The 72,089-nt window shown below is 40.8% G+C and overlaps 1 protein-coding gene across 1 annotated transcript; it reads right to left on the reverse strand.

The window, feature by feature from the left end:
- Positions 1–20,375: 20,375 nt before the first annotated feature.
- On the reverse strand, positions 20,376–52,914 carry LOC126942238 (zinc finger protein 257-like). Its single transcript, XM_050769599.1, is given in 5 exon segments — positions 20,376–20,573; positions 20,575–22,030; positions 32,746–32,841; positions 33,378–33,504; positions 52,782–52,914. Coding segments are annotated over 5 exon segments (1,797 nt in total). The 5' UTR covers positions 52,785–52,914; the 3' UTR covers positions 20,376–20,458.
- Positions 52,915–72,089: the final 19,175 nt, after the last annotated feature.

Genomic DNA, 72,089 nt, shown 5'->3' on the forward strand with positions numbered 1-72,089 from the left:
GGGAGGCTGAGGCAGGAGAATCACTTGAACCTGGGAGGCAGAGGTTGCAGTGAGCTGACATCACACCACTGCACTCCAGCCTGGCGACAGAGCAAGACTCCGTCTCAAAAAAAAAAAAATGAAAAAAAGGAACTTTCATATGTGTATACATTTATCTGCCCTTTAAACAATATCTAGAGTATTACACAAATAAAGATATGCTCCAACATCCTGCCGCATTTAACATATATTGTTAAAGAAGCATTTTTTCTTGTTTCTTACTTCTGGGAGATAAAAATGCACTAAGGTGATGGAAGTCATTCATTGCCATGTCAATGTTGACCCTTCTCTTTCTGTTGCACATGGGGCCAAAGTTGAACCAGCCTCAGTCCAAAGTTTCTCACTAAAATTTGAGAGCGTTTATTCTTTCTCATTAAGACGTTCATCAAGACAGGGACTCTTGTTTATTTCCATGAGCGTGCGATGTGAAAACACACTCTTTTCTTTTTGTCTTTGTGGCTAAAATAGGGTCTCTAGGTTCTTATTTAGAAGATAGACTGTCATACTGAAAGCAAATATAATGGTACCTGTTACCTGGCTGCATTTCAAATAGGTGATAGTGACACTGCACTGAACCACTAAAGGTGGTTCTTTTTGGCCAGGCCAAAGCTCCTTGTGAAAAAGGTTAGGCTCACTGGTATCAGGCCTGTCTGAATGTTTCTAGCTGGATGGACACAATCCCATGGGCTAGTTTGATGAGACTGAGTTGAAAACACCTTGGTGCTGTGTAATGAGGACATTTTTACATTAAAAAAGCAAGATTTGAGGCTGGGTGTGGTGGCGCATGCCTATAATCCCAGAACTTTGGGAGGCCGAGGTGGGCAAACCACGAGGTCAGGAGTTCGAGACCAGCCTGGCCAACATGGTGAAACCCCGTCTCTACTAAAAATATAAAAATTAGCTGGGTGTGATGGTGGGTGCCTGTAATCCCAACTACTCTGGGGGCTGAGGCAGGAGAATCGTTCGAACTTGGGACACAGAGGTTGCAGTAAGCCAAGATTGTGCCATTGCACTCCAACCTGGGTGACAGGGTAAGACTCCGTCTCAAAAAGCATGATTTGGTGTATTGTTTGAATTTGATAAATTTTCACTAAGCTATTGGTTGATTGAATTTACCTGGACTAAACGGGAAAAAAATAAATATCACCTCTGACCTACTCTTGTTGGCTGTCTTTTCTGTACCTATAGATATAAAATAGGTGGCTAGATAAACATATACACAGAGAATGGGTAACATCAGTATGTCAACGTAATGACCTTTATTGCATATGTCCTGTAAGGAAGCCTCAGAATAAAAGTAGATCAGAGGTCATTTTTCTTTCCAGCTTCTGCAGCCCAGGTGAGTTTAATGAGCCACTTAGATGAGCTCAGATTGATACAAGTCAATTAGCTAAATTAGGAAGGTGCAGGCATGCAGGCAGACCCCAAATGGCAAATGTGAATCACATAGGCTTACAGTAAGAAAGGAAGCAGGGCCCTGAAATGCTAAACTGGAGCTAGAGTCTAACATGGCTTTGCTGAAAACTTACTTCCCAGACAATGCACTTAAATGTGAAGCTTTGTTGATGTTTAAACATAACATTGTATGGCTGTGTTCCAGTCTGAGATGGCGTGGATCCATATGGGTTAGAGTAGGTTTACATCTGCATCTTCAGTGTAGGCTAGGGAATTTAAAATGTCTTTTGATTAATATCTTTAGTATACATAAATAGTTACATAGGCACGCTCATATAATTATATATGCATATTTATCTACCCATGTATATCTATATACGGATCTATCATTTTTTCCATTTGCATACAGAATAAAGATATAGGATATAGGAGGTCAAAGGATAAATAAGTATTTGCATTTATAGCAATGTAAAGAAAAACTTCCATAAATCCAAAATCTTACTTGCCCTTTAAATTTTATCCACAATAGTACACCAGTGGAGGTATGCTCTGATGTACATCTTGTTGCATTTAATGTTTACAAAAAAAGATTTGGCCTTTGTTGCTCACATCTGTTAGCAGAAAATCCACTAAGGTCATGAGAGTTATATACTGCCAAGTCAAAAATGACCCTTTTTATTCTGGTGAACACGAAAACATGGATAAACTAGTTTCAGCCTAACGGCCTTAACCCAAATTTGCAAATGAAAAATAATTCTTTAAAAAGCTTCCCTCAATTTTAGGGCTCTTATTTTTGAATACTTGACACAGAAATAGAATCTTATCTTACTGTTTTGTTGGCTCAAGAAATGACATTTTGGGTAAGAAAATAAAACACGAATGCCGGGCGCGGTGGCTCAAGCCTGTAATCCCAGCACTTTGGGAGGCCGAGACGGGCGGATCACGAGGTCAGGAGATCGAGACCATCCTGCCTAACACGGTGAAACCCCGTCTCTACTAAAAAATACAAAAAAACTAGCCGGGCGAGGTGGCGGGCGCCTGTAGTCCCAGCTACTCGGCAGGCTGAGGCAGGAGAATGGCGTGAACCCGGGAGGCGGAGCTTGCAGTGAGCTGAGATCCGGCCACTGCACTCCAGCCCGGGCGACAGAGCAAGACTCCTTCTCAAAAAAAAAAAAAAAGAAAAAGAAAGAAAGAAAAGAAAACACGAAAACACGAGGTCTGGGACTTGACTATAGACTGCTATACTGAAAGCGAACTTCAGGGTTTTTTTGGACACTTTTTTCTGTACATTTAAATACAGATATATGTAGATAAACATATACATCCAGGTTCACTGGCTCACGTCTGTAATTCCAGCACATTCGGAGACCAAGGTGAGTTGATCAGTTGGAGCCCAGAGTTCAAGACCGTGGCCTGGCCACGTGGCAAAACCCCATCTCTACTAAAAATACAAAACTTAGCTAGGCATGGTGGTGCACACCTGTAATCCCAGCTGCTCATAAGGCACGAGAATCACTTGAACCTGGGAGGAAAAAGTTGCAGTGAGTCGTGATCACGCCACTGCATTCCACCATGGGCGACAAAGCAAGACAGTCTCAAAAATAAAAACATAAACATACACAGAGACACAGGGTCATATAAATATGTGTATGTAATGTCCATTTGTGGCTATGCTTTGTAAGAAACTCACAAATGAAAAGTAAGTCAGAGGTTATGTCCCTACTCATGCCCCTCAAGATAGATGAATACAATCAGCCAATTTTGTCAACCCAGGCAAATACAATCAGTTGATGAGCTCAACCCAAGTGTTTCCAATTAGCCAATTAGCTGAGCCCAGGTCATTCCCATTAGCCAATTAGCTCAGCCCAATTGATTCTATTTAGCCAATCAGCTCAGCCCAGGCAATTCCAATCAGTAAGTAGCTCAGCCCTGGTGATTCCAATTAGTTCAACCCTGGCAATTTCAATCAGCCCATGAGATCAGCCCAGGTGAATCTAACGGGCCGATTTGCTTAGCCTAAGTTATTCTAACCTGAAAGTTAGCTCATGTGATTTTAACAAGGGAATTAGCTACGTTCTAGTAAATCCAATCAGACAATTAGCTGAAACCTCGTGATTTCAATCAGCCATTAGCTCAGTTCAGAAATATCCAATTAGCCAATTAGCTTAGCTTAGTTTATTCCAATAAGTCAATTAGTTTTGCACAGGAAGATCCAATCAAGAAATTATTCAAATAACAACCGCAGCTTCATCAAGCAGCATGTATAACATGGCTTTGCTGTCAGTTTATTTGCTACTGAAGGTGAAGGTATTTTTATGTTTATATAAACAATATTGAATGGTTATGTTCCATTCTGAAATTCTGTCAAGCAAAGGAGCTTGGAAGTAATTGTATACTTGCATCATTGGTATATGTTAAGAGATTGAAAATGATCTTTTGGGGAACATTTCTTTTATACATAAATATTTACGAAGACATACTCATAATCCTGTAAGTTTTTAAAATCTATTTACTTATGTATATCTATATCCTGATGTACCAATCTTTGTATTCACATTTGTAAAGAATAGAGATACACAATGTGGAAGTATTGGTAAATATTGGTACTAATTGTAATATAGAAAGAAACTTTAGTCTGTGTGCGGTGGGTCATACCTGTAGCCCCAGCACTTTAGGAGGCCGAGACGAGTGGATCACCTGAGGCCAGGAGTTTGAGGCCAGCCTGGCCAACATGGTGAAACCCAGTCTCTACTAAAAGTACAAAAAATTAACCAGGCATGGTGGTGGGCGCCTGTAGTCCCAGCTACTACAGAGACTAAGGTAGGAGAATCGCTTGAACCCGGGAGATGGATGTTGTAGTAAGCCGAGATTGTGCCACTGCACTCCAGCATAGGTGACAGAGCAAGACTGTCTCAAAAAGAAAAAAAAAAAGAGAAACTTTAATAGATATATAAACTTATTTGCTCTATAAACTGTATCTAGAATAATGCACAAATAGAGGTATGCTGTGACATACCTTTTGCTGCATTTAACATGAAAGAAAAAAGCATTTGTCCTTTTTCACTTCTGTGAAATGGCCATGTACTAAGGCCATGGAAGTCATTGATTGTCATTGATTGTCATGTCAAAGTTGACCCTTTATGTTGTAAAGAAAGATAAACCAACTCAAGGCCAGTGGCCACCCACATGTGAGAATGCTTATTCTTTCTCATTAGGACTTCCATCAAGACAGGGTTTTGTTTTGTTTTGTTTTTTATGGCTGGGCACGGTGGCTCATGCCTGTAATCCCAGCACTTTGGGAGGCCGAGGCAGGTGGATCACCTGATGTCAGGAGTTCTAGACCAGCCTGGCCAACATGGCGAAACCCCGTCTCGACTAAAAAAAAAAAAAAAAAATTAGCTGGGCGTGGTGGCAGGTGCCTGTAATCCCAGCTACTTGGGAGGCTGAGGCAGGAAGGAGAATCTCTTGAACCCAGGAGGCAGAGGTTGCAGTGAGCTGAGATCGCGCCATTGCACTCCAGCCTGGGGGACTTCATCTCAAAAAAAAAAAAAGGTTTTTTCTTTATTCCATGAGTGTGTGATGTAAAAGTGCAATCTTATCTTTTTGTCATTGGGGCTGAAGTAGGGTCTTTATGGTAACAGAAAGAAAGTCTAGGTCTCCTTTTAAAAGAAGACCGTGATACTGAAAGCAAATATAACAGTACACAGTGTCTGGCCAAATTTCTGTTAAGCAAGAGCGAACATGCAGTGAGGTGCCAAATGTGACTCTTGTTGACTAGGCCAAAGTTTTTTTGTGTGTAAGGAAGGCTAGGCTCACTGGTGTCAGGTATTTTTAAATTTCCTAGCTGGATGGACAGAATCCCAATGGGCTGGTTTGGTGAGAGACAGAATTAAAAGAACCCAGGTTCCAGGTAAGTAGGACATCTTCACACTTATCAAAAAAATGTGATGTGGTGTGTAGCTTGAATCAAACAAAAGTTATTGAACAAATTGGCTGATTAGATTTATCTGGCCTGGAGGAAAAGAAAATGCAAATGACCTCTAACATAGTTTATGTTAGGGGTTTTTTTTGCACATGTACACATAGATATAAGATAGATTGACAAACATATAAACACAGAGTAGATTACATGGGTCCATCTACAAAATGTCCATTTATGCATCTGTCCTGTAAAAAACCCTTCAGAGGCCGGGCGCGGTGGCTCACGCCTGTAATCCCAGCACTTTGGGAGGCTGAGACGGGCGGATCACGAGGTCAGGAGATCGAGACCATCCTGGCTAACACGGTGAAACCCCGTCTCTACTAAAAAATACAAAAATTAGCCGGGCGCGGTGGCGGGCACCTGTAGTCCCAGCCACACGGGAGGCTGAGGCAGGAGAATGGCGTGAACCCGGGAGGCAGAGCTTGCAGTGAGTGGAGATTGCGCCACCGCAATCCAGCCTGGGCGACAGAGGGAGACTCCGTCTCAAAAAAAAAAAAAAAAAAAAAACAAAAAAAAAAAACCCTTCAGAATAAAAGTAGGTCAGAGGTGGTCTTACTTTTCTATCCCTGCAGCCCAGAATTCAATAAGACAATTTGCTCAGCCCACGTGATTGCAATAAGCCAATTAGCTCAGCTCAGGTGAACATAATCAGCCAATTAGCCAAATTGGAACAGTAAAGGCATCTAGGTAGGCCAAGATGATGACTGTGAATAACACAGGCATACCGTGAGAAAAAAGCAGGGTCTTGAAATGCTAACGTGAGCTCAAAAGCTTACAAGGCAGTTCTGAAAGCTTACTCTCCAGGGCATGCCCATAAATGTGAAGTTTTGTTGCTCTTATCCTTATTGTTCTTATCTGTGAGAAGAATATTTATTAAAGCCCAAAGAGGTTTTTATTGTTAAGTTAAAAATGTTCCTATTGGGTGGCTGAGGCAGGAGAGTAGCTTGAACCCGGGCAGCAGAGGTTGCAGTGAGCAATGGCGCCACTGCACTCTAGCCTGACAGTGTGAGACTCTGTCTCAAAAAAAAAAAAAAAAAAAAAAAAAAGTTTCTATTGATTCTGGCGAACATGGAACCAGAGATAAACTAGCCTCAGCTTAAAGGCCCTCACCCACTTTTAAATATGCACTTAAGCCACGGGAGTCACTCATTGCCATGTCAATGTTGATCCTTCATTTTATGTTGTATATAGGACCAGAGATAAACCAATCCCAGGATAAAGACCCTCACCTCAATTTCAGAATGCTCATTCTTTCTCACTGGGGCTTCCATCAAGAAGAATTCTTGTTTTCTTCACGAATGTGTAATGTAAATGTGCACTATTGTCAACTACTGTTTGTTGCTGATGTAGGGTGTCTATGGTAATGGAAAAAAGTCTAGGTCTCTTTTTAGAAGATAGACTTTGATATTGAAAGTAATTATAACAGTACATGGTACCTGGCCACATTTCAACCAGGTGATAGTGAATGTTCACTGAAGTGCCAAAAATGGCTATCATTGCCCAGGTCAAATTTGCTTTGTGATGAAGACTAGGCACACTGGTGTCAGGCATACCTGGCTGTTTCTAGCTGAATGGACAGAACCCCGCTGAAGTGGTTTAATGGAATACACAATTACTGCAGGGTTTCAGGTAACAAAAGCAGTTTCACATTTATGAAAAAAAGTGATGTGTACAGCTCAGACTGAATACAACTTAACTGAACTAATTTGCTAATCATATTTGAATGGCCTGGAGGAAAAGAAAATGGAAATGAACTCTGACCTAGTTAACTTTGGAAGCTTTATTCTGTACATACCTATATAGATATATAAAGTAGCTGCATAAACATATATGCACAGAATAAGTTCCATGGGTATGTCTATGTAATGGTCATTTGTCCATGTGTCCTGTAAAAAAAAAAAGCATCAGAAGAAAAGTAGACTAGAGGTCATCTCCTTTATTACACTTGCAGTGCAGGTGAATTCAGTAAGCCAATTAGCTCAGCACAGGTGATAGCAGTAAACCAATAAACTCAGCTCGGGTTAATATAAGCACCCAATTATCTAAACTGGGAAGTGGAGGCATCAAGGCAGGCTCAAACTAGCAGATGTGAATGACACAGGCATACAGATAGAAGAAAAGCAGGGCCCTAAAGTGGTAAGCTACACATAAAGACTTATAAGGCAGTACTAAAACTTTATTTCCCAGGTGGTGACCATAAACATTAAGTTTTGTTGATGTTTATAAATAACATTGTGTGACTGTGTTTCACTCTATAATTGTATATAACCATCTAGGTGAAAAGTATGTCTTCATCTTTGTTTCCAGGATAGGCTGAGGAATTGAAAATGTCACTTGAATATTTTTTGTATACATAAACATTTACATAGACAAACTAATATAATGCTGCATGTATGTGTTAAAATATTTCTCTACCTATGTGTATCTATAATCATCTATCTAGCATTCTGTCCATATTCATGCAAAATAAAAAATATAGAAGGTCAAGGTATTGATAGCTACTTGTACTGAGGGTAGTATTAAAAAAAACCTTTCGGCCAGGCATGGTGGCTCACGTCTGTAATCCCAGCACTCTGGGAGGCCAAAGCGGGCAAATCATGAAGTCAGGAGTTTGAGACCAGCCTGACCAACATGGAGAAACCCCATCTCTACTAAAAATACAAAAAGCTGGGTGTGGTGGTGGGCACCTGTAATCCCAGCTACTCAGGAGGCTGAGGCAGGAGAAACGTTTAAACCTGGGAGGCAGAAGTTGCAGTGAGCCGAGATTGCACCATTGCACTCCCACCTGGGTGACAGGATGAGCCTCCATCTCAACAAAAAAAGGAAAAAAAAACCTTTCATATATGTAAAATCTTATTTGCAAATTAAACTGTATCCACAAGAATATACAAGTGGAGGTATACTCTGAAATATATCTTTATTTATTTAATATATACAAAGAAAGGATTGTTCCTTGTTGCTCTTATTTGTGAGCAGAAAGTTCTCTAAAGTCATAAAATTATTCATTGTTAAGAATATTTTTCATTCTGATGAACAAAAGACCAGAGATAAAGTAGCCTCAGCTTAAAAAATGGAAATGATGTCAGACCTAATTTTCATTTAGGAGCTATTTTTTGTACATATAAAAGAGGTGAGGCCGGGCGCGGTGGCTCAAGCCTGTAATCCCAGCACTTTGGGAGGCCGAGATGGGCGGATCACGAGGTCAGGAGATCGAGACCATGCTGGCTAACATGGTGAAACCCCATCTCTACTAAAAAATACAAAAAATTAGCCGGGCGAGGTGGCGGGCACCTGTAGTCCCAGCTACTTGGGAGGCTGAGGCAGGAGAATGGCGTGAACCCAGGAGGCGGAGCTTGCAGTGAGCTGAGATCCAGCCACTGCACTCCAGCCTGGGCGACAGAGCGAAACTCCGTCTCAAAAAAATAAATAAATAAATAAAATAAAAAAAAAATAAAAGAGGTGAATAAACATATACACAAAATGATTCACCTGGGTATGTCCACATAATGTTCATTTATGCATCTGTCTTGTAAAAAACCTCAGGAAAAAAAAGAACATCAGACTGGGCACAGTGGTTCACGCCTGTGATCCCAGCTCTTTGGGAGGCTGAGGCAGGTAGATCATCTGAGGTCAACAGTTCGAGGCCACCCTGGCCAACATGTTGAAACCCAGTCTTTACAAAAGTACAAAAATTAGCCAAGTGTGGTGGCATGTGCCTGTAATGCCAGCTACTGGGGAGGGTGAGGCAGGAGAATCACTTGAACCTGGAAGGCAGAGGTTGCAGTGAGCCAAGATCCCAACACTGCACTCCAGCCTGGGCAACAGATAAGACGCCATAAAAAAAAAAAAAAAAAAAAAAAAAAAAAGCCGGGCGCGGTGGCTCACGCCTGTAATCCTAGCACTTTGGGAGGCCAAGGCGGGCGGATCACAAGGTCAGGAGATCGAGACCACGGTGAAACCCCGTCTCTACTAAAAAAATACAAAAAAATTAGCTGGGCGTGGTAGTGGGCGCCTGTAGTCCCAGCTACTCAGGAGGCTGAGGCAGGAGAATGGCGTGAACCCGGGAGGCGGAGCTTGCAGTGAGCCGAGATCGCGCCACTGTACTCCAGCCCGGGGGACACAGCGAGACTCCGTCTCAAAAAAAAAAAAAAAAAAAAAAAAGTAGGTCAGCGGTCATCATTTTTTCCCCTGATGCCCAAGTGAATTCAATAAGCCAATTAGCACAACCCAGATGATAACAATAAGCCAATTAGCTTAGCTTGGGAGGATATAATGAGCCAATTAGCCAAATTGGAAAATAGAGAAATCAAGGCAGGCCCAAAATTGTGGATGTGAAAAACACATGCATACCAGGAGAAGAAATGCAGGGTTCTGAAATTCTAAGCTGGACACAAAGACTTAAATGGTAGTACTAAAAACGTATTTCCCAGGCCATGCCTATAAATGTGAAGGTTTGTTGATGTCTACACATAACATTGTTTGGGTGTGTTCAAGCCTTTGATGAAACGGAGACATATAGATGAGAAGTTTTCATCTTTGTCCTCAAAATTGGCTGATGTATTGAAAATGTCTTTTGATTAACATCTTTTGTATACATAAATATTTACATAAAAAACATAATTCTCTTCATATTTGTTTATCAGTCTACCTATGTATTACTATATCTAGATGTCAAGAATGTTGTTTTTTATGCTGGTGAGGACAGGACCAGAGATAAACTAGCCTCAGCTTAAAGACCCTCACCCAATGTTAAAAATGCTGAATAAGGCCAGGCGCAGTGGCTCACGTCTGGAATCCCAGCACTGTGGGAGGCCAAGGTGGGCAGATCACCTGAGTTCAGGAGTTCAAGATGAGCCCAGCCAACTTTGCTGGAAACAGTAAAACTTTATCAGCCCTTAGTACATAACTAAAATAAGTTACCAGGTTTTAAAGTTTAAAATTGCTAAGTTACCATTATAACATGTAATCGAAACCACTAAAAATGAATTTACATGCCAGTTGTGTAAGAACAAGTAAAATATGTTTCAGTAAAAGATTATAAAAGGGGCCGGGCACGGTGGCTCAAGCCTGTAATCCCAGCACTTTGGGAGGCCGAGACGGGCGGATCGCAAGGTCAGGAGATCGAGACCATCCTGGCTAACATGGTGAAACCCCGTCTCTACTAAAAAATACAAAAAAATAGCCGGGCGAGGTGGCGGGCGCCTGTAGTCCCAGCTACTCGGGAGGCTGAGGCAGGAGAATGGCGTAAACCCGGGAGGCGGAGCTTGCAGTGAGCTGAGATCCGGCCACTGCACTCCAGCCTGGGCGACAGAGCGAGACTCCGTCTCAAAAAAAAAAAAAAAAAAAAAAAAAAAAAAAAAAAAAAAAAAGATTATAAAAGGGGTGAAAGTTTACATTTTTGCCTAGGCTTAAAGGATTATTTTGAATTAGATAAGATAAAGCTGACGGATGGCCAGGCATGGTGATTCATGCCTGTAATCACAGCACTTTGGGAGGCCGAGGCGGGTGGATCACCTGAGGTCAGGAGTTCAAGACCATCTTGACCAACATGGAGAAACCCTGTCTCTACTAAAAATACAAAATTAGCCGGGCGTGGTGGGGCATGCCTGTAATCCCAGCTACTTAGGAGGCTGAGGCAGGAGACTTGCTTGAAACTGGGAGGTGGAGTTTTGGTGAGTCAAGATCACGCCATTGCACTCCAGCCTGGGCAACAAGAGCAAAACTCTGTCTCAAAAAAACAAACAAACTGATGGTTTAAACAAATTGTGGATGAACTGTAAACATTAACATTGCAAAAGAAATTCTGTGCATGAACATACTGACTAAATTCAAAAGGGTATTATATACTTGTTATTCCATAAATTCTGCATTGAACTAAAAGAAAAACGTTTCCGTAAGGCACTAGTCTGTGCTTTAGCAAATTTATAAAGGATTACAAAACGTTCATAAGAATCTTACCTTATGGTCAAACTAATATTGAATACAATTGTCTATATAGTTTCATTAGAAAATTAGATTTGATATTAATAGTAGACTAATGCAAGAGTAAAACGTGGCTTTCTCTTCCTTGTACAAGATTTTCATGTAATAGTAAAAGATAATGGCTGGGCACAGTGGCTTGTGCCTGTAATCCCAGCACATTGGGAGGCGGAGGAGGGTGGATCACCTGAGGTCAGGAGTTCTGGAACAGGAATTAAAAGAAATTAAAGAATGTATAAACAGCAACTCAGTTATATGTAAGAAAATCCAATTCCCCCTCAGAAAGAGAAAGGCTGGAGTCCTTTAAAATTAACTGCCTGTTTTTCTGTGGCTAGCGAGCCTTATCTCTCCCTTTCCCAGGCATTGTGAAGACCCTGTTTCTCTAGCTGTGCAGCTGCAAGGTCACTAGACAGATAAACTCAAGTCATAAAACATGTTTTTCCTTAAGAAATAAGAAATGATGTAATGCATGTCTCAATTAATTGAATAACTGTCTTTGTTTCTCACTTCTGTAAATGTTTCCCCCTGCACAGATCTCCCCCACCCCATGAAATGCTTAAAAGGTAACTTAGTTCTTTGTTCAGGGCTCAGTTCTTTGGATGTTAATCCAACTGGGCCGGTGCACCTAAATAATAAATATCCTCCTCAACCCCTCGGTCTCTCTGATTCCATAAAATATCCTGCCACAGTTCAAGACCAGACTGACCAACATAGTTAAATCTAGTCTCTACTTAAAATACAAAAATTAGCTGGGCATGGTTGTGTGCGCCTGTGGACCCAGCTACTCAAGAGGCTGAGGTGAGAGGATTGCTTGTACCTGGGAGGTGGAGGTTGCAGTGAGCTGAAATTGTACCACTGCACTCCAGCCTGGGTGACAGATTAAAACTGTCTGGAAAAAAAAAAAAGAAAAATTAATGAAACATTTCTGTTTGCCTTACAGGTAGACTGCCAAAGAAAAGACAAAAGACAAATTATTTAGAAAGCTAAGTCTTCCCTCTTAATGAGTAAAGGCTTTTGCCTTGTTTTAAAATTTTCAAGTTATCATTTTGGCAAAATAAATAACTTATGGTAACTTGAAATTGTATTTCATAATATCAAGTATTTAAAACCTCTAATATTTGACAGGCTTCCCAAAATCAAATTTCAGCTTCAAGGTTGTCTTTCCTGATCCCTAGTTTTTGGATGCTTCAGTGATACAGAGAACCCCTGGAGCATCCAGAAGAGAAAAAATCAGAATTATTTGACATGTTTAGGTACATGGAATTGCCAAAATAATGTTTAATCTTCTTCACATAATTTAGTGAATGATATTAATGTGTTTCAAAATTGTATGGGATTTCTAGAATTCTAATGTCTAAATATATGCTATCAATCACAATTAAGGTTGTTATGTTGTAAAACAGATAACAAAATTTATTTGTCAATTGTGTTTTTTGTTTGTTTGTTTTTTGAGATGGAGTCTCACTCTGTTACCCAGGCTGGAGTGCAGTGGCACAATTTCAGCTCACTTCAATATGTATCACCTGGGTTCAAGCCATTCTTTTGCCTGAGGCTCTCAAGTAGCTGGGATTACAGGTGCCCACAGCCATACCTGGCTAATTTTTAGTGGAAACAGAGTTTCACCATGTAGGCCAGGCTGATCTCAAACTCTTGACCTCAGATGATCTGCCTGCCTCAGCCTCCCAAAGTGCTGGGATATAGGTATGAACCACCATGCCTGGCCTCAATTGTGTTTTGGACTATACCCTGGACACGTTGTCATTCACAGACAATTGTTTTCTTGTGTTCATCTTTTTCAAAAGATGGCTTATAATCAGCTATAGGACTTTAACAGGTGCTCTCAAATACAGGTTCCTGATAACTTTAGAGACTGTGATATTGAAATAAAGAAAAAACATACAGAACTCATGAAGAGCTAAAGTGTTCATGAATATCAAGCAGAACAAAAGTTAGCTCAATGGACTAAACTAATAGGAAATTGAAGTAATTTTTTTTTCAGCTTTTTGCTTCAAACATTGCTACTTTTAATTTTGTTTTCCAAAGTCAAGGAAACTTACCTTGAGCTATTTACAGCCTTTAATAATTGAGTAAAGTATACTCCTGTGAACAAAATTTGGAGCATATTTGTTTTTCTCTGGCTAGTTTCTACAGAATTTGGAAACTTATCTGTGAGTGTTCTTAACTTATGATAATATGGTTGTTTGCATCAGTGCAATAAGAATCCATTTTCTTTTGCAACAGGGTGCAAATGGAGAAACTGGTTGTTTTACCAAGGCTGGAAAAATTATGCTTCCCTTTAAGGAATAAGGCTCAACTTGCAGAGCCAATAAAAGCTCTTTGAGCAAACTGGTCTCACACCTGTCTACACAGTACCTGTACAGGGTTCCTAACATGTGGTGAGTAAAAAATGTCACTTTGTAACAGGCCCAGGAACCCCATATACTTGGGACCTCAAGAAGAAAGGAATTCACCCAATTCATCGGTATTTGAGAGTACAAACCCAGGAGGAGGCTTGGCTTTAAAAAGTTCTATCATAGATTCCTTGTAGAGCAGAGTTCCATCAAAGTGAATTTTAACAGCCTATTTAAAAATAATTATTCTTCCTGCACTTTATACAAACAATCAGGCCAAGTATAAGACTAAATTTTATTTTGCAAATAAGTCAGTCCTATCATGACGGACTCATTTTGTTTTTAACAAAAATGAGAACTGGAGAGAAAAATTGTTTCCAAACTTATACACTTGTCATTAAATTATAGTCTCATTAGTTTTTAAGTTTTTCCTTGCAATTTAGACTAACCTGTTTATTCCTGTGAATCAAACAGTGATCTCCAGCTACAGTGCAGAAGAAACAGAACGGAATGGTTAATGTAACAATCTGCATCCACATTTCAGTTCTGGGCAATTATCCTGCAAATCCTGTCAGGTGATAGGAGTAACTAGGGTGCCCATAATCTGGAGGTTTCTATGTCTGAGAAAATTAGAGCAATGGAGCTAACCAAATCCAAGCCCCATGTGCCCAAATCTTAGCAGGCATAACTATAGCCACCTCTTATCTGGGTGTGTCAGCAGCCTTAGGATTTTTGTGCTGTCATTACCCTCTTGTTTCATTTTAATACATGTCCTCCAATAACCCAGCTTGTCTTTTCTTGCATTCAGGCCATTAAACTCCAGTCATGCAACTGGAGCCTCAGATGATGGCCACCTTTTTCTGGAGACCCTTACGTAGGCCTCTGAGGGAGATCTGACTGCCGACTTGCCAAAACAGTGCCCCCTGTCGCAGAGAGCAGTTAAGATTAGTCATCATTCTTATCACTATCTTTATTCTAATGGCAGTTAGATGTACTTCTTTAGCTTAACAGTAGCATAATATAGGAACAAAATCTTTAAAAATTTAAGCAAATGAAAACCTACACCACCAAAAAAAAAAAAAAAAAAAAAACCCTAACATCCACAAATGCATACATATTGATCTTTGTGTTGGCAGAGTCTGAAGCAGAACATTGGGTGAAGTTGATGCAGTTATTTTGACCACATTGGCATATTGATAAAATTATTTATATTTGAGTAAAATATGTCTACATCCTATAAATACTGCTTTGTACTGTAAATAATAAATGTAAAATCTCTATCCTTAAGAGGATTCTAATTCTCAACTCACTATATATAGAAACCCAATCCTCTGGTTCCTCCAAACTGAAGCCTCATAAAGGCTCAAATATAGAGTGAGAGGGATTCAACAACAGAGCATGTGAAACAAAAAGGATGAGGTAGGATGGTCGGCACTAAGGCCCAGATTGCCTTGGGGACCCCAATATAATAATATCAACTATTAAGCTCACTAGCTAAAAATAAACATAAAAAGCTGAAAACGCCATGGCTTAAATTTGATGGGACTGAGTCTCTAGAATTGTAGACAGTTATACTAAAAGAATTGAGCCAGAATGACATGTCTCTAAGGATTATTAAAGAGAATGTTTAAAAGCACGTTAAGTATTTATTCCAAATCTCATTACAGTAGCAATATTCTTTTCTGTAATGTCAGCTTCCCCAAGCTAGGGATGCCATAGACTAAGACAAGTGCCTAATATGTTGCAGGCAATTATTTTCTACATTTAATGAACTTGCAATAAATTTGTAAAAGTTATTGGCCTGTTTCACATATAAATCTCACTGAAAGCACTATCCAGTAGCTATTTTTCTGAGTCATTTTTGGGATTTTCTGTTGCTTGATTCCCAACTAACCTTATTTGAATCTTAGTGATTTCTTTTTTTTTTTTTTTTTTTTTGAGATGGATTTTGGCTCTTGTTGCCCAGGCTGGAGTGCAGTGGTGCGATCTTGGCCCACCGCAACCTCCGCCTCCCGGGTTCAAGTGATGCTCCTGCCTCAGCCTCCCGAATAGCTGGGACTATAGGCATGTGATACCACGCCTGGCTAACTGTGTATTTTTAGTAGAGTCGGGGTTTCTCCATGTTGGTCAGGCTGGTCTCAAACTCCCGAACTCAGGTGATCTGCCTGCCTCGGCCTCCCAAAGTGCTAGGATTACAGATGTGAGCCACCATGCCTGGCTGAATCTTAGTGATTTCTAAAGCCCCAGATATAATAACAGAAAGAGAGCAAAAATGAAGCCAAGTTACCCCAACAGTTCATGTCTAATATATTTTGTTTTCCAAATGAACCAAAAACCACACAAGCTAAACGAAAGTGGGTTTAATATTCAACCTAAGTTCAATGGTAGCAGTCAAAATCATATGCAAAACTTAGCAAAGTCACAATATAGAAACTCTTAGTCTGGTATTCAAAAAAAATTCTTATTTTGGCATTTTAAAAACAGGATAAATACATTAAATATGACAAAATATACTCACTCAATTATAATAAAATATTTGAAAAATGAATAATTTTATTCTTAGTATTTACTATAATATATTTAGACAAAAGTTTCAGTAAAAAATGCTTATAGCTACCATGTATAAATTAAAACAGCCCTGGGGGAAATAGTAATTTTTATTAATAGTGAATCCTGAAGTTCCAAGAATGTAAAATAATTTCTCCTGGGCACCCACAGCTGATGACCCAGATAAAGTTCACATATGTTTAATTTTAAAATTTTTATTTTCCCAGCCAGGTCCAGTGGCTCACGCCTATAATCCCAGCTCTTTGGGAGGCCCAGGAGAGCAGATCACCTGAGGTCAGGAGTTCGAGACCCGCCTCAACATGGAGAAACCCCGTCTCTACTGAAAATACAAAATTAGCCGGGCATGGTGATGCATGCATGTAATCCCAGGTACTCAGGAGGCTGAGGCAGGAGAACCGCTTGCACGTGGGAGGTGGAGGTGGCAGTGAGCTGATATCGCGCCAGTGCACTCGAGCCTGGGTAACAGAACGAGACTCCATCTCAAAAAAAAAAAGTGGAATTTCTCCAAATTGTTTTATCAAGATGTAATATAAATATTATTCCAAATTTCAAATCCACAGATCATTGTGTTGTTTTGCCACATTCAACATTCACACTTAAAAATAGAAGATTCTGCCAGGCGCAGTGGCTCATGCCTGTAATCCCAACACTGTGGGATGCCGAGGCGGGTGGATCAACTGCGGTCAGGAGTTTGAGACTAACCTGGCCAACAGGGTGAAACCCCAAAACTACTAAAAATACAAAAATTAGCTGGGCGTGGTGTAATCCCAGCTACTCAGGAGGCTGAGGTGGGACAGTAGCTGGAATCTGCGGGGTGGAGGTCACAGTGAGTTGAGATTGGGCCACTTCACTCCAGCCTGGGAGAGAGAGCGAAACTCCATCTCAAAAACAGAAGAAAAAAAAAAAAGATTCTACATAGAAACATAAGTTGTGCTATAAATATGACAGGAAATTAAATTTAAAATTGTTCATTTACCATTAACTCTATTTAGAATCTAATTTCTGAAATACTATTTTTTTTTTACAAATTTTATATTTGCCATGTTTTTTGTAAGAATAAAACATTTTTTTTTTTTTTGAGACGGAGTCTGGCTCTGTCGCCCGGGCTGGAGTGCAGTGGCCGGATCTCAGCTCACTGCAAGCTCCGCCTCGCGGATTTACGCCATTCTCCTGCCTCAGCCTCCCGAGTAGCTGGGACTACAGGCGCCCGCCACCTCGCCCGGCTAAGTTTTTGTATTTTTTAGTAGAGACGGGGTTTCACCGGGTTAGCCAGGATGGCCTCGATCTCCTGACCTCGTGATCCGCCCGTCTCGGCCTCCCAAAGTGCTGGGATTACAGGCTTGAGCCACCACGCTGGGCCACAAATTCTTTATATATTTATTCAGGACTTAGAAATGTATCAATTTTATTTATACTTCTATATAAATTTTATTATGACCATGAAAATGACCCTGTAGTCAAGAACAACTGTAAATTTTAAAATAAAGTACTTTTAATATTTTAAAATAACTAATAGTATTTTTGTTATTTTACTAATCAAACCATTTGTAATAAAAAGGATAAATGCTAGAGGTGATGGATGCCTCATTTATCCTGATGTAATTATTATATATTATGTACCTGTACCAAAATATGCCATATATGGCATAAATATATACACATACTGTGTAACCACAAAATTAAAAAGAATAAATTTAAGAAAAAAAGGATAAAAATGTAACCTATGGGAAAAATATTTTTTAACTTATTTGCAATTTGAAGCCATTGGCAGAAGAGATTACTAGGTGTTATTCCACTATGTTGCCAAATAGTATATTGTTACCATATTTTACCTACACCCTTGAGTAAGGTGGGTATGTTAAAGTTAGTGGAGTAATAATGCTCCACTGAATGCACAAGTCTTCTTTTTTTTTTTTTTTTTTTTGAGACAGGGTCTTGTTCTTGTTGCCCAGGCTGGAGTGCAATGGCATGATCTTGGCTCTCTGCAATCTCTGCCTCCCGGGTTCAAGTGATTCTCTTGCTTCAATCTCCCAAATAGCTGGGATTACAAGCACCCACCACCATGCCTGGCTAAATTTTTGTATTTTTAGTAGAGACAGGGTTTCACCATGTTGGCCAGGCTGGTCTCGAACTCCTGGCCTCAAGTGATCCGCCTGCCTCAGCCTCCCAAAGTGTTGGGATTACAGGCATGAGCTACTGTGCCCGACCAGAATGTACAATAGTCTTAATGTGGTAAAAGAAAATATTTAATTATAAATTAAGTCCACACATAATCTAAAAATTTTTTAATGTACTGCATTTTATTACATAAAAGCACAATCAGTAACATTATATGGTACTATTTTAGTTAATTTTAACTTACATTTAACTAAAATTAAAAATGTTTTTCTCTCATAACTTGAAAGAATATTACTCTGAACAACTACCTCATACATCACTAAGTTAACCACAAAGAGCCTCTTCACTTAGATTCCTATGCATCTTACATTTCAGTGTCCTTATTCTTTTATAGAAGAGGTCATGTGTAATTCCCACCTAATAAAGTATCTCTCGTATCTCTGATGCAGCAATAGTTAATCACATGCTTTCACAGGTGAATACAACAGAAATGAAGAAATAGCATGAAGTAATTTGAGAGTTGACTTACATCATTATTTACTTTTTAAAAGTTTTATGATTTTATCAAAAAAGTATACTTGAGTGTAATTATGACTTTTCAAAGAAATGTCTACTCATTTTAAAGTTATATAAAATTAATTTACTTACCAACAGTAGTTTTGGATTTTCTATACACAGCAGTCTGATTTAGTGCAATGTCTGAAGTGTCAGTGTCTTAGCTATTTCTACTGTTCTCTGATAATTATATAAACTCAATTTGAATATTTTTTTTTTTTTTTTGAGACGGAGTCTCGCTCTGTAGCCCAGGCTGGAGTGCAGTGGCCGGATCTCAGCTCACTGCAAGCTCCGCCTCCCGGGTTCACGCCATTCTCCTGCCTCAGCCTCCCGAGTAGCTGGGACTACAGGCGCTGCCACCTCGCCCGGCTATTTTTTGTATTTCTTAGTAGAGACGGGGTTTCACCGTGTTAGCCAGGATGGTCTCGATCTCCTGACCTCGTGATCCGCCCATCTCGGCCTCCCAAAGTGCTGGGATTACAGGCTTGAGCCACCGCGCCCGGCCTTAAATATTTCTTTGTATTTATTGCATCTGCAAAAGTATATTTTAGTATGAGCTCTGGCATTTTCTAAGCTATAGTTATGGAAAAATGTTTTTCCAAATTCATTACATTTGTTGAATTCTTCTCCAATATAAATTTTCTAATGCTGAACAAAATTTTAGCAACTGCTTCAGGGTTGTCTAGTACAAAATGTGTACAATAAAATGATACAAGTAAAAGCACTACAACCCCCTTTATATTTGTAATGTTTGTCTCAGAATAAACTCTTCTTCACTTTAAAGGCTTACATTTCTGACAGATCATTTGAAAGTAATTGTATTTATAATACTTTTATTAAGTATGAACTCTCTGATGTGTAATATGTGAGCAGATATTAATGACTTTTCCACATTCTTTATATTTGTACACCATTTCTCAACTATAAATGCTTTCCTGTACAATAAGCTGTGAACACTGGTTAAAAATTATATTCTTCACACTTGGAGTTTTCTCCAGTATAAATTATTTTACCTGCAATCAAGCGTGAAAACCATTTAAAAGTTTTTTCACAATCTTTATATTTCTAGAGTTTTGCACTAGTATAATTTTTTTTTCTTTTTACGTTTAGATAAGTTTGAGGTGTTGTGAAAAGCACTGTGACATCATTCAAGATTGTAGTTTCACTCCAGCATGAAACATCTTATATGTTAAGAATTGAGGACTTGTTAAGGGCTTTGTGACATTCTTCACATTTTAGGATTTCTGTCCAGTATAAATTATGTGTAATAAGAGTTGAGAACTTTTAAACGCTTTGTCACATTCTTCACATTCGTAGGTTTTATCTTCCACATGAGTTCTCATGTTTAGTAAGAGTTGAGAACTGGGTAGAGGCTATGCCACATTCATCACATTTCAAGGGTTTCTCTCCAGCATGAATTATTTTGTGCTTAGTGAATGTTGAAGATTTGTTAGAAGCCAGGCCATGTTCTTCACATTTGTAGGGCTTCTCTTTTATGAATTCCCTTATGTTTAGTTAGGATTGATGAACAGTTAAAAGCCTTGACACATTCTTCACATTTGTAGGGTTTTTCTCCATTATGAATTATGTTTCGTAAGGTTTGAGGAATGGTTACAAGCTTTGCCACATTCTTCACATTTGTTGGGGTTCTCTCCAGCATGAATTCTCTTATGTATGGTAAGGTATGAGAAACGATTAAAAGGTTTGCCACATTTTTCACATTTGTAGGGTTTCTCTCCAGTATGAATTATCTTATGTTGAGTAAGGTGTGAAGACCGGTTAAAGGCTTTGCCACATTCCTGACATTTGTAGGGCTTCTCCCCAGTATGAATTAACTTATGTTGAGTAAGGTGTGAAGATTGGTTAAAGGCTTTACCACACTCTTCACATTTGTAGGGTTTCTCTCCAGTATGTATTATCTTATGTCGAATAAGGTATGAAGACCGGTTAAAGGCTTTGCCACACTCTTCACACTTGTAGGGTTTCTCTCCAGTATGAATTATCTTATGTTGAATAAGGGTAGTAAGAGCTGAGGACCAGTTAAAGGCTTTGCAATATTCATCACATTTGTAGGCCTTCTGTCTAGTATGAATTCTCTTATGTTTAGTAAGGTGTGAAGACCGGTTAAAGGCTTTTCCACACTCTTCACATTTGTAGGGTTTCTCTCTAGTATGAATTACCTTATGTTGAGTAAGGTGTGAAGACCGGTTAAAAGCTTTGCCACACTCTTCACATTTGTAGGGTTTCTCTCCAGTATGAATCATCTTATGTCGAGTAAGGGCTGAGGACTGTTTAAAGGCTTTTCCACACTCTTCACATTTGTAGGGTTTCTCTCCAGTATGAATTCTCTTATGTTGAGTAAAAGTAGTGAGAGCTGAGGACCAGTCAAAGGCTTTGCAACATTCATCACATTTGTAGGGCTTCTCTCTACTATGAATTATCTTATGTTGAGTAAGGTGTGAAGACCGGTTAAAGGCTTTGCCACACTCTTCACATTTGTAGGATTTCTCTCTAGTATGAATTATCTTATGTTGAGTAAGGTGTGAAGACCGGTTAAAAGCTTTTCCACACTCTTCACATTTGTAGGGTTTCTCTCCAGTATGAGTCATCTTATGTCGAGTAAGGGCTGAGGACTTGTTAAAGGCTTTGCCACATTCTTCACATTTGTGGGAATTCTCTTTAATATGAATTCTCTTATGTTGAGTTAGTTGTGAAAGCATGCAAAATGATTTGCCACATTCTTTACATTTGCAAGTTTTCTTTTCAGTATGTCTTATCTGATGTCTATCTGAATTTGAAAATTTATAGAACACTTTCACGTATTTATCACATTGATATATTTTCCTCTGGGTAGTTATCAGACATTGGTTAAGTCCATTATAACTTCCTTTGCACACCTTACACTCATCCACACTTTTACAGCCCTTTCTTAATTGTAAATTCTCATGTTCACATTTATCATGTCTCCTCAGTATGACTTTTTGGGAAAAATCTTTTATGTCTTGCTCCGGCCAAAGGTCTTCAGCAATATGAGAACACATAACTAAAAGAAATTAAAACAACAAATTACTCCACTTACTAGACTCAGGTAAATATTTTTTACAAATCTAACCTATAAAACTGTATACACTACATAAGCAAGATGGCATAGCAAAATACCACAGGCTCTAATTTATTCAAAAACATATAAAATGTAACAAAAACATACTGACCAAAACACATTTTTGGAAAATTTATAAATGAGTTAAGTGTGCGAAGTGCCCCAAGTGAACACAATGTAAAAAGCAACATAGAAGAAAAAGAAAAATCTGTTGTATTAACCCAACACAGCACTTCCTTCTCCCCAGTATAACATAGTGCCCTTAGAAGTATACATTGCCAACTCCTTGTTTCTATTTAAAAGAAAAATATTGGCACATACATTTTTATGTCTGGATTTTAGGGGTCTTTCAAGACACTGGTTTCATTCTCCCATTAAATAAAATGCTGAAAAAAAAAATAGTATACTTTGGAATAACAATTTGAGAATGCTGAGACCAAAGGTAAATGTTACAGCAGCAGACAGACTGCAGTACCACAGACAGGGAACAAGGGTAGCAAGTGATTGATAACTAGGAAGAAGTCACGCAAATAAACTTTTTAAACTAGAAAATAAAACATTTCAGATAAGACACATTCTAAGAACATGTTTAAAAGGCTCTCAGAATGTCTAACCATGACAACTGGTTTCAGACTATGCCAGGATAAAGCTACATTGTAAAGACTGACAGGAACCTTTTTTTTTTTTAATGTCCAAGTCTCAATCAAAGATTACAATGTATACAAAATAATAGGGCAACATGGTCCCATCAAAAAAATTACAAAATTTTCAGAAAGCAATCATTATAAAATAAAAATGTATACATTTTAGAAATTTCTAATAAGTTGAATAACACTCAATGAGTAAAAGGAGCACAGACAACTACTGAAAATCAGAAAAAAGAAAAAAACAGTAATTGTAGAGGTAAAATACAAAGAGATAATAACTAACCAATTCTAAAAGAAAAAAAGATATAAAAATAAAGAAGTTCAACAAACTAAAATACACATACAAGATATTTATTTAAAAAACACATATATAAGAGCAATTTAAAATGTCACAGAGAGAATCTCAAGAACTGCAAGATGGGCCGGGCGCGGTGGCTCAAGCCTGTAATCCCAGCACTTTGGGAGGCCGAGACGGGCGGATCACAAGGTCAGGAGATCGAGACCAGCCTGGCTAATACGGTGAAACCCCGTCTCTACTAAAAAAATACAAAAAACTAGCCGGGTGAGGTGGCGGGCGCCTGTAGTCCCAGCTACTCGGGAGGCTGAGGCAGGAGAATGGCGTAGACCCGGGAGGCGGAGCTTGCAGTGAGCTGAGATGCGGCCACTGCACTCCAGCCTGGGCGACAGAGCGAGACTCCGTCTCAAAAAAAAAAAAAAAAAAAAAAGAACTGCAAGATGAAAGTGATGTGTCATTTATAAGCATAGAGTTATAAACTAGTTTATAAACAGTTTAAAACAGTTATAAACTGTTTAAAACTAAACAGTGAGGTTTTCAAAAGAAAATTTTGCAGGCCAGAAGAAAACTGTGTGATATTGCCAAAGTCCTGAAGAAAAAATGCTGCCAGGTGAAAAGAATAATCATCAGCAAAAATGTCCTACCAAATAAATTAAAAAAAAGACCTTCTAAAATAACCAAATCCTGAGACAGTATATTGGCAATGCATATGACCTATATATATCAAAGATGCTGAAAAAAGTTTCTTCCACTGAAAATAACACGATGCTAGAAAACAACACATAATCATATAAAAATACATAAGTTCCTGGGAAACATACATACACAAAAATAGAATTCCTTAGCATTCTCATAATGGGATAGAAAACATTTATAATTATGCTCTAAAATTAGAAAAATAAAAGCACAGAAAGTATTGTAAATATCTGTTAATAAATATACAACAGATAATCAGCAATATCAATAACAAAGTTGAGGGCAGATGTAATGGGGAACAATTTTTGTATATGAATGAAGTTCATTTTTCACCAGATTAAATATACACTACTTTATCTTTTAGAGGTTTTATGTAATCCCCAAGGTACCACAAAGAAAATATCTGTATAGACACCCAAAAGAAAATAAGAAAGAAGTGAAACCATATCAATACTAATGAAACAGACACAATGGAAGACAGAAAGGGAGAAAATGAGGGATAAAGATACAAGAATCAAACAAAATAATTAATAAAATAACAGGAAGTCTTTGTCTTTTAGAAAATTACTTACATATATGTATAATTAGCTTTCTAATCAAGAGACATAGTTTCAATAAAGGGATTCATTAAAAAACATTAAAACTCAAGACCCGACTTGTCTTTCTACAAGAGTCAGTTTAGAACTAATAATTTAAAAAAGCCTGAAAGTGACAAGATTGATGTAGGCATTCTCTCCAAATACTAACTAAATGAGAGCAGAAAAGGTCAAAGCAGTATTACACAAGCTACATCGTAAGTCAAAAACTCATATTACATAAAATGTATATGAAGTCAAAACTCCAAAAGACAAAGAAAGACATTAAACAATAATAGACGAGGAACTTATGAAAAATGTGTATAGATGCATATTTGTGTGTGTGTGTGTGTATCTCACCTTAGAGTTCCAAATATGTAAGGTAAATATTGACATAATTGAAGAAACACATAGAAAACAATATAATAATAGTAGGATATTTTGATACCTCACTTTCTCTGATAATAATAAAACAAGATAATATTAGTAAGGAAACAGCGGACTTGAGGGCAGTATAAAACAAGTATTTCTAACAGATACAGAGAACACTTCTCAACATCAGGAAACACACCCTTTGCAACAGCTCATACAACATTCTTTTTGATAGACCATCGGTTAGGTCAAAAAATAAATCTCAACAAATGTTTCAAAACTAAAACTTTGAGCTGGGCGTGGTGGCTCACACCTGTAATCCCAGCACTTTGGGAGGCCGAGGCAGGTGGATCACCTGAGGTCAGGAGTTCAAGACCAGCCTGGCCAACATGAAAATACAAAATTAGCCGGGTATGGTAGTGCATGCCTGTGATCCCAGCTACTTGGGAGGCTGAGGCAGGAGAATTGCTTGGACCCAGGAGGCGGAGGCTGCAGTGAAGAGAAATCACACTACTGCACTCCAGTCTGGCGACAGAGCAGGACTCTGTCTCAAAACAAACAAACAAATAACAACAACAAAAAAAAACTGAAACTTTGGCAGGCATGGTGGCTCATGCCTGTAATCCCAGCAGTTTGGGAGGCCAAGCTGGGTGGATCACCTGAGGTCAGGAGTTTGAGATGAGCCTGGCCAACGTGGCGAAACCCTGTCTCTATCAAAAATACAAAACTTAACTGGGCCTGGTGGCATGCGCCTATAATCCCAGATACGCAGCAGGTTAAAGCATGAGAATCGCTTGAACCCAGGAGGCAAGAGTTGCAGTGAGCCGAGATCACACCACTGCGCCCCAATCCTGGGCAACAGAGTGAAAGTGTCTCAAAAAACAACAACAACAACAACAACAAAAAAAAACTCCTAAAATTTTAAGGATTACTTTCTATGAACAAAATGGAATAAGAATATAAAACAATGGAAAAAAAAACTGAAAAATTCACAAATATATAGAAATTAAACAATACACTCAAGCATACTCTTGTTCAAAGATTAAAATAATTAATATTGTATAGATGTTTATATCATTTAATGTAATCTACAGATTGAATGCAATGTTTTTCAAATTTCTCGTTGCATTTTGAGAAAATAGTAATAGCAAACTCAGGAGTGCTATTGCAAGAGACAACAAGGTACCCAACAATCTTCAAAAAAAAAAAAAAAAAATTGGAGGCATTATAATTCCTTATTTCAAAGCATATTACAAAGCTACAGAATTAAAACAATTTAGTATCAATATCAAACTGAAAACTAGACAAATCAAATAGAATGCAACACATAAACTTTAATATATATGGTCATATAAAGTCATTTACATACCCATAATAATTGTAGCATTGTTACTGAAAGCCAATAGGTAAAAACAATGCTAATTTCTGTCACCAAATTATTCAATAGATACAATTTGAAATGTAAAAATACTGGAACATCACTCAGTTTTCTTTCTTTTTTTTTTTTTTTTTTTGAGACGAAGTCTCACTCTTGTCCCCCAGGCTGGAGTACGATGGCATGATCTCAGCTCATTGCAACCCCTGCTTCCCGGGTTCAAGCAATTCTCCTGCCTTGGCCCCCTGAGTAGCTGGGATTACAGGCACCTACCACCACACTCAGCTAATTTCTGTATTTTTAGTTGAGATGGGGTTTCACCATGTTGGCCAGGCTGGTCTAGAACTCCTGACCTCAGGTGATCCACCCGCCTTGGTCTCCCAAAGTGCTGGGATTACAGATGTGAGCTACTGCGCCCAATCATATCACTCAGTTTTCAAAAAGCAGAAAATATTCTAACAACTACACAGATAAATTTTGATGATATTTTGCAAACTGACATGAGCCAGCCACAGACAGAGATTGTATGAGATACATAAAGAAGTTACACCACTAGGAACACAAAACAGAGTGGTGTTTCAAAAGTGCCGTAATACTGGAAAAGTTGGTAGTTGTATAATGTGTATTGAGATTTAGCTTTGCAAGATAAAAATGCTTCAGCAGGCCGGGCGCGGTGGCTCAAGCCTGTAATCCCAGCACTTTGGGAGGCCGAGACGGGCGGATCACGAGGTCAGGAGATCGAGACCATCCTGCCTAACACGGTGAAACCCTGTCTCTACTAAAAAATACAAAAAACTAGCCGGGCGAGGTGGCGGGCGCCTGTAGTCCCAGCTACTGGGGAGGCTCAGGCAGGAGAATGGCGTGAACCCGGGAGGCAGAGCTTGCAGTGAGGTGACATCCGGCCACTGCACTCCAGCCTGGGCGACAGAGCGAGACTACGTCTCAAAAAAAAAAAAATGCTTCAGCAATATGTTGCAGAATAATGTCAATATAACTAAACTGAATATTTGAAAATATTTTATTATAAATTATTATGTGTTTTTGACAAGTAAAAACAATAGTAGCTAGAAGAGAAATTTAGTTATGAGTTTAGTTTTTCGAGATGGAGTTTCGCTCTTGTCGCCCAGCTGGAGTACAATGGCACGATCTTGGCTCACTTCAGTCTCCGCCTCCTGGGTTCAAGCGAGTCTCCTGCCTCAGGTTCCCAAGTAGCTGGACTACTGGCGCCCACCACCATGCCCGGCTAATTTTTTTGTATTTTTAGTAGAGACGGGCTTTCACCACTTTGGCCAGGCTGGTCTCAAACTGACCTCAGGTGATCCACCCACCTTGGTCTCCCAAATACTTGCTGGGATTACAGGCCACCACACCCTGCCGGTAGTTTTTAAATTATCTTCAAATCCAAAAGTATTTCTTTCACAGAAAAATAACAGAGATTCACAAACAAACAGGATATGGAAGATTCACAAATAAATAGGATGTTGAAATTAGGAGAATTTTTGTGACTACTCATCTGCACTGGATTAAACAACAAACCTACACAACAAATATACAAGTTATAAAGAAACACAGGGATAATATTTATAAAGGCAAACAAACATAGAGATAATTATATTGGCAATGGATGTTTGGCTGATTCATATTTGATTTTGCTCCACACTGTGTTAAATTGTTCAGAACTAAATATTGTCATACACAATTATAATATAAACTGAAAAATCAAGACACAATTAACTGGTATGAGGTGGCATGTTCTAAAATATAATACAAAAATATAAAATTGCAAAACAAATTTAAAATGTAGAATGTAATACTTATTGGACAGCATCAAGTCGATCCATATACTCATGAACAAAATCTTGGAAGAAGTCTATAGGGAAAAAGTAATACAGAGTTTACTTGAAAATGAAAAACACTAAGTTCTTCCCAAATTTTGAGGTAATAAAATAATACCTGACCAATAATACTTGATTTGAAATTATTTTACTTCAAAAAAAGATAAAAAGACTTTCCAAAATGAAAGGTGAGAGTGTTCATCATGACTAGCACTGTCCTACAAAAAATGCTACATGGTGGCGAGGCACAGTGGCTCATGCCTATCATCTGACAGTTTTAGGAGGCCCAGGCAGTCACATCACTTGGGACCAGGAGTTCAAGAACATCCTGAGGGGCCGGGCGCGGTGGCTCAAGCCTGTAATCCCAGCACTTTGGGAGGCCGAGACGGGCGGATCACGAGGTCAGGAGATCGAGACCATCCTGGCTAACCCCGTGAAACCCCGTCTCTACTAAAAAATACAAAAAACTAGCCGGGCGAGGTGGCGGGCGCCTGCAGTCCCAGCTACTCGGGAGGCTGAGGCAGGAGAATGGCGTAAACCCGGGAGGCGGAGCTTGCAGTGAGCTGAGATCCGGCCACTGCACTCCAGCCTGGGCGACAGAGCGAGACTCTATCTCAAAAAAAAAAAAGAACATCCTGAGGAACATGGTGAGACTTTGCATATAAAAACAAAGAAATGCTACAATGAGTCCATTATATTGAAAAATAAAATTCTGCACAGCATTATATGACTATGTAAATATAAAGCTCTCTATTAAATGTAAATATACAGACACACATAGAATCCTTTACTATGACAATGATGGTGCATAAAATCCCTAAATTTCTTCCATAGAATATGAAAAACATAAATCTGCATAAATCTGTTATTAAATTTGTAATATTAATAACAAAAATGTAGAGGTATAGTATTTGTATTCAGTTGAAGTTGTTATGAGATTAAAATATATTGTTTTAACTTTAAGATGTTTTATGTAATCTTCATTTTTCAAGATGATTATGAAGATAATATTTTATAGAAAGTATGCTAAACAAATAGAAAAATAATCAAAGCATATCACTATAAAATTAAACAAAATTTAAAGTGGTAAAATAGGAAATGAGAAAAAACATATCTATAAGAGCACATAAAACAATAATAATAAAACTGGTAACAGAAACATTTCTTTAAGCAATTATTTTAAATACAAATTAATTAAACTATTTAATTTTTAAAAATGTAATCCCAGGACTTTGGGAGGCCAAGGTGGACCGATCACTTAATCTCAGAAGGTCAAAACCAGAGTGGGCAACATGGCAAAACTGTGTCTCCACAAAAAATACAAAAAAACGAGTTGGATGTGATGTCACATACTTGTATCTCAGCTACCCGAGAGGCTGAAATGAGAGGTCATATGAGTTTGGGAGGTTGAAGCCGCTGTGAGCCATGATCAAACCATTGCAAACCAGCCTGGTTGACAGAGTGAGAACCTATCTCAAAAATAAAAAAGTAAGTAAATTATATTTAAAAAATTAAATGCCTAATTGGCTTAAGAAAAACAGCATATAATACGCTGCATACAGGAGATTCATTTTAGCATTTAGTTAAATAGGCTAAAAGTAACAGAATGAAAAAATTCCATATTCCATGCAAATAGTAACAATTGGGTGAGGTCGTCATAATTACAGTAGACATAATATGTCCTAAGTACTAGCATGAGACAAAGACTGATATTATATAATGGTAAAATGGGTCAATTTAACTGGTATCTATCCATATGTGTATGTGTGTATATATATGTATACATACAGATATGTGTATATATAACATATATATGCATACATATATATATCTATATAGGGCTGGGCATGGTGGCTCATGCCTTTAATCCCAGAACTTTGGGAGGCCTAGGCAGGTGGATGATGAGGTCAGGAGTTCAAGACTATCCTGGCTAACATGGTGAAACCCCGACTCTACTAAAAATACAAAAATTAGCCGGGCATGGTGGCACGTGCCTTGCAATCCCAGCAACTCAGGAGGCTGAGGTGGAAGAATCGTTTGAACCTGGAAGACGGAGGTTGCAGTGAGCTGAGATCGTGCCACTGTACTCCAACCTGGGCAACAAAGTAAGACTCCATCTCAAAAAAAAAAAAAAAATCTATATAGATATATAATTAATATAGTATTTAATAAAATACTTATCCAGCTATATGTATATGTATATATAACATCAAGGCTCCAAAATATATAAAGCAAATATCAACAAATTGAAGCAGGAAATACATAGCAACATAATTGTTGACATCAAGATCCCATTTTCAATAATAAATAGAAAATTCAGATAAAATAGCAATAATAAAACACAGAACTTACAAAACATTATAGACTGTATTAATTATTTTGAATACACAGGAAGCCCAAGAGTAGATAATTTATTAAAAAAAAAAAAAAAAAGATTTGGTTCACAGTTTGGCAGGCTGTACAAGAAGTGTGCACCAACATGTGCTTCTGGTGAGGGTCTCAAAAAGCTTACAATCATGGTAGAAGGCCAAGAGTAACTGGACATACCACATGGTAAAAGACAGCAAGTGTGAGGTGAAGGAGCCAGGTTCTTTTAATGAGCCAGCTCTCTTTTGAATTAATGGAGTGTAAAATTTTGATTACAAAGAGGATGGTGCCAACCCATGCACAAGGAATTTTTCCCCACAAACCAAACACCTCCCACTGGTCTTACATCCAACATTGAGAATTACATGGCAGCATGAAGTCCTCATGCCTATAACCCCAACACTTTGGAGGAGTGTTCTCTTCAGAAGGCAGGCTATCATTCCAGTGGCAAACTACAGGACCCCTGGTCTTAGCTACAGGACAGGAAATGGCCAACCCAACTTGGTCCCACTGAGAATTCTGGATTTACTCTGTGAATTATTTCAAAATCCTTTCAGCCACAGTCTGGGAGAGGTTCTGTCCTTTCACAGGCCTGGAGGAAGACACCCGTTTATAGTCATGCAGGCAGGCCTGCAGACCCTGGCTTTTAATGTGGTGCCTGAAGCAGTTCAAAGTCTCAGTTACAGCTTTCTGGGCCACAGTTTATGGCCAGTTCTCTTTACCTAGAAACCAACACAGTGACCTGAGGAAATCCTCTGTGGTACTCAGCGAAGGCTGTACTCATTTACATCCCGATTTAAGGTACATTAAATACAGACCCTACTGCAAAAACCTGCCCTAGTGTCTGCCCTACAGAGCAAAGTCTTGAAGGATATCCAATCTGTCCAAAAATAATATGGGGATTACAACTATCTAAGCCCCTTGTAACAAGCCAACTAAAGGTGGACCCTAGTGCATACCCAGCAATCTTGTGACCAAGCTACAATCCCTCTCCATCACAAACCCAGAGGAAATCCCATCACCCTGGGGGACCAATGGAAGAAGACCTTTACCTACTGAAACCAGTTTATAGCAACTTGAAGAGGTGTTTGCTCCTTCAAATTCACAGACACCAAATGCAAAATTATATTGTGCACCTTGTCAATGCTTCCATTTTAACATAGCACTGATGTGGCAGAATAATTAGTCAAAACAATTTTCAAAAAGCCATTGAAACTGAAGACAAATAAGTAAAAATTTGTTGTTCGTAGATGACATGATCTTATATATAGAAAACCATAAGCAGTGCATTAAAACCTGTCTAAGTTAATAAACTCAGTAAATTAGCAAAATATAAAACTAACGTACAAGTATAAGTTATCATCCCATACACTTAAAACAAACTATCTGATAAAATAGACCAAAAAAAAAAAAATCTTATTTACAATAGCATTAAAACAATAAATTTCTGGCCAGCCACGGTTGCTCACACCTGTAAACCCAGGCTGATGAGGGCGGATCATCTGAGGTCAGGAGTTCGAGACCAATCTGGCCAACATAGTGAAACCCTACCTCTACTAAAAATACAAAAATTAGCCAGGCATGGTGGTGAGCGCCTGTAATCCCTGCTACTTAAAAGGCTGAGGCAGGAGAATCACTTGAACCTCGGACGGGGAGTTTGCAGTGAGCTGAGACTTTGCCATTGCACTTCAGCCTGGGCAAGAAGAGTGAAACTCTGTCTCAAAAAATAAATAAATTTCAGAGAACAAATTTGACCAAGGAGGTAAAAAATCTTTACACTGAAAGATACAAGATAGCTAGGAAAAGAAATAGAGAAGACACAAATAAATTTAAAAATGTTTTATGAGTTGAAAGAATAAGATTCAATAAATATAGGTTCAATAAGCTCCCTACAAAAATTCCAGAGGTAAGTTTTTTTTACAGTAATAGAAAATACAAGACTAAAGATTACATGAAACTACAATAAACTTTGAATAGCCAAAGCGATCTGGAGGAAAAAAAACAAAGCAGAACGACATCATATTTTATAATTACAAATTATCTTTCAATAATATACTAAAAAAAGATGAAATGTGCAGAAAAATTAAAAAATTCAATGGAACAGAAACCACTATTTCAGACATGATGCAAAAAGAGAACTTAAGAAAAAGCTTAACATAGAATTTTTTTAAATTATGCAGATATTTGTGTGTCCCTAAAAACAATGAAAAAGTAGTCAGACTGTGCAGTCTCTTATATGCCATGAGGACTTTGGCTCTCACTGTAAACTTGAAGAAAAATGACTGAAAGTAGAATCTTTAGAGAATTTAAAAGCATAAGACAGAAAATGCCCCTATGTGAGAACAAAGAAAAAAAAAAAAAACAAGCCTCAGACTTCCAGAAACTATACCCTTTGGAACACAGCTTCCCAAATGACATTTTAAGGACTTGCTTTCTCCTTGACCTTTGGATCTCTCATCTGGGTCATCTGTTGTACTGGCTTTCACTCTCACCTACCTGGGGGTGTGGCTACCATCTCATGTCTGTTCATATTCCAGGGCTCTTTTCCTTGCTCCAGACAGGTGATTAGGTCTGGCTTAGAGACAGCAATACCTGTTTTATTAAAAATAAGTAATATGCATCTTGTTCATATTCTGCAATTACCAACTTAGTAATGTGCTCAATAAAGAGAATGTTAATACAATATTCTAATACATTTATTCCAAAATACTAATTTATAACAGTTATTTCTAAATATTTAGAAAATACTGTATATTTGTAGGTTCTTAATTCACTACTCAGAACTACTGAATAAAAAAATTGGTGGTAGCAATTAGATTTTAAGGTGTGGGCAATAATATTTTATACCAGTAAATTTCTGAAATTACCACTAATCTAGAGTGAGGGATACAGATCAGCTCAGCCATGTGGAAAGTTCAGCTCAAGATGAAACATCTTGAAGAAATTTTTTTTCTACACTGACAAATCCTTATGATTTTCTTGAAAACAGGGATTTGAAACTCATTTATGCAAAGCATAATTATCAAAAATTACCAAATTATCAAAAAACATTCTACAAAAAAACAAAAAGAAAACAAAAATAAAGCCTTTAGAGTATATTAGGAATTGAGTATTGAAGTTATGCTCACCCAGGAAGACCAGGTTTCTGTAGTTCTCTAACATCACATCCCTATATAAATTCTGCTGAACAGTGTCCAGGCATTGCCACTCCTCCAGAGAGAATTCTACAGTCACATCCCTAAATGTCAGTGGTCCCTGAAAAACACACAAACACAGACACATATATATTTACCAAGTGGTCATGGACAGAATTTTTAATGTCACTCAAAGTGTAATTCGAGAGTAGAGAGAACAGGTTCTGCCTCATAGGAGTGACCAAAATTATCCAAGAAAATATTTTTTTAACCCAGAAATATTCTCTAATGTATTCTCCGACTCTAAAAAACATATCCCCATACACATGTACCAAGTGGCCATGGGCAGAATTTTTAATGTGTCTCAAGGTCAAATGAGAGAGTAGAGAACTGATTCTGATTCTGACTTATAGAAAGTCTGAGTTTCTGCTTTTTTTTTTTTTTTTTTTTTTTTTTTTAAAGTTTCTGGATTTCTAACAAGTTCGCCAGTAATGCCAATGTTTTTGGCCCAAGAAGAATATTTTGTCAAACATCCACTAAGTAAAAGAGCCTGTGTTTTTCCTAGTATTGCTGGACTGTAAAAAAAAGATAAGAGTTTTCACTTGCCAAAGACAGATATATGCAAAGAAAACTTAAGAAAGAGGGGTAGCTACCAGATAAAATGTGATGGTTTATGCACATCAGCTGCATAAAAATAATTTATAATGAAAAGAAAAATAATTAGCTTTCTAGTAAAAAAAAATCCGTTGCAGAGCTCCTTAACCAAGTGAATCATTAATATTACTTGCACTAGGACAAATTTTTATGATGTGCTGATGCACAAAAGAAGGACACAGCATCACCACTGTGACATTTTCTCCCAGAAGTAAATTGTAGTCTGAATTTAACCATAAAGAACCATCTGTTTTATACCAAGTTCAAGATACAGGTATCTCCCATGTTGTGTAAGTTTTAATAGTGATTTTTTAGTATTCTTTCTTTAGCACCCTAGAGAGCAGGCATTTTCTCATATTTTTTTCAGAATTTTCTGGGTAATAAATGCCATCCTCTTTAAATAAACACTTTCTTAATCCTGTTCTGTATAGAGTTAATGAAGAACACAGATGGAACCTCAATATTACAAGTTTTCCGTCTTTTTTAAGAACCCCTTTATTCTTCCAATAGGAATCTTGAGTATTCACACCTTCCCAGCCACAAAGGGAACATTTTTAATACAGTAGATTATAAATTCATGAAGAGAATTCCGCACGGCATAGAAGGAGCCATGATGTAGAAGGCTCCAGTATATGGGAAAAAACATATTTTTCAGAGACGTTTGACTATTATAAGAATTTTTTAAAGTAGTTAAAACAAACTCATTAGGGAGGAAAAACACAAGCAGAGAAGTAAAGCTTTGCATGTAAAAATGCATGGCATTTCAGAAGGCAGAGTGGACACAGCTCTTGATATGAGACATATTTAGATTTTAAAAAAAAGGCATTTTTTTCCTCCTTCTCCTCTGGAATTCCTGCTTAGATGAAATTTTCTGCACCAATTACACCAGCATCTTGAGAATAAGCCTTTAAAGGTGTCAGCACCACCCATTTACCTGCTACCACCACACCCACAGGCAGAAGGACCAAGAACTGCAGAAACATTCCATCCATTTCTGTCCTTTATACTAGTAGAGATTCAGGAACAATGAGCTTCTTTATGAAGATAAAAATACAAGTTTTTTCTGTCTCCAGATGCCCTCCTCTGCCACAGACACCAGCAATTTCTGCTACAGAAATGGTAATATGGGCCACACTGCCTTGTCTCTCCCAAACCCAAACAGAACAGGCCCTGTGACCATCCTTTAGTGAAAAGGTTTCTACCTTAACTCTCATGAATGCCTTGAACCCTTCATTGTTGATTCTGGCCTCACCTTGGAATTATATGAGGCACTTAATTAAAACAACATATATGTTTCCACCTAAAACAATAAACAAAACCTGTGGAAAAAGCATAAGTAAGGATTTTTCTGCAAATTGCCCATGTAATCCTAATTAGAGGTCTGGGCTTATAACCACTTAACTAAGCATTTAATCTCAAGCTTTTATGAGCTTACAAATCACTTAGTAATTTTGGCCCCACTCTATGTAATGTGATTCTGCAGGTTTGAAAAGGGTCCAAAATGAATGTTTTAAACAAGTCCCCTGTCAATGTTGATGTTACTCCCCCTGGGCTCATGATTAGCATTAGAGAAAGCAGGCATAGGACAGAGTCCCTTACACTCATTACTCTTGTCACAACACAAATACTTCTAGGGCAAATAAAGACAACCACTCTCCATCCTAAAGTATCATATTCTTTGCTGGCTCTGTAGAGTATACAGAGAAAATAGAAAGCAGCCATATCTGAATAAGTCTGTGTTTAAATAACAACATGTACAAGTGTACTGATGGAATGTTTATTAAACATTGTGCTCTATGTGCTCAAGAGGATGTTGCAGAGCACTGTGCTGGGAATAACACATTATGTGACTTAATCGTCATAACACCTTTGGAGTTGGTACTAAGTGTTTAATAATTCCCAGGATTTAGATAAAGGGCACAGCATTTTAATTTTTTTAGTTTCTCTGTCATTAATTTTTTATAAAATGTATAGAATAAAAGCTATATAGATAGATGAGAGGGATAAAGGAAAAATTTAATGTAGTTTAGAGGAATTTTTATTGTGTTTATATGTAAATCAGTTCTCTGAGGCAAGACTCCAGGGTGGGGACAGGACTCAGTCAAGTCCCCAAGTAAGAACTGAACAGAACTGGAACAGGGAGTGGAGCCTACGTAGAATTTGTTCTCTATGCCACTGGTGTACTTCCAGTTCTGTTTCCTAAGCTTACCTAAGAAAAACTTAAATCTCACAGTTCATGTAACTTTAATCTTTTTTAGCTACTGCCCTGTCAATTTCATAATATATACTAATAATCCATTTAATCAAATCTCTTGTTTATCTAGAATAATTTTACTAGAAGATAAATATGTATTCTTAGCAAAATAAAAGAAATAAAAATAATAACAATTCTTCTGTCCATAAACATCCCTTCAGGTGATGACATCAGAAGTCACAGCAATATCATTTATTTTTTATTTGTGTTACGGCCCAAATAAACCCCAAGTTTCTTTGCACAAATCTATTTATTATATCAACCATATGATGCTTAATTCATTGTTTATCCAGTTGCTAGTCTGGACTAAAAGTTCACGGATGGTAGGGACCATGATTGCTACATCTATTATTCTAATGGCCATATGAGATGGGAGCATTTAGTTTATCTGTTCAAATCTTCAGAACTTCTTTTCCTCCCAAGTACCAGGAATCTGAAGAAACTGTCATCTGGGTACCAACCAAAAATATCTCTTGAATGAGGGAAGGATGACCCATTTCTCTTACACTGAGACAGAAGCAGAGTTAACCACTCTTGTCAGCCTGACACAATTCTGCTCTGGAAATCCTCAAATGTCTCAAAGACGCCTAGGTGATTCCAAGAGGATTCCCAGTGACCGTGCACTGATGGCCCAATTGTAAGCCAGACAGAAGAGATGTAGGCTGATTCTAAATAGAAAATGGAACTGCCCTGGTAAAGCTCCAGAACCTGGATCACCTGTCCTAATTTGCTAGCTTTTGGGTAAGAGGAAGGATAAAAATGTACTCCAGTATCACATTTTACGAGTAGGTATAGTTGTGGTCATGGCTGTGGATACTTTATAGCCTTGATCTCTCACTCCTAAGATGATTATCTTTACTTACAGATTCTGCTATCAGATTCTATGTACACTGGGATCCTCTCATGTAACTGTAGCAGGTCACTGGACAAGACCTGAAAAGCTCAAAGAGCCACACTATCAAAGGGGCACTTTAAGATGTCTATGTTGACATCTCACAATGCAGAAAATTCCTCCTGTTGGTTTTCATTACCTTCTTAATCTAAAACCTGGCCCTGTCTTGTGAATCTCAGGCAGGGGTCAGCTCTTATGTGCAGATTCTTGGTCAGATCAAACTGGCTCTACATTCTTGGGTGTTACAGCAAATGGAGTACAATCAAAGAGAGATGTTCTCCTAGAGGCTGTTCTAGCACATCCTAAGTAATATGTCTGCCTAAAAAGAAAAATCCGAGGCAACACAGATATAAGTAGACAGTTTATTTGTTCCACCCTTGAGGATTGTAACCTGGGAGCAAAGATTCAAGTTGCCTGGAATCTATATTTTGATTAGCAGCAGTTACAAGTGGATTTGTAAAGGCGAAAAAAAAAAAGAGGGACAGAGAGTGGGATGGTACAAAAATGTCTGTTAATAACAAATGATTTTGGGAGTGAGAGATCAAGGCAACAAAGTATCTAGAGTCATAACCACAACTATACCTACCTTTCTTATTTATTTACAGAAATAACATTGACTATGGATTGGATATACATCATTAAGGTTTACAGCTTAAGTTATAGTGTTCAGTGTCGCATTATTAGTTAAATTGATAGCTACTTGTGGCAATTGTGAATAGCTTCAAGAGATGAATACACAGCTCAAAGTGGGGAAAAAGACATAAGTGTGTGTGTATTTTTTTTTTTGTTTGTTTTGTTTTGAGATAGAGTCTCACTCTGTCGCCCAGGCTGGAGTGCAGTGGCATGATCTCAGGTCACTGCAACCTTCGCCTCCCAGGTTCAAGCATTTCTCTGCCTCAGACTCCCAACTAGCTGGGATTACAGGCACCCACCACCACGCTCGGCTAATTTTTGCATTTTTAGTAGAGACGGGGTTTCACCATGTTGGCCAGGCTGGTCTTGAACTCCTGACCTCGTGATCCACCTGCCTCAGCCTCCCAAAGTGCTGGGATTACAGGTGTTAGCCACCACACCCAGCCTGGGCTCTCATTTTAATGTCTCTCTGAGTTTGACAACTAAAATGACTTGTATTCCTCAGATAAAAATCTTTGTTTTCCAAATCTTAAGACCTAGATTCAGAATTTGGAGCTGCAGATTTAGGCTCTGGATGGGTGGAGTAGCAGCAGGTGTTACCTGCATATCTGTGGACATTTTAGCAAGAGGAGATAGAAGTGGAGATTCTCATGTCTACATGTCTACTCACTGCACACATATTACTCTGATTGGGTTTCTGAGCTCCATGTTCTGTGAATCAGTTTCAGGTCTGAAGATACAAGAGTCATCAAAAGAGGTAAAATGGTTGATTGCTGCCCTGTGAAGTTTATAGAAATCTGGCCTAGCTTCTCTAGAAGTGACTGTAGTGGCCTATAGATACCAAGTAGGCAGATACATAATTCTGCCTGCATATTTAGGAGACAGCACATACTGTGTAGCATAATTGTGAGGTGACTGGAAGCCTAAGAGGGAAAGTCCCCTCTAGAGTAAAGCTTGGCTGGCACTTTATGTGTTTATATCATGTCTGGTAATTCTAGACACTGTTTGGAATATATAATGAAAAGAAATCCATCCTGGCTAACACGGTGAAACCCCGTCTCTACTAAAAAATACAAAAAACTAGCCGGGCGAGGTGGCAGACGCCTGTAGTCCCAGCTACTCGGGAGGCTGAGGCAGGAGAATGGCGTGAACCCAGGAGGCGGAGCTTGCAGTGAGCTGAGATCTGGCCACTGCACTCCAGCCTGGGCGACAGAGCGAGACTCCGTCTCAAAAAAAAAAAAAAAAAAAAAAAAAAGAAAAGAAAAGAAAAACTTTCTACAGCCCCAGAGAAACACAATGATAGAAGAGAAAGAAAACTGTTTTATTACACAATTATACTAGAATGTGAAGTGCATCATAGTCAATCTGCTTAAGAGACTGCAAAGACCGAAAGATGTTCATCATAATTAGTCCATAAGTAGAAAAATTTACACCATGCCATACATAATTCATTCTAAATTTCACCTGGTAATTGAAAAGGCCTTCCATGTATGCTACACAGTTATATTCAATGCCAAAATAAACTTATCACATCTTAATGACAAGAGGCAGTTTTGCCATTTGAAGCCTGGTGCCTGCCGAAGGTAGGCTTTCACTCTTCTACAAAAATGGTTGATTAGGATGCTATCATTTTGGCTATTTACATTTTAAAACAATGGCTCTCTACTCCCTGAGGCTGGGCTAGAGCACTCCTGCTTGCCCTCCCCTGGTCACCAGTGTCCTCTCTTGACTCCTACCATCTGCCACTGAGGCACAGCCCACAGCACAGGGCTCACAGCTGGCAGCTCACATCTTATGCAAACCCCAATTGCCACAGAAGCACTCCAGTGCCACATCAGAGAGGGAAGCCTGAGCTGCAGGAGAGCCTGCAAGCCTCCTGGGTAGAACTGCACCTTCACAATAAAGGGAATGGAAGAAGTGTTTCAGCCTCAGTGTCAATTTATAATGGTGACATGAAAAAATACTGCTGGATCTCCAATACGAGTCTGGGTAGAGATCACTCCAAGACTCATCCCTGTGACAGCCCACCTCATTCAAAGATACCATGGGATACTCATAAGGCTTCTAAAACAGATACCCAAAGCATTTGAGAGAAAAACAGCTCTCAAATGAGCAAGATTATATTGAGAGAAATAAAGAAGTTAAAAGCATCTTAAGAAAAACTCAAATTAGACACAAGATTTATCAAAATAGCCAGAAAATATTCCCTTAAAACAATTTCTCTCTAAGCATCCAGAGTGCACAGCTACTCTCAGCATGAGAAACACGAGCATTATAAAGAAAGTGGGCATATTTTCAGCAGAATTTCATAAGGTTTCTCTTTCATCTCTGCTGCTTTCTCATCTCCTAGACATTGAATGGGGGATCTATGTTGAAATACATCTGACAACTTCCACCAGCACTTTTTGATGAAAAATTGGAATCCCTCTCTGTTCATATAGTAGAACGTATTTGAGCTTGCAACATAGTTAACTAAAGAGCTATTATGGTTTTTGGATGGCCATGTCACCTGTGTTTGTCCTGTAATAGCAGCATTCCACGTTAGTGAAATACAAGACACTACAATTATGCTTACCTAAAGTTATCCCTATTAGATAAACATTTCAGACTAATATCTACTGTAACAATTTTGTAGTAAATTTCTTGAACATTAGATATAAATATCTAAGTATACATAATTTTAATGTACTAGTCATGATTAATGTAAAAATGTTTTTAAATGTCTGTAACCCCTGGGCGCTGTGGCTTATGCCTGTAATCTGAGCACTTTGGAAGGCCGAGGACGCGGATCATCTGAGATCGGGAGTTCAAGACCAGCCTGACCAACATGGTGGAATCCCATCTTTACTAAAAATACAAAAATTCACCGGGCATGGTGACTGGTGCCTGTAATCCCTTGAAAGGCAGCTACTTAAAAGGCAGAGGCAGGAGAATCTCCTTGGAAGGCAGAGGTTGTGGTGAGCTGAGATTGTGCCATTGCACTCCAGCCTGGGCAACAAGAGTGAAACTCCGTTGAAAAAACAAAACAAAAAAAGTCTGTTATCATAATTCAGTTAAAACACTTTATATTTCAAAAGTATAAATAACAATATTAAAATGCCTATTTGATTCATTGTAAGTAAATTTTGTGGCCTTATATTCATACTATTGTAGAAAATACTTTTCTTTTTTTTGAGGCGGAGTCTCGCTCTTTCACCCAGGCTGGAGTACAATGGCATGTTCTCAGCTCACCGCAACACCCGCTTCCCGGGTTCAAGCGATTCTCCTACCTCAGTCTCCCAAGTAGCTGAGACTACAGGCACATGCCACCACACCTGGCTAATTTTTGTATTTTTAGTAGAAATGGGGTTTCGCCATGTTGACCAGGCTGATTTCCAGCTCCTGACCTCGTGATCTGCCCACCTCAGCCTCCCAAAGTGCTGGAATTACAGGTGTGAGCCACCGTGCCTCGCTGAAAATACTTTTTAATGTATATAAACACAGGTCGTCTACAAACACTACACATAACTATGCTAATTGTTCTGAAGTAATAAACAGAAACCAAAGTACAACTAAAAACTTCACTGTTTATATACTAAACCTCAGTTTACATACTGAACTGCTTTCTTTTCGCAGTGTGAGTACTTCAGCCTGAAAATATTAGATAATTACCTTGGACAATCAGTTTTCTGTTAAAAAAAAAACTACTCAGTATCTTTTAGTCTTTATCATTCTGTATTGCTAACTTTAATCCTATTTTTGTGCTCCACTTTTGTGTGTTTTTAAAATGAGCTTTGATCTAAACAAATCTGTGTCGACTTTAAAAGACTAAAAATGAACGGAAAAAAAAATTGCCAAAGCAAAAACAAAGCAATGGATCTGAAGTCCTAGGTAATGACAACCCTGAGTAAAAAAATAATGATAAAATGTTTACTAAGCTGTTAATATAATGTATGTGTATTTCAAAATAACAAAGATAAATGTACACATCATCTAAATGCTTTAAGATGCTAAATGCTTATTGCAAGGTAGAAGAATAAAGCTTTCCATTTCTAATTTATATATTTTTTCTACAACAGCCAGGTTTTCTGGATGTGTTCTTGAATTCTTGGACATCTGAATTTCAGTAGACATTGGATTCAGGCATCTAAGGAGTAGCCTTGGGCACACTTTGTGCACTTGAAAGAATGCTTATGGGGAAAAAAGCAGAAGAGAGAAATGTGTTATTAAAATTCCATGGGTACACATGAATAAAGCAAGTTATTAGAGACCTATGAAGAAACTGTAATTCTGACACAACAGTAGGAGACTACAACACCCCACAGAAACTATTAGACAGATCCTTGAGACAGAAAATAAACACAGATGACAGGACCTAAACTTGACACTTGACCAAATAGTCCTACTAGATATCTACAGAATTCTAAGTAAAAACAATATAATATACATTATTCTAATCGCCATGTGAACAAACTCTAACATTTACCACACAATTAGTAATAAAACAATGCTCAGCAAATACAAAAATCCCTACATTATACCAACCACACACTGAGACAACAGATTGTTGAAAATATAATTCAACTACAAAGAAAGCCACTTGAAAACATACAATTATATGAAAATTAAACAACCTGCATTTAAATGACTTTTGGGCAAATAATGAAATTAAGGCAGAAATCAAATTGTTGTTTGAAACAACTAAGAAAAAAGATACAACATACCAGAATCACTGCAACACAGCTAAGGCAGTTAAGAAGGAAATTTATAACACTAAATACTCACATCAAAATGTTAGAAAGATCTGAATTTACTGACCTAATATCACAAAATAAAGTATGAGAAGCAAGAACAAACCAACTCTAAGCTAGCAGAACGTGAAAAATTACCAAAAGTGGCTCTGAACTGAAAGAGACTTAGATATGTAAAACTATACAAAAGATCAAGAAATCCAGGAGTTAAATTTTTGAAAAAAATTGATAAGATAAACTACTGGCTAGATTAATGAAGAAAGAAGAACCAAATAAACACAATTAGAAATGACAAAGGGACATTACTACTGACCCCACAAAAATACAAATAACTATTGAAGTCTACTATGAACATCTCTATGCACACAAACAAGAAAATCTAATAGTAATAAGTAAATCCCTGGACAAATACATCCTGCCAAGACTGAACACAAATATATCCTGCCAAGACTCAACACAAAAGAAAATGAAGCCCTGAATAGGCCAATAACAAGCTCCAAAATTGGATTAGTAATATATAGCCTACCATCCAAAAAATGCTGCGCACCAGAGAAATTTGCAGCTGAAATCTGTAAGATGAACAAAGAGGAGCTGGTACCATTTCTGCTAAAAGTATTCCAAAAAAAATGAGAAGGAAATCTTTCCCAACTCATTATATTAGAACAGAATCATTCTGATACTAAAACCTGGCAAGATAAAATGGAAAAAGAAAACTTCAGGTAAGCCGGGCACAGTGGCTAGCCAGGAGTGGTGGCTCCCACCTGTAATCTCAGCTCTTTGGAGGCCAAGGCGGGCAGATCACCTGAGGTCGGGAGTTCAAGACTAGCCTGACCAACATGGAGAAACCCCATCTCTACTAAAAATACAAATTACCTTAAAAAAAAAAAAATTATCGGCCGGGCACGGTGGCTCAAGCCTGTAATCCCAGCACTTTGGGAGGCCGACACGGGCGGATCACGAGGTCAGGAGTTCGAGACCATCCTGGCTAACACAGTGAAACCCCGTCTCTACTAAAAAATACAAAAAACTAGCCGGGCGAGGTGGCGGGCGCCTGTAGTCCCGGCTACTCGGGAGGCTGAGGCAGGAGAATGGCGTAAAAACCCGGGAGGCAGAGCTTGCAGTGAGCTGAGATCCGGCCACTGCACTCCAGCCTGGGCGACACAGCGAGACTCCGTCTCAAAAAAAAAAAAAAAAAAAAAAAAATTATCTGGGTGTGGTGGCGCATGCCTGTAATCCCAGCTACTTGAAAGGCTGAGGCAGGAGAATTGCTTGAACCTGGAGGAGGAGGTTGTGGTGAGCCGAGATTGCACCATTGCACTCCAGCCTGGGCAACAAGAATGAAACTCTGTCTCAAAAAAAAGAAAGAAAACTTCAGGCCAATATCCTTCATAAACACTGATGTAAATATTCTTAGCAAGGTTGGGCGCAGTGGTTCATACCTGTAATCCCAGCACTTTGGGAAGCTGAGGCAGGTAGATCACAAGGTCAAGAGTTCAAGACCAGCCTGGCCAATTGATGAAGCCCCGTCTCTACTAAAAAAACAAAAAAAAAATCGCCATTGCATTACAGCCTGGACGACAGAGCAAGACTCCGTCTAAAAAAAAAAATTAAGTGGGCGCAGTGGCGGTTGCCTGCAATCCCAGCTACTCAGGAGACTGAGTCAGGAGAATCGCTTGACCCCAGGAGGCAGAGGTTGCAGTGAGCCGAGACCGCACCACCACACTCTGCCTAGGCAGCAGAGCCCTCTGTTTCCAAAAAAAAAAAAAAAAAAAAAAAAAAAAAAAAAAAAAATCCTCAGCAAAATATTGGATAATCAAATCCAACAGCCAACAGCACGTCAAAAAGCTAATCCACTATGATCAAGTAGGCTTTATCTCTGGGATGTAAGACTGGTTCATCATAAACAAATCAATGTGATTTATTACATAAACATAATGAAAGACAAAAACCACAAGATTATCTCGATAAAAAAAAAAAAAACCAAACTTCCAACAAAATTTAACATCGTTTATGTTAAAGCCCTCAAGCAATTAGGCATTGAAGGTACATACTTCAAAATAATGAATTATCTATGACAAACCCACAGCCAACATACTGAATGGACACAAGCTGGAAGCATTTCTCTTTAAAAAATGGCACGAGACAAGAGTGTCTCGTCTTACCACTCCTATTCAGCATAGAATTGGAAGTCCTGGCCACAGCAATCAGGTGAGAAAAAAAAAAAAAAAGGCATCCAAATGGGAGGAGAAGTTGTCAAGCGATCTTTGTTTGCAGACAATATGATTCTGTATCTAGAAAAGACGATAGTTGTGACAGAAAAGCTCTTTAAACTGACAAACAACTGCAGAAAAGTTTCAGGATACAAAATAAATGTACAAAAATCAGTAGCATCCATGTACATCAACAATATCCGAGCTAAAAGCCAAATCAAAAACAAAAATCTCATTCACAACTGCCACAGAAAAATAATTATCTAGAAATACAGCTAACCAGAGAGGTGAAAGATCTCTATGACAAAAATAAAAAAACAAAACAAAACAAATTGTTTAAATAAGTCAGAGATGAAAAACAAATGGAAAATCATTTTATGCTCACGGATAGAAAAGATCAATATCATTAAAATGGCATACTGCCCAAAGAAATCTACAGATCTAATACTATTCCTATCAAACTACCAAAAATATTCTTAACAGAACCAAAATAATCTATTTTAAAATTCATATGGAGGGCTGGGCGCAGTGGCTCAAGCCTGTAATCCCAGCACTTTGGGAGGCCGAGACGGGCGGATCACAAGGTCAGGAGATCGAGACCCTCCTGGCTAACACGGTGAAACCCCGTCTCTACTAAAAAAGATACAAAAAACTAGCCGGAAGGCGGGCGCCTGTAGTCCCAGCTACTCGGGAGGCTGAGGCAGGAGAATGGTGTAAACCCGGGAGGCGGAGCTTGCAGTGAGCTGAGATCCGGCCACTGTACTCCAGCCTGGGAGACAGAGCAAGACTCCGTCTCAAAAAGAAAAAAAAAAAAATTCATATGGAACAAAAAAAAGAGCCCAAATAGCCAAGGCAATCCTACACGAAAGGAACAGAGCTGGAGGCCTTACATTACCAAACATTAAACCACAGGGCTACAGTAAAAAAAAGCAGTATGGTACTGGTACAAAAACAGGCTCAGCAACCAAAACAACAGATTAAAGAGCCCCAAAATTATTCTGTACACTTACAACCATCTGATCTTTGACAAAGCTGACAACAGGAATTTGAGAAAAATTCCTTATTTAATAAATTTTGCTGGAATAACTAGCTAGCACTACGTAGAAGATTGAAACTAGACCCCTCTCTCACACCATATATAAAAATCAACTCAAGATTGATTAGGCCAGGCACCGTGGCTCACGCCAATAATCCCAGCACTTTGGGAAGCCAAGGCAGGCAGATCGGCTGAGGTCAGGAGTTCGAGACCAGCCTGGCCAATATGGTGAAACTCCATCTCTACTAAAAATACAAAAATTAGCCGGGCGTGGTGGTGGGCACCTGTAATCCCAGCTACTCAGGAGGCTGAGGCAGGAGAATTGCTTGAACCTGGGAGGTGGAGATTGCAGGGAGGTGGAGGATGCGGAGAGCCAAGATCGTGCCACCACACTGCAGTCCGGCAACAGAGCAAGACTCCATCTCGGCAAAAAACAAAAAGAAAAGGTAAGCAAAAGATATCAACAGATTACTTTTCAAAAAAAGACATACATGTGGTTAACAAGCACATAAAAAATTGCTCATCACTAATCATTAGAGAAATGCAAACAAAAACCACAATGAGGCATTATCTCACACAAATCTGAATGGCTATTATTCAAAACTCAAAAAAAATCACAGATGCTGGTAAGGTTGCAAAGGGAACGTTTATACACTGCTAGTGGGAGTGAGAATTAGTTCAACCATTGTGAAAAGCAATGTAGTGATGTATCATATAAGTAAAAACAAATTACCATTTGACCCAGCAACCTCATAATTGGGTATATACCCAAAGAAATATAAATTATTCCGTCATAACACATGCACATGCATGTTCATTGCAGCACTATTCACAATAGCAAAGACATGAAATCAACCTAAATGCCTGTCCATAGTAGACTGGATAAAGAAAATATGGTATGGGCAGGTATGGTGGCTCATGCCTCTAATCCAACACTTCGGGAAGTCAAAGCTGGTGGATTGCCAGAGCTCAGGAGTTTGAGAGCAGCCTGAGCAACATGGCAAAACCTCATGTCTACAAAAAATAGAAAAAGAAAAAATTAGTGGGTGTGGTGGTATGTGACTGAAGTCCCAGATACCTAGGGGGCTGAGGTAGGAGGACTGCTTGAGCTCAGGAGATTGAGGCTTCATTGAGCCTAGATCACGCCACTCCATTTCAGCCTGGGTGAAAGAGTAAGACCCTTTCTTCAAATATAAATAAAATAAAAGATTCAATAGCCAGGCGCGGTGGCTCAAGCCTGTAATCCCAGCACTTTGGGAGGCTGAGACAGGTGGATCACGAGGTCAGGAGATCGAGACCATCCTGGCTAATATGGTGAAACCCTGTCTCTACTAAAAAATACAAAAAACTAGCCGGGCGAGGTGGCAGGCGCCTGTAGTCCCAGCTACTCGGGAGGCTGAGGCAGGAGAATGGCGTAAACCCAGGAGGCGGAGCTTGCAGTGAGCTGAGATCCGGCCACTGTACTCCAGGCTGGGCGACAGAGTGAGACTCCGTCTCAAAAAAAAAAAAAAAAAAAAGATTCAATAAAAACAAAATATGGTACACAAGCATCATAGAATACTATGTGGCGGAAGGAAGGAAGGAAGGAAGGAAGGAAGGAAGGAAGGAAGGAAGGGAGGAAGGGAGGGAGGGAGGGAGGAAGGGAGGAAGGAAGGAAGGAAGGAAAGAAAATCACGTCCTTTGTAGCAACATGGATGGAGCTAGAGACCAGTATTCTTAGAAAACTAATGTAGAGATAGTAATCCCAGCACTTTGGGAGGCCGAGGTGGGTGGATCACCTCAGGTCAGGAGTTTGAGACCAGCCTGGCCAACATGGTGAAACCCTGTCTCTACAAAACTACAAAAATTAGCTGGGTGTGGTGGCAGTCGCATGTAATCCTAGCTATTTGGGAGGCTGAGGCAGGAGAATCGCTTGAAACCAGGGAGGTGGAGGTTGCAGTGAGCCGAGATTGTGCCACTGCACTCTAGCCTGGGAGACAGAGCAAGACTCTGTTTCAAAAAACAATAATAATAAATAAATTCATGTTACCATTTATAAGTAAGAGCTAAATAATAAGAATGCATAGACACAAAGAGAACAATAAATACTGAGGTCTAGTTCATGGTGGATGATGGGAGGACAAAAAAGATCAGAAAAAATACCTGTTTGGTGCAATTTTTAGTATCTCAGTGACAATATAATCTGCACACCAAACTCCTGTGACACAATTTTACCTATATAACAAACCTGCATGTGTACTCAGGAACAAAAAATAAAAGTTAAAAGGAAAAAAAATCCATGAGTTTGGGAGAGTGCAATGTAGGAGGTAGGACTGGTTTGTACTACAGCTCACGGCCCAGGTGTGACTCTACTCTAATTTATTTCTGCATTCATGCAGGCCGATGAGATTATGGACAGGTGGTCCAGAACCCTAGGTTGGTGGAGAAAACAGGTTGCTGCTGCAGATTCAGTGTCTGGGGGTGAGGATATGCCAGGAGACTTGTAGACATTTGTGGGCCAAAAAAAATTAGGATCAAAAATGCTGTGGTGAAATTCCTGAGGGTGGTGTCCAGCCCTAGGAGTGGTATAGACACCTCAATGCTAGTGGGTGTGTTTGTGAGTGGGTAGAAATCTTGTGCTGACAGCTGTGGAAGAAGGGAATCTGCCATCAGAGCTTCTTTCCTTTAAGTTTTCAGTCCTCTCTCACCCTGGGAGGAGACCTAGAATCACAAAACAATGGGCACTGTGACAGAAAAGCAGAGCCTCCCAGAGTTTCATTCCAGGCCAGGCCTCTGTGGTATCTTTCCTCTGGCACCAAATCCGTAGAGTTTACTGAACACCAAGATTCTCCAACATCAACTCATTGTCTAAAATTTGCATTCTGACACCACCCATTCAGCACAGACCCTGATTCAGGACTCAGTCGCACAGTATTCTCCTTACTGCAGATGTCAGTAACAAACTCAGTGAATCCATCTACACTCCTGAGCTACTGTTTAAAAATTGGGGACTCCCACAACCTCCCTCAAGTTCAATGATTTGATAGAGCCACTAACAGAACAAGCAAAACAACATAGTTATGTTGACCAGTTAATTATAAAAGATACAACTCAGAAAAAGCAAAATGGAATAAATGTATAGGACAAAAAAAAAAAAAAAAAAATGGGTGGGGAAAGATGAAGCACATAGGTAATCCAGGTAAATAGCTGTGATTAATAAAATTCTCCATCCTTTGTGTGCTCCAGAAACAGTTTATGGAAAGAAACACCTTTTCCATTATAATTTAGATGGTGCCCTTTTTTTACCGATCACATAGCCAGACACAAACTCTGCACATTTTCTTCTTTTACTCATATAAAAATCAGCTAAATTTGCCCAGGCACGGTGGCTTATGCCTGTAATCCCAGCACTTTGGGAGGCCGAGGTTGGTGGATCACCTGAGGTCAGGAGTTCAAGACCAGCCTGGCCAACATGGTGCAACCCTGTCTCTACAAAAATGCAAAACATTGGCCGGGCACGGTGGCTCACGCCTGTAATCCCAGCACTTTGGGAGGCCGAGGCGGGCGGATCACAAGGTCAGGAGATCGAGACCACGGTGAGTGAAACCCCGTCTCTACTAAAAATACAAAAAATTAGCCGGGCGCGGTTGTGGGCGCCTGTAGTCCCAGCTACTCGGGAGGCTGAGGCAGGAGAATGGCGTGAACCCGGGAGGCGGAGCTTGCAGTGAGCCGAGATCGCGCCACTGCACTCCAGCCTGGGCGACAGAGCGAGACTCCGTCTCAAAAAAAAAAAAAAAAAAAAAAAAAAAAGCAAAACATTTAGCCAGACATGATGGCTGGTGCCTGTAATCCCAGCTATTCAGGAGGCTGAGGCAGGAGAATCACTTGAACGCAGGAATCGAAGGTTGCAGTGAGCCGAGATCATGCCATTGTACTCCAGCCTGGGCAACAGAGTGAGACTCCATCTCAAAAGATCTAAACTCTAGTTATTTCATCCTCAATTTGCCATTTCCCTCACACCTTCTTTTTAATCTGTTTGCTCCTCCTTATGAAAGAAAGTCCTTGTCTGCCTAAGCTTTGCAATCCTTAAAGATATTGTTAGTACTTCCTCCTGTTGCAATATTCCTTTGGAATTTCTTTTTTTTAACATAAATCTAACTTTGTTTATATTTCACAAAGTCTAGAAACTATCTCATAACAATAACAACTTCGTCTTCAGCAAGAACGTCTGAGACCCCTTCTATTTTAACCTTAACTGCCTGTGGATCCCCAGCTTTCCAGGGCTCCATAACTTCTCTCAGGATAAAAGCTTTTTTCATGGCTGGGACATCTGCAGGGGCGGCTCCCCAGAAAGAATTAACTGGGCCTTTAATAACCTTTTTTTGCAGGCTCAATATTAGCCTTAGCTTAGAGTCACTGGGCTCAAGTTTTAATTTCTATGACAGAGTTACTCACTTGGTTTTTTTATTTCACTATTTCTCTACCCACTTAGAGAATCCAGGGGGCAGAAATTATTTCTGTGTTTTTTTTATCAGCATCTGATTTGCTTAACAGCAATGTGTCTCTAAGAAATAGAAGCTGAGTTGGGTGAAGACAATTTTAATGTCTTTGAAAAAGAAGTACAACAGGAGACTCCTCTCAGCCCTGGGGCAGCCACCTTCTTTCTTAAGAGGCTATACTCCATAACTCAGGTTGTGATATAAGGAAAAAAAAAAGACCCAGTAGCTGATATTCACTAGACACTCTAGCAGATATAGCCATGGTGCGTATCTTGGTTTATCCCCAGAAAATACTGAAGCCCAGGACCAAGAACAAAACTACAAAACTACAGGGTGGGTGAAGACGTCTCACCTCATAGTTTCCAAAGGGAAACTTTGACCCAAAAACATTCTGATAAGATCTCTGTGCCTATACAAGATAAAAGCAAAGAGGAACAATTTTTTTTTTCACACTACAGCGTCAGGGAATTATACTTTGCTTTCTTCTCATGGAAAGTATTTACAAAAGAAAACAAATATTTTAAAAGTGCCATCCAATGTGTTGTCAAAAATGATTAATTAAAACATGGTATAAAAAATGTAAATTGAAGGATGAATAATTGATAATGTGAATTAGAGAGGGAAAACTGGCATTCGGGAATGTCAGAATAAACTGAAAATTTAGTATTTTATTATTTACTATTTTTGCAAGCCACAGTTAGGCTGAAGAAATGATGGGGGTGGGGGGACGGTGGTCGGTAAAACTTGAGACTCTGCTTGGGACACATGTAAAAAACGCTGCGGAAAAGGCCGGGCGCGGCTCACGCCTGTAATCTCCACACTTCGAGAGGCCAAGGCAGGCGGATCATCTGAGGTTAGGACTTCAAGACCAGCCTAGCCCACGTGAAACCTCCTCTCTACTAAAAATACAATAATTAGCCAGGCATGGTGGCGGGTTCCTGTAATCCCAGCTACTCGGGAGGATGAGACAGGGGAATAGCTTGAACCTGGGAGGCGGAGGTTGCAATGAGCAGAAATCTCGCGCCTGCACTCTAGCCTGGGCGACAGAGTGAAACTCCTTCTCAAAAAAAAAAAAAAAAAGGAAAAAAAACATCAGCGGAAAATTAATCTCCTGTGGCTTGTGAAAATAATTAAGTGGCAGGCAACTAGACTGAGGTGGCTCTAGTCCCTGGATTTCGACTTTAAAGAAATTTAACTCAAATACATGTTTTGTTTTGTTTTTTGAGATGGAGTTTCGTTCTTGTTGCCCAGGCTGGAGTGCAATGGCGCAATCTCGGCTCACCGCACCATCCACCTCCTGGGTTCAAGCGATTCTCCTGCCTCAGCCTTCCGAGTAGCTGGGATTACAGGCATGCACTACCATGCCCGACTAATTTTGTATTTTTAGTAGAGACGGGGTTTCTCCATGTTGGTAAGGCTGGTCTCCAACTCCCGACCTCAGGTGATCCGCCTGCCTGGGCTTCCCAAAGCGCTGGGATTACAGGAGTGAGCCACTGCGCCTGGCCTCAAATGCGTGTTTTTATAAATTACTAAATTGGGGGAAACAAAATTGAGGCTTAGCCAACTATAAACTACCAATTAACCTCTGCTTACATAACAAGGAAATTCCCACCTTGATCGCACAAATTAAGAAACTATGCAACTGTACCTAACCAATTATTGAATTTGATTTTCTTTATCGCACCTTATAAAAGTTTTTTCTTCAAGTCCCTGCTATGGACGACAAATGACAAACATAGCTGGGTACTCTACAAATTTTTTTTTTTTTTTTTTTTTTTTTTTTGAGACGGAGTCTCACTCTGTCGCCAGGCTGGAGTGCAGTGGTGGCATCTCGGTTCACTGCAACCTCTGACTTCCTGGTTCAAGCGATTCTCCTGCCTCAGCCTCCTGAGTAGCTGGGATTAAAGGCACGTGACACCACGCCCGGCTAATTTTTGTGTTTGTAGTAGGGGCGGGGTTTCACCATATTGGCCAGAATGGTCTCGATCTCCTGACATCGTGATCCACCCGCCTCGGCCTCCCAAAGTGCTGGGATTACAGGCGTGAGCCACCACGCCCGGATTTGTGAATCACTATTTAATTAAATTTTTTAATGTTTTTGCGGTGACTTCTGTACATTTTTAATAAGAGAAAAGAGAGACTCAGAACCCCACAGACCAAAGCTCTTCCCATTCACGAACCCCGCACCCCGGGTCAGGATTCTCCCCTGTCTACCCTCCCGTGGTCCCTGCACAATCTCGGGAGACGCGGCGCTGCAGATGCTGAGCTGCCGAGAGACGGCTCCAGGCCAGGGCAGTCACTGTGCAGGGAAAACAGAGGACGCCCGGGGTCCCGGCTGTCAGGGCAGCCGCCATCTTATGGCTGAGGGGGACTGAGGCCGAGCTAGCCAAGGAAAACTCGGGCTGATTGTGGAGCTGACTGCGAAGAGGCCCGAGTCCCGCCACAGCCACTTCCCACCGGTTCCCACTAGCCCCTTCCCCTCTCCCGGGATGTCGGACCCGGCACTCTCACCATTTCTAGGCTTCCAGGGGGACCTGGCGTCTTAGCTGGGGATTTCCCAACGCCTGCAGGTCACAGGGCCACAGAGGCTGGGCCTCTAGGAGAAGAGGACACAGACCAGGGAAGACGAGACCTGCAGCTCTGACTGAAGCGAGAGACAAAGTCCCCGCCAAACCCGGAAGCCGCCCTGTCCGCTCCAGCTTCGTGTCTGATTGGACGGTTTCCAGCCCAGCGCCCCTGATTGGGTAACGTTTAAGGCCCCGCCCCTTTAGACCCTGAGTGACAGGAGACGTGATCTGATGCTAGACTGAATGAAGAGTGACAGCCTAAGATGCAGCCTTTTCAGGCAGGGCTTCCTCCCTGAGATAAGCCAGGCCCGACCCAGGGGTATTTGAATTTAACCTTGTGTGTAAGGTCATATGCGTTTATACATAATACATTATATGACGGAGCGCGGTGACTCACGCCTGTAGTCCCAGCTACTCGGGAGGCTGAGGCAGGAGAATCGCTTGAACCCGGGAGGCAGAGGTTGCAGTGAGTCGAGATCGCACCACTGCACTCCAGCCTGGGCGACAGAGTAAGACTGTCTCAAAAAAATAAAGAAAAAAATACGCTATATGGTTATTCACGAAAAAAAAAATAATAACAATTATTTTAAAATTTCAGCTTTCCTGACCTTCCTGGCTTCTGGTTTTTTGATCAGGCAGCCTGAGATTTTAAGAAGGAGGTAATCATGGCCGGGTGCAGTGGCTGACACTTGTAATCCCAGCACTTTGGGAGGCCGAGGCTGGCAGATCACCTGAGATCAGGAGTTCGAGACCAGCCTGACCAATATGATGAAACTCTGCCTCTACTAAAAATACAAAAATTAGCCCGGTGTGGTGGCGGGTGCCTGTGATCCCAGCTACTTGGGAGGCTGAGATAGGTGAACCCAGGAGGCGGAAGTTGCATTCAGCCGAGATCCCTTTGAATTTCAGCCAGGGCAACAAGAGCAAAACTAAACTCCGTCAAAACAAAAAAGAGGCAATCTTCTAAAATAGAATGTGAGCCAAATGTGAATTTTAAATTTTCTAGTAGCCAAACTTTAAAAAGAAAGAAGAAACAGGTCAAACTGACTGTAACCCAACATATCCAAAATATTACTATATGAGCAATGTGTAATTATTAATATAGCATGTATATAGATGGAACTATATCATTGGAACCAAGTCTGGAATTTTTTGGGGGGGAAATTTTTTTGAGATGGAGTTTCACTTTTGTTGCCCAGGCTGGCGTGCAATGGCACGAACTTGGTTCTCCGCCTCCTGGATTCAAGCAATTATCCTGCCTCAGCCTCCTGAGTAGCTGGGATTACAGGCATCTGCCACCATGCCCAGCTAATTTTTGTATTTTTAGTAGAAACGGGGTTTCTCCATGTTGGTCAGACTGGTCTGGAACTCCCTACCTCAGTTGATCCACCCGCTTCGGCCTCCCAAAGTGCTGGGATTATAGGCGTGAGCCACCGCACATGGGCTACTAAGTCTGTTTTTTGCCTTTCCAGCACATCACAGTGTAGACCGAGTCACATTCCAGACACTCAGGAGCCACACATGAAGTGTGCCTCTGATGTTATGCAGGTGAAGGGCCTGAACAAATTTATTCTGCCAGTGTGAAGGAAGGGCCTCTTCCTAACAACATCTCTCTTCAGTTTCGAAGTTGGAAAAGATAGTGGCCGTAGAAAGAGCAGAGGGCAGCAGGAATAAATTAACCACAAGTAGCCCACCTTCCTTCCAGAGATCAGAAAGGGAACAAAGGATGATAGGTCTGGAGGAGAAGAAAACTCTTAAGTCTTCATATCTGTACATACTCTTGACTTGCAATGTTTATATATAGAGAAAATAGATTAAAAGCAAACACAGTTTGCTATTTGGCCTTGAACGTAATCATTAGGCCTCCTGGATTCACGTGATTCTCATGCCTCAGCCTCCGGAATACCTGGGATTACAGTCGTGTACCACCATACTCAGCTAAATTTTTTGTATTTTTAGTAGAGATGCAGTTTTGCCATGTAAGCCAGGCTGGTCTTGAGCTCCTGGCCTCAAGTGATCCGCCCACCTCACCCTCCCAAAGTGCTGGAATTACGGGCATAAGCCACTGTGCCTGGCTATGATATATTTTTACATTTATGGTTTAGGTGATGTGTCCTTCTTCTCTGTCAGGCCCCTGCCAAAATGTGGGATGCTGACATATCCCTGGACCTAGCACCTAGGTAATGTGACTCTTGTATTTCACGTAGGCCCCATGTATTTTGAGTACTGTGACATATGACTAGACCAAACACCTAGAAGATGGGAGGCACCTGTCTATGCCCTGTAAACAGGGTGTTAGCCCTACCATTCTCAAGAGCCTCATGACATATCTCTGTATTCATCACCTAGGAGATGTGACTCTCCTCTGCTGCCTGCATCCTGCCAACAGGAAAGATTGTGACATAACATTTGACTCCGCAACAAGGGTGATGTGTTTTCTTTTCCTGGGTCCTGTTCACAGGGAATCTTGTGACATATCACTGGGCACAGCACCCACGTGCTGTGACTCTGCTGCCTGTGCCCCCCTTTCAGAACAGGAATGTAACGTATCTCTGGCCAAGCACCCAGGTGACATGACTCTTCTTTCTAGTTTCTGCCGTGAGAAAAGATTGTGACGTATCTCTGGCCCAGCACCAAAATGATGTGACTCTCTTGCTCACATACTCTATGCACAGGTGGGATTGTAAAATATATATATATTTTTAGCTCATAGGTGAGATAACTCTCATACCTCAAATCAACAAATAGGGGACATACTGTCTTTCAAAGCTAGGCTTAGGGAAATACATAAGATTCTGGGTCTCCTCCTTGTATGAGGGTCATAGTGGATTACCACTCTCGTATATCATATAAACCCTTGGTGGTACAGAGAGTGTCATGGCAGGGCCCAGCACACAGGTGACATTGCATTTCTTGTATACACACCGCATCATCTATTAGGATTGTCACCTGACACATGGATGGAGCCTATTGGTAAGGTCTTGAATCTCACACGTGGATGCAGTCTACAGTTGAAATTGTGATTGTCATAGTTGAACGTCCAGCTGAACTTGAGATGGTGACTCATTTCTAACCTAGCTCCTCAACAGGTGAGAACTCTTTTATTTGGAACCAGCCAGTTATAGAGATGTTGACTCTCATACCTGGGCTTAGAACCACAGGTACAATCATGGGTCCATACCATCATGAAGGTCACAGAGTGGTTTGCAACTCTCATTAATAGTGTAGAAAGCTCTTGGGTGGTATTGAGAGTCTTAGCAGAGCCCAGCACACAGGTAAGACTGTGAGGCTCACATGCATACCCAGCCAATAGCAAAACTTGTCACCTTTCCATGTGAACACAGCCCACTGTTGAGGTCCCAAGTTTTCCTTGTGAAAACAGTCAAAAGTTGTAAAACTGACTCATATGTGGATTTGGTTCAAAGGTGAGTTGGTGACGCCCAGACCTCTATCCAACACACCTGTGAGTCTGTGGCTCCAGTGAGCATTCACAGTCTGCACAAGAAATTGAGACTCTCACAAACAAATCAAGTGCACCATTGAGATTGTGACTCTTGTACTTAGACCCAACATACAGGAGCTGTTGACTCTCAAATTTAGAACTGGGACATGTGTGAAATTGTTAATCTAATTTCTAAACCATCCAGGTGTGATTGTGACACATGCCTCTGCTCAGTACTTGAGTAATTTAATTTGACTATCCTCCCTGGGCCCAGTTCATAGTTGCAATTGTGACATATTGCTGAACCCAGCAAATAGGTGATGTGACTCCATACTCCTGCCTTGGTGCTGCCCACTGGGGGCATTGTGACATATCACTGGGCCTTGCATCCAAGTGATATAAGTGTCTCCTTTTAACCAGCCAGTAGCAGAGAGTCTGTGTCTCTTTGCAAGGCTTTGGCAAACAGATGAGTTTCTGGGTCTTCTTTTTGTAAAGACCATGCAGAATTGGCATTCGCTTGCATATTGTGCAAAACTCTTGGGTGGTACAGAGAGTGTTATGACAGAGCCTGACACACAGTTGAGGTTGTGTTTCTCATATGCACAACACAGCAACCCTTAGGATTGGAACCCCCCCACACACACACATATACAGAGCTCACTGCTGAGGTTCTTAATCTCGTAATTGGATACGGTCTGCAGTTGAAATTGTGATTGTCATATGTTAATATCCAGCCAGAGTTGAAATGACTAGATATTCACACATGGCTCAATGACTATGAGCTTCCTGCAGCTCATAGTCAGGTAAGAAATCTCTTATCTAGACTCAGCCAACTGGAGACATATTGACTCTCATACCTGAGCTTAGGGCCACAGCTCAGGGTATGATCATGGGTCCATACCAACATAAAGTTCTCAGACCAGATTGTAACTCTCTCTCTTTTTTTTTTTTTTTTTTTTTTTTGAGATAGAGTTTTGCTCTTGTTGCCCAGGCTGGAGTGCAATGGTGCGATCTCAGCTCACCACAACCTCTGCATCCTGGGTTCAAGTGATTCTCCTGCCTCATCCTCCTGAGTAGCTGGGATTACAGGCATGTGCCACCACACCCGGCTAATTTTGTATTTTTAGTAAAGATGGGGTTTTTCCATATTGGTCAGGCTAGTCTTGAACTCACGAACTCAGGTGATCTGCCTTCCTCAGCCTCCCAAAGTGCTGGGATTACAGGCTTGAGCAACCACGTCCGGCCAGCAACTCTTATGCATACAGTGTAAAGCCCTCAAGTAGGAGAGATTATGTCCTAACAGATCTCAGCACACAGGTGAGATTGTGACACTCACGTGCAAACCCAGCTGACAGTAATGATTGTCATCCCTCCACATGAACACAACCCACTGTTGAGATTCTGAATCTCAAAACCAACAGAAGTTTCAAAAATTGAAAAATTGACTTTCATCCTTGAATCCAGTGTACAGATAAGCTGGTGGCTCTCAGACCAAGATTCAGCACCCCTGAGACTTGAGAGACTGTGAGTCACTAAAGAGACACAGTCTAGAGGATGGATGGAAGGTCTCGTGCACAGATCAAGTCCACAGTTGAGACTGTGACTCCTGAACATAGATGCAACATAAAGAAGGTGTTAATTCTCATACGTGGAACCTTGACATGTACAGGATGGTTAATTTCATTTATGGACCTTCCTGCAGCTGTGATTGTGACATTCGCCTCTGTCCAGCACCTGAGTTTTTTGACTCTCCTGCCTGGGCTCAGCCCGCAGATTGGATTGTGACACATTGCTGAACCCAGGATCTAGGTGATGTAAATTTATTCTCCTGCCTTGGCGCTCCCCACAGGAAGCACTCTGACATATTACTGCAGCTAACATAGGGGAACCATAACCAGGTTATGTGACTCTCCTGCCTGTCCCTTGCCTACATGGGCCATTGTGACATATTGTTGGGTCTAACGCCCATGTCATGTAACTCTCTTGCCTAGGTCCTGCCTACCAGAAGTATTGTGACATATCTCTGTGCCCATCACACAGGTGATGCGACTCTCTTCCTGAGGGGTTCCTGTTTACAGGGAGTATTGAAGGAGATTGCTAGCCACAGCAACTAGCTGATGTGGTTTTTCTCTTCTTTCTAGGTTTTGCTCATGGGGAAGATTATGACATATCGTTGGTTCCAACACCAAGGTGATGTTCTTCTTTTGCATTGGCCCTGCCCTCAAAAAGCATTGTGACATATTGCCAATCCCAACAGCAGATTGATGTGAGTTTTCTGCCTGGACCCCATTAACAAGGGGCATTGCAATGTACCTCTGGGCTCACGAACTATTTGATGTGACTCTTCTTTCTTGCCTAGGCTTTCTCCATAGAAGATATTGTGACATAACTCTGGGCCCAGCAGCTAAGTAACATGGCTTTTTTCTTCTGCTTGGATCATGCCCACAGAAGGGATAATAGCTTATCACTAAGCCCAGCACACATGATGCAATTTTTTTTGCCTGGTCTTTGCCGACAGAAATCATTTTGACATATTTCTGAGTTCATCATCTAGTTGATGTGACTCTTCCTATTTTCAGACTTGTTCACAGTGGAGATTGTGACATATTGCTGGGCCCAGCTCATATGTGATATGATTCTCTTCTCATGCCTGGGTGCTCCCCACTGGAGTGATTGTGACATATAGGTTGGCCCTGGCCCTAGTTTACGTGACTTTCCTCTTCTTCCTTAGCCCTGCTCACCTGGGGGCATTATAACATATCTGAGCCCATCACCTAGGTGATATGACTCTCTTGCCTAATCTTCTTCTCAGGGGGTAGTGTTTTATGTTGTCAAACCCAGCAACTAGGTGATATGACTCTTCTCTACTGCTTGGGCTCTGCCTAATAAGAAATTGTGATGTATCACTGGGCCTATGTTTTGTAATGCTCCTCTCCTCCCTGGGCTGTACATACATTGCTATTGTGACATGTCTGGGTGCAATGTCTAGGTCATGTGGGTTTCCTGCATGGGTCCTGCCCACAGGAGCATTATCACAATATCACATATTGATACTCTCACAAGTAAACAGAGCACACTTCTGAGGTCCTGACTCTCACACACAGATGCAGTTCAAAGTTGGAATTGTGATGGTCACATGTAAACATCCAGCCACAGTTCAGATGGTTATTCATTTTTTTTTTTTTTTTTTTTGAGACGGAGTCTCGCTCTGTTGCCCAGGCTGGAGTGCAGTGGCCCGATCTCAGCTCACTGCAAGCTCCGCCTCCCGGGTTTACGCCATTCTCCTGCCTCAGCCTCCCGAGTAGCTGGGACTACAGGCGCCCGCCATCTTGCCCGGCTAGTTTTTTGTATTTTTTAGTAGAGGCGGGGTTTCACCGTGTTAGCCAGGATGGTCTCGATCTCCTGACCTCGTGATCCGCCCATCTCGGCCTCCCAAAGTGCTAGGATTACAGGCTTGAGCCACCGCGCCCGGCCAAGATGGTTATTCATTTCTAAACCTAGCTAATAGGCAGGGGAGAACTGTTCTATATAAACCCAGTTACTTGGAGAGATGTTGACTCTCATACCTGGGCTTAATTTCACAGGTACAGTCATTGCTCCATACCAGCATAAAGGTCTCAGAGTGGAATGCCACTTTAATGTATATCATATAAATTCATCAAGTGGTACAGAGATTGTGCTAACAAGACCCAGCACACAGGTGAAATTGTGACACACATAGTCACATGCAGATGACAGTAAAAACTGTTGTCCTTCCACATGACAGCCCTCAGTTGAGGTTCTAAACCTCACACCCAGAAGAACTCACAAGTTGAATATTTGACTCTCACACATGGATTCTGTCCACAGGTGTGTTGATGACTCTTAAGACCAAGATAAACACACTTTAGAGGCTGCGACTCCACCAAGGGGACACAGTTTGCAGGAGGAATTGAGTCTCCCATGCAAGGGTCCAGTCCACGATTGAGACTGTGACTCACATACTTTTACCTGACATACAGATGTTGACTTCATACCTAAATCCAGGACATTTGGGAGACTGTTAATCATATCTGTGGACTTTCTTGCAGGTGTAATTGTGGCATAAGATTCTGCCCAGTACCCGGGTGATTTCACTCTCCTGCTTGACCCAAGCCCAGAGATGTGATTGTCACATATCACTGGACCCAGCAGCTAGGTGATGAAATTATATTTTTCTGCCTTGGTGCTGTCTGCAGTGGGGCTTTGTGATGTGTCACTGAACCCAGTATCCAGGCTTTGAGACTCTTCTGCCTGTGCCCTGCCCAGATATGCCATTGTGGTATATTGCTGCATCCAACACTATGGTCATGTAACTCTCTTGCCTGGGCTCTGCCTACAGAGGGAATTGTGACATATCTCTGCACCTATTACTCAGGTGATGTAAGTCTTTTCCTGCATGGTCTCTGTTCACCAGGGGGATTTTGACTGACTCATAGGCCCAGCACCTAGCTGATATGACTATTCTTTTTAGGTTCTGCCTGTAGGGGAGATTGTGACATATCACTGGGCTCAACATCAAGGTGATGTTTTTCTTCGGCTTTGGCCCTGCCCTTGAAAGGCATTGTGATGTATTGCTGAGCCCAGCACCAAGGTGATGTCCAGCTCTTGCCTGAATCCTGCCCACAGGGGGCAGTGTGACTTATTTCTGCTCTGGGACTGTCAACAATTTGATGTAACTTTATTCTTTTACCTGGGCTTTTAGCATAGGAGAGATTGTGATATATCTCTGAGCTCAGGACATAGGTGACTGTCCTCTTCTGCCTGGGCCATGCCCACAAAAGGGAGAGTGACTTCTCACTGGGCTCAGCACACAGGTGACGTAATTCTTCTTCCTGATCCCTGCTCACCGGGGTTATTATGACATATCTTTAGGCCCATCACCTAGATGATATGACTCTTGTTTTCTTCCTAGGACCTTTTGACAGAGAGGACTGTGATATATCACTTGGCCCAGCACCTATGTGATGTGACTCCTCTCATAACTGACCCCTGCCATCTAGGGTGACTGTGACACACTTACTTACCCAAAACTTACTTACTCAAAACTTACTTCCTATCCACAGATTACTTCCTATCCACAGATGGGATTACTTCCTGCTTACTTCCTATCCACAGATGGGATTACTTCCTGCTTACTTCCTATCCACAGATGGGATTGTGACATACCTCTTTGTTCAGATCATAGGTGCAATGATGACTCTAATACGTCAAACCAGCCAATAAGAGATATACTGTCTTTTCTAGCTGGGTTTAGAGAAACAGGTAGGATCCTGGGTCTCCTGTTTCCATAAAAAGAATATCAAATTGGCCAGGTACAGTGGCTCACGCCTGTAATCCCAGCACTTTGGGAGGCCGAGGCGGGCAGATCACAAGGTCAGGAAATCGAAACCATCCTGGCTAACATGGTGAAACCCCGTCTCTACCAAAAACACAAAAAATCAGCCGGGCGTGGTGGCAGGCGCCTGTAGTTCCAGCTACTTGGCAGGAGAATGGAGTGAACCTAGGAGGCGGAGGTTGCAGTGAGTTGAGATTGCACCACTTCACTCCAGCCTGGGTGACAGATAGAGACTCCGTCTCAAAAAAAAACAAAAAAAAAAGAATATCAAATTACCACTCTCTTGCATATGGTATAAAGTAGTTGGGTGGTACATAAAGTGTCATCACATGGCCCTGCACACAAATGATACAGTGTTTCTCATAGGCACACCCTGTGAACCATTAGAATTGTCACCCTCACACATGAACAGGGCCTACTTTTGAGAACACAGGTAAAACTGTGACTCTCCTATGCACACTCAGCCAACAGTAAACATTGCCACCCTCCCACATGGAAACGATCAGCTGTTGAGGCTGTGAATCTCACATGTGGAAGTAGTCAAAAGTTGGAATTGTGACTCTCATACATGGATCTGGTCCACAGGTAGAATGGTGACTCAATGACCAGGATTCAGCACACCTGTGAGGCTGTGATTCAGATATTGAGACTCAGTTTGCATTTGAAATTGTGTCTTCATGCAGGGATACAGTCTACCATTAAGATTGTGACTCATGTACTTGGACCCAACTTAAAAGAGGTCTTGACTTTCATACCTGGAGCCAGAAAATGTATGGAATTTTGAACCTTATTTCTGGACCTGCTTGCAGGTATGACTGGACCTTTGTCTAGCACCTGAATGATTTGACTCTCCTGCCTGGTTAAAGCCCCAAAATGGACTTGTGACATACGCCTGGTCAAAGCATCTAAGGTATTTTACTCTCCTGCATAGACCCTGTCCTCAGGGAGAATTGTGACATATTGCTGGACTGATCACCTAGGTTATATAATTATTCTCTCCTGCCTGGGCCCTTTACACAGGGTGGATTGTGACATATTGCTGTGCCCTTCATGCAGATGATGTGACTTTCCTGCCTGAACCCTGCTCACAGAAGGCACTGTGAAATACTGCTGGGCCCACTACCCAGGTTATGTGACTTTACTGCAAGAGTCCTGCCCACAGAGTGGACATTGACATATTTTTGGTCCAGCATTCAGGTGATCTGAATCTCTTGCCCAGTCCATTCATAGAGGTTAAATTTTGACATATGCATTTTCAAGCTTTTAGGCATTACAGTCAAGCTTGTATGGGAACCCAGCCAATAAGAGTAATTTTGACTCTCTTAGCTGTATTTTGGACAGTGGGTAGGGTCCTGGATCTCCTATTTTTAGAAAGGTCACAGAGGTTTATAAAATGTATGTATAACTGGCTAGGCGCGGTGGCTCACACCTGTAATCCCAGCACTTTGGGAGGCCAAGGAGGGTGGATCACCTGAGGTCAGTAGTTCGAAACCAAACTGGCCAATATGGTGAAACTTCATCTCTACTCAAAATACAAAAAATTAACTGGGTGTGGTGGCATGCAGCTATAATCCTAGCTACTTGGGAGGCTGAGGCAGGAGAATCGCTTGAATTCGGGTGGCGGAGGTTGCAGTGAGTTGATATCATGTCATTGCACGCCAGCCTGGGTGACAAGAGCGAGACTCCATCTCAAAAAAAAAAATTATGCATAACCTATAAATACTTTGTGTGCTACAGAGAATGCAGTAATAGGGTCTACCATACTGGTGAGATTGTGACTTCTCACAGGCATACCAAGCCAACAATTAGGAATGTCATTTCCAAACATGAAAGAAGCATACTAGTGATGTCCTGAACCTCACACGCAGATGCAGTCCACAGTTAAAATTCTGACTGTCGTATGTAAATCTGGGAATAGGCTGAATAGTGACTGATTTCTGGACCCAGCTCAGAGACATAGTGATTAGTTGCATACCTGGACCTAGCCAATAGGAGACATGTTGACTCTCACAGTTAGCCTTCAGACAATGGGTGAGGTCCTGGGCTTTCTACTTGTATGAAAGTCACAGAAGATTATAAAACTCATGTATATTGTGTGATCCCTTCCAGTGGTACAGAGAGTGTCATAACAGGTCCCTGTGCAAAGTTAAAATTGTGATTCTCATAGGATCACTCAGCCAACAGTGAGGACTGTCATTCTCACAAATGGACAAAGACTACTGGTGAGGTCCTGAGGATCACATGTGGATGCAGTTCACAGTTGAAACTGGGACTGTCATATGTGGATCTGGCTACAGGTGGAATGGTGACTCATTTCTGTACTCAACTCACAGGCACAGTGAGAACTCTCATACCTGGATCTAACCAATAAGAGAGATGTTAGCTCTCATTCCTGGGCTTAGGACAATGGGTAAGATCATGAGTTTATACCAGCACATAGATCCGAGAGTGGATTGTGACTCTCAGGCGTACCATATAATGCCCTTGGATGGGACCAAGAGTGTGGTAACAGGACCCAGTGCACAGGTGAGATAGTGACTCTGGTATGCACACCCAGTTCACAGTAAGAATTTTCACCCTCTTAAATAGCCACAGTCCACTGTTGAGGTTCTGAATCTCACACTCAAAGGAGTTGAAAGTTGGAATTGTGACTCTCATATGAGGATCAGGTCCACAGATGAGATAGTGAATGTTGGACCAAGATTCAACACACCGGTGAGACTGTGACTCTTCTACCAGGACACAATCTAAGAATTGAGGCTCTCATGCACAAATCCAGTCTATCATTGAGATTCTGACTCACATACTTAAGACCCAACACTCAGAAGGTCTTGACTATTATCCCTAGAGCTGGATGTGTTTGGGATTGTTTATCTCATCTCTGAATCTTTCTGCAGATGTGATTGTGGCATATGTTTTTGCCCATACCCTGAGTGATTTCAGTTTCCTGCCTGAGTCCAGCCCACAGATGGGACTGTAACACATACTGAGGCCAAGCAGCTAGGTAACATGACTCTTCTCATCTGCCTGAACCTTTCCCTTAGAAGTAACTGTGACATATTTCTGAATCCAGCACCTAGGTGATATGACTCTCCTCTTGTGCCTAGGCCTTCCCTACAGGAACGATTGTGTCATATCACTGAGCCCAGCACCTAGGTGATGTGCTTCTTCTGTTGTAGTTCTCCCCACGTGAGACATTGTGACATATTTCTGGACCAATTATATAAGTTAAATGACTCTTCTCTTCTGCCTGGATCTCACCCTCAGAAGAACTTATGACATGTTGTTGGACTCAGCACCTAGGTAATTTGAGTCTTCTTTGGTGTCTGACCCCTGTCAATAGAAGGGATTTTAAACTATTGTTTAACCTAGCACACAAATTTTGTTACTCACTTCTTTTGCTAAGCCCTGCTAACCATGGGAATTACAACATATTGCTGAAACCAGGATAATGCGGCAATCCTCTCTTGCCTGGGCCTTGCCCACAGTGGGTGTTGTTACATATTACTGGGCTCATCTTCTAAGTAATGTGACTGTCCTCTTCTGCTTGGGATCTGCCGACATGAAAGATTGTGACATATCTTTAGGCCCAGATCCCAGTTGATGTGACTCTCTTCTTTCTTGATCCCACTCATAGTGCAGATTGACATATTCCTGTCCTAGCATCCAAGTGATGTGACTCTTCTGCCTGGTTCCTACCTACAGGTGGGATTGTGACATACACCTGGGACATGCTCACTGGTGCAATGATGACACTCATACCTCAACCCACAAAACAGGAGAAATATTGATTTTCTCTGCTAGGTTTAGGGCAACAGGTAAGGTCTTCTTCTGTTACTTGTGTGAAGGTCAGAAAAAAGTACAATATTCATGCAAATTGTATAAAGCTTTCAGTTAGTACAGAGAGTGTCATAACAAAGCCCAGCACACAGGTGAAATTTTGACTCTCAAATGCACACCCAGCCAATAGTTAGAAATTTTACCCACACACAAGTCTTTAGCACACTGTTAAGGTCCCATATCTCACATGTAAATGCAGTTCACAGTTGGAATTATGACTGGTATATGTGGATCTAACCACAGGTAGGATAGTGACTCACTTCTGGACCCATATGACAGCCGCAATGATGACTCTAATACCTGGATGCAGCAAATTAGAGACAGGTTGACTCTAATACCCGTGCTTAGGGCAACGGTACAATCATGGATCATACCAGCACAAGAGTCTCAGAGCAGACTGTGACTCTCAGGAACATTATACAAAGCCTTTGAGTGGTATACAGAGTATCGTAACAGTGCCAATCACACAGGTGGGACTGTGATTCTTGTATGCACACCCACCAAAAAGTAAAAGTTGTCACGCTCCCAGATGGATACTGCTCACCTTTAAGGTTCTGAATCTGACACTAAGAGGCAGTTGAAAGTTAAAATTGTCACTCTTTTACATGGATCTCATCCACAGGTAGGTTGATGACTCTTGGGAAAGAATTCAACATGCCCGTGAGCCTGTGACTTTCATACCAGGGCACAGTCCTTGGGTGGGATTGGGACTCTCATGCACAGATCCAATGTATCATTGAAATTATGAGTCCTGTACTTGCACATAACTCACAGGAGATGTTGACTCTCATGCCTAAAGCTGGGACGTGTGCAGAATTGTAAATCTAACCACAGGACCTTCTTGCATGTGCGATTTTTACATACCCATTTGCCTAGCATTTGAGTAATTCCACTCGTCTGTGTAGGCCAAGCCCTTAGATGGTGTTGTGACATGAATTGAGTCAAGAATCTAGGTGATGTAACTCTCCTTCCTGGGTGCTGCCCATAGGGGAACTGTGAAATATTTCTGGTCCAGTACCCAGGGGATGTGATGCTCTAGCCTGGTCTCTGCTCCCAGGTGGAATTGTGACATATACGTACGCCCAGCTAACAGGGATGAGGAATACTCTTGTACCTGGACTCAGCTAATCGGAGATATTGCAACTTTCATAGCCAACGTTAGGGCAACCAGTAATGTCCTGAGTTTCCTAATTGTATGAATATCAAAAAGGATTGCATCACTTACTCATACTGCATAAAGCACTCGAGTGTACAGAGAGTATTGTAACAGGGCTCAGCACAGAGGTGAGATTGTGACTCTCCTATGCACACCCAGGCAAGAGTTATAACTGTCACTCTCTCACATAGACACAGCCTGCTGGTAAGATCCTGAATCTAACTCATGAACACAGTTCACAGTTGGAATTGTGATTATCATATGTGGATAGAGCCACCAGTCAAATGTGGACTCATGTATATGATGACTCTACGAACAACAGAAATAAAAAAGGAATCTCTTATATGCACTCATGGGGTACACTTATATGTAGAGAATTTTGCTGCCAACATTATATACAAAAAACTTTCACCTTGATAGGTAAAAGATGAAGGGCTAATGTGGGTGAGAAGTTTTAATGAAACATTTGTTGCCTCATAATATCAGAAATAGAATATTGATCCACTACTTTTAACCTACTTCATAAGTGAAAAATAACTTATTCAGAATGGGTTAAAGAGCATTGCCAGCAGGCCATTACTCTTCTGAATGGGCATCTTTTTTTTTTTTTTTGAGACGGAGTCTCGCTCTGTCGCCCAGGCTGGGGTGCAATGGCCAGATCTCAGCTCACTGCAAGCTACGCTTCCCAGGTTTAGGCCATTCTCCTGCCTCAGCCTCCCGAGTAGCTGGGACTACAGGCGCCTGCCACCTCGCCTGGCTAGTTTTTTGTATTTTTTAGTAGAGACGGGTTTCACCATGTTAGCCAGGATGGTCTCGATCTCCTAACCTCGTGATCCACCCATCTCGGCCTCCCAAAGTGCTGAGATTACAGGCTTGAGCCACCGCGCCCAGCCGGCATCATTTCTTAGATCCTTTTTTCCATGGCTAAGCGTAAATGAAGCAATGATCAGAAATTTATCCCCCAAAATAGGGCTCTATAGCAGATTATAATGTAAAGGCTATGGTTACGCAAAAGAGTGTTAGATGTTGTTACTAAAGTTGTGCTAAATAAGATAATTTCTTTTGATTACTTACTGGATAAACAGAGAACTACCTTTGCAGTTGCTAATATTTGTAGTTGCACATGGTAGAATACATTGGGCATTACAGAGATGCAGTTGTAGGGGATTAATGAACAGGCTGCTTGGTTGAAATGAGTAGATCATTATCTAGCTAATTATTTAATCTATTTAATTTTTGTTGGTTGTTCATGGGGGCCTTGGCTAAGAAGCATGGTTTCAACTCTTCTTCTTCTTTTTTTTTTGTTTTGTGATGAAATCTCACTCTGTAGCCTAGGCCGGAGTGCAGTGGTGTAATCTTGGCTCACTGCAACCTCTGCCTCCCCGGTTCAAGCGATTCTCCTTCCTCAGCCAGCTGAGTGGCTGGGATTACAGGCATGTACCTCTGCACCTGGCTAGTTTTTAGTATTTTCAGTAGAGACTGGGTTTCACCATGTTGACCAGGCTGCTCTTGAACTCCTGACTTCAGTTAATCTGCCCACCTTGGCCTCTCAAAGTGCTAATATTACAGGAATGGGCCACTGCGCCCGGCCAGTTTCAACTCTTGGTATTATCCTCCTGATAATCAAAATAGTAGAATGTCAAATGGTCTCTCTTTAACTGGAATGACAGAAACTCAAAGACATATGTGACCATGAAGACACCATAACCTATGAATAACACTATAAGGGCAAAAACCCTAAATAGGCCGGGCGCGGTGGCTCAAGCCTGTAATCCCAGCACTTTGGGAGGCCGAGACGGGTGGATCACGAGGTCAGGAGTTCGAGACCATCCTGGCTAACACGGTGAAACCCCGTCTCTACTAAAAAATACAAAAAACTAGCCGGGCGAGGTGGTGGGCGCCTGTAGTCCCGGCTACTCGGGAGGCTGAGGCAGGAGAATGGCGTAAAAACCCGGGAGGCGGAGCTTGCAGTGAGCTGAGATCCGGCCACTGCACTCCACCCTGGGCGACATAGCGAGACTCCGTCTCAAAAAAAAAAAAAAAAAAAAAAAAACCCTAAATAATGGATATTGAGAGTGGCACTAAGGCCCTGAGTTTTGGTCACACTCTGACCTATGTAAGAACTTTACCAAAAAGGGAGAGTTTTAAAAACAAAGTTGGCCAGAACGCTGGCTCACACCTGTAATCCCAACACTTTGGGAAGCTGAGGAGGGTGGATCACGAGGTCGGGAGATGGAGACCATCCTGGCAAACGGGTGAAACCCTGTCTCTTCTAAAACTACAAAAATTAGCTCGGTGTGGTGGCAAGTGTCTGTAACCCCAGCTACTCTGGTGGCTGAGGCATGAGAATCGCTTGAACCCAGGAGGCGGAAGTTGCAGTGAGCCGAGATCATGCCACTGCACTCCAGCCTGATGACAGAGTGAGGCTCCATCTCAAAACAAAACAAAACAAAACAAAACAAAAGTTATTGGAGTCCATCATTCTAAACTGAGCTTGTGTACTAGTTCCAAACAGACCAAACCAAACCAAAGTGAGTCACTTGTGCTAAATGTGACATAATCAAACTGAAAATTTATGAAAATAGGTAGATCATAAAACAGGCCAGGTTTATATTTTTCTTCTGGCAATAGGAGATTTCAACACAAGATAGCTCCCTCTAACCTTTCAAAAAATAAATAATAGGCTGGGTGTTGTGGCTCATGCCTGTAATCCCAGCACTTTGGGAGGCTGAGGTGGGCAGATCACCTGATGTCAGGAGTTCAGGATCAGTCAGGCCAACATAGTGAAACTCTGTCTTTTCTAAAAATACAAACATTAGCCAGGGGTGGTGGTGGGCACCTGTAATTATGGTTATTTGGGAGGCTGAGGCAGGAGAATCACTTGAACCCAGGAGATGGAGGTTGCAGTGAGCTGAGATCATGCCATTGCACACCAGCCTGGGTGACAAAGCCAAACTTCATCTCAAAAAAAAATAAAAATAAAAAAAATAACCTGAAGTCCATGTTTCCACTTAAAAAACCTCACAGGATTTGACACTAAATAAGTACTTTTTTTTTTTTCTTTTTGAGACAGAGTCTTGCTCTGTCACTCAGGCTGGAGTATAGTGGCATGCTCTTGGCTCACTACAACCTCCACCTTCAGAGTTCAAGCGACTCTTCCACCTCAGCCTACCAACTAACTGGGATTACAGGCACCTGCCACCATGGTGTGTCCAGAATTTGTTCCTTCTGGTGGGTTCTTGGTCTTGCCGACTTCAAGAATGAAGCCGCAGACCCTCGTGGTGAATGTCAGAGTTCTTAAAGATGGTGTGTCCAGAGTTTGTTCCTTCTGATGTTCAGATGCGTCTGGAGTTTCTTCCTTCTTGTGGGTTCGTGGTTTTGCTTGACTTCAGGAGTGAAGTTGGAGACCTTCACAGTGAGTTTTACAGCTCTTAAAGGTAGAGTGTCTGGAGTTGTTTGTTCCTCCTGGTGGGTTCGTGGCATCACTGACTTCAGGAGTGAAGCCGCAGACCTTCACAGTGAGTGTACAGCTCATAAAGGTAGTGAGTACCCAAAAAGTGAGCAGCAGCAAGATTTATTGTGAAGAGTGAAAGAACAAAGCTTCCACAGCATGGAAGGGAACGTGAGTGGGTTGCTGCTGCTGGCTTAGGTGGCCAGCTTTTATTCCCTTATTTGGCCCCACCCACGTCCTGTTGATTGGTTCATTTTACAGAGCGCTGATTGGTCCATTTTACAGAGTGCTGATTGGTGCATTTAAAAACCTTTAGCTAAATGCAGAGCGCTGGTTGGTGTGTTTACGATCCTTTAGCTAGACAGAAAAGTTCTCCAAGTCTCCATCTGACCCACAAGCCCAGTCGGTTTCACCTCTCAACCCCCCTCTAAACAGGACACCCCAACTGCTATTGGGAATTGGGCGATGACTGCTCTAGCTACTTCCTGTTGGATAATGGCAAAGAAGGGGCCCTGCAGTTGTAGTGTTCTCCAGAGGGGAACTCTTTAGGCCAGTCAAAGGGCCAGCAGCTCGGTCCAGGGGTCCTCAGTAGAAGTTGTTAGTTGAGCTCATTTGGGTTCCATTTGTAAGACCATCTGTAGCTTGATGGCCTCAATTCTAGAGGAATCAAATTTGACAAGGAGGTTAAAAATACAGGGCCTGAAGGTGAGTAATAGCAAGATGGCTGCCACAGGATGTAGAAAGTGGAGAAGTCATGTTGCCCAACTCCAGAGGTTGGTATAAGAGTTTGAAAGGCATTGTCTGATTTCAGAAGCCTTTTCCTGTAAATACTGGTCGGGCAGCATCTTGTGCTATCCCTGACTGGTTAGTGTAAAAACAACACTCTTCCCCTAAGAAGGTGCAGAGTCCTCCTTTCTCAGCAGTGAGGAGGTCTAGGCCTCGGTAGTTTTGGAGAGTCACTGTTGCCAAAGAGTCTATTTGGGATTGTAGTTCCTATCCTTACTGGATAGATTTTGTTATTTCTTGCAAACTGAGAAATCCTTTGAGAGTGTGTGGTAGTAGGATAATACATGTTACACTGTTAACTTTTAGCAAACTTCAGTTGAAAACATTGTAAGTTTGGGATTTTAATTTTTCTTTGCTATTAATAAGACCTTGTTTGGTCCATATTAACCTAGAATTGGTATAGATGGCTCCTTCCTGATTCTGTAAGTACTTTAAGGTTTGGCTGAGGGCAAGCAACTTGCAGGTTAGAGCAGACCAATTATTAGGCAATTTTCCTAACTCTGCTTCTGTAAGAGTTTCCTTTTCACTTACTGAATATCCATTGTGTCTTTTCCCCTTAATCGCCCAAGAGGAATCATCTATCATCTTGTCCTGAAGGGAGTTCCTCCTAAGTCTGGTCAGACCTTCGTATGGTAATTAAGATTTAGATCCCCTGTTAGGAAACTTGCTGGGTTAAGGATTTTTGATAGGAAGGCTATGGGTTGTCAGTGGCCTCGGTGCTTTACACTGACAACAATGTGGTATTGGAGTGTTATAGGGTTACAGAGAAGACCTTCAATTATCAATTATAGGTTTTAAATTTACCCTGGCTTTTAAAGGAATAGGCACACTTTTTTTTTTTTTTTCACTACTTATATCTCTGTCTTTGACTTCTTCTTTGTCTGTCTCTCTCTCTCTTTCTCTCTGACTCCCTGTTTCTCTCTTCCTCTCTCTGTCTCTCTCTTCAACTCCTTGTCTCTGACTCTCCCTCTCTCTGTCTCCTTCTCTTTGTCTCTGTTTCTTCCTCTCTCTCTTTCCTTCCATCTTTGACTTTGTCTCTCTCTTTTTCTTTCTGTCTCTTCTCTTTGCTGGTTTTGGCAGGGTAAGACTGACACTTCCTTGGGTTTTTGCATTGTGTTGCAATAACTCCATGGTTTCCTTGTGATATTTAATGGGGGTTCCCCCAGAGGTTAGGAATTCCTTTTCTTTCTATACTGCAGCATGGGCATGTAGGATTAGATA

The sequence above is a fragment of the Macaca thibetana genome, chromosome 19, assembly GCF_024542745.1.
Source record: "Macaca thibetana thibetana isolate TM-01 chromosome 19, ASM2454274v1, whole genome shotgun sequence".
In the NCBI taxonomy this organism is placed as follows: domain Eukaryota; kingdom Metazoa; phylum Chordata; class Mammalia; order Primates; family Cercopithecidae; genus Macaca; species Macaca thibetana.